We start from the raw sequence: 72089 nt of genomic DNA on the forward strand, positions 1-72089 counted from the left end.
TTCATGACTTCAGTACAACTTCCTCTTACAAGAATCTATTTTTGGATGATATAGGGCAATATGTCATATTGTTATTTCATGCCCTGCAGTGTCCAAGCCCATTGGTTCCCACTGAAAACAGAAATCTTCCTAAAGTTTCCTAAAACACTTTACATTCTCAAACAAAATACAAATAGTGTGTTTGTTGGGGACTATTTTCAGACCACTATTGAGCGTTTAAAGAAGCAGGACAGGACCGCCTAGAGGTCTTTATGGTTCCAAAATGTTGGACCCTGTCCAAAATGGACCTGTGGACAAATCAAACCGAACCCTGGGTGCATAAAATCATTCTCAAACAAGAGAGACTCGATCCCGGTGGACCGTGGCTCAGTCAAACCTGATCTGGATAATCAAGACCAGATTCACCTGACCTGAATGGAGCCTGGAGAGAACATCAGCGGCAGCATGCTGAGTGATCAATTAATAAGCATCCGCAGTCCTGTGAAAGTTTCTAAGAACTAATTTGTTTATAGGCTCCAAAGACCAATCGACCCTTTGCAAAGACACGCCTCTTGAGCGCAGACTGGCCAATAAAAGCGTAACATCAGGGTCCGACAACTAGCTAGTCATGGATAAACGTTATGTAATAGTGATACTTCTTACCTGGAGAGGTTGGAAGGAAAGAGTACATTAGCACACCATTGTCTAGAGTTAGCACTTCTATGCTATGCTAGCTACTAAAGGTATACTAAGTATCAACTAGCGTCGCTCTCTGGTTCTCAGGGAGTTGTTTTCTTTTGCTGCCGTGTGAGCAGCGAGCGAGTTCAATAAATATTCCTTTGTTAAACCCTCTTCAGTGCTCATTCTCTCTTTCCCCGGGAAATTAATATCGTTGCTCCCCGCATCCCTTAGATGCCAAACGGGGAACGTAACATATACACATGATGCTTTTGCTTTTTAATGATTGTACCAGAGAATTAAGACCTGCCTGGCTTTACAGGAACAATGGTCCTTAATTGCATTGTCTTCTTTCTCTATCTTCAGCTGATGTGTTGGTTCACTTTTACACTGTGATCTTTAGGCTTTAGCTTCTATCTTTATCTTTTTAACCTGTTTACCCTGCTGAATCAGTTTGACAGCCTGGATACATCCTTCAAACACATATGTCAGACCCTTCTGTTTGCTTCTCTCTGATATAGTTTTTTTGTTTTTCCAAAAATCATACGATCATATATTTCTCCAGGGAATGCAGGTAGTGACAGCGTGGGCTCCGTGGCAGCTCTGAGAGCTTGAAGGAGTAGCAGTGGCTAACAACCAAAGGACAGGGCTTAGCCAGGGTCAATTAATAGATATATTTGAAAGTGGTGATTGTGACGTATCATGTGATCAGAGAATAGATGCTCAGCAGGCTCTGATCCATTAAAGTCTCCACTCAGGTATTGACACACAGACCAGAGACCCGTGGCCATCAAACAAGACCATATCTAACCAGATTAGATTTGGAACTGGTCCAACTCAGCTTCCACGCTGAGTCTCTCTTCTGCGGAGCCGAGTGGTTCACTGAAGACCTGCAGTGGCCTACTGACTCAAGATAATACGGTGGTCATGGTAATCGAGGAACATGTCACCCATTGCGACTTGTGTAGCTGACTGATGTGTTTTCAATAGCTATGCACATGTGCCTATACAGGCAGCCCCTGTTTATTAGAACACTTCATGGCTGATTTGTGGGTTTTTTTCACTAGATTTCACCAGACAGCAAATTTGAGAAGTACGACGGGCATGTATATGTTTATATTCATGTCAGTGTTTGTGCTGCAAGCAATCCACAAGCAGAGAGTTCTACATACATCCTGAAGGTGGAACAGTGGGTAAAAGCTTAAAGGTGCTATGAATAATGGTTTTACATTGCCAAAAAACTAAATAATATTAGGAATATAATTAATATATAGATAAAAGATGTCTGTTTGACCTCCACATTGCAACAAGGTTAGATTGCAACCAGATTACATCTGTAGGAACATCTACTTGGTTGCTTCATGGCACGGTTACTGATTTACTGCACAAGACAGAAAGAGGGCTGTTCCTCCAGCTTTAATTAAGCAGGTCACAGCCAACAGTCTTCTGCAACACGGTTTATATAGAATCTCTTATTTTGAAAAACACAAGTGAAATAGGGGTTAGCGATCAATTTGACCACTGTTTCATTTTGTTTACAAAGATTCCTTTGATTTACTGATGTTTACAGATGCTACATATAGCATCTGGACCCCTGCAATTATGCATATATGGCTGCATACGGAGCCCATGAAAACGAAAATAAATTAAATACAGTGCAGCTGCACACGTAAGGCAATATGTTATGGATATATATTGGTACCTCTGTGACTTTCCTCAGAAGTCTGTCTTGAAGGGAGCGGCGGATTCATAAGATGAATATAAAGAACTTCACATGCTGAGATGCATACATGAATGAGAATGTCCCCCACACCGACCATAGATAATCAGCCGGGCCATGTTCCTTGATTGTTCTCAGCAGAGTCCTCCGCCGAATTCAAAGCTTCCTTTTAAAATCCATGGAATTCACCTTGGTGGTGGTGTGTGTGTGGGGGGGGGGTTGGTAGGGAAGAAAATATTTCCAGCCCACATTACCTGGAGAGTCATTTTTCTGCCAGGCTGTGTGAGATTTGGTTAAGCCTGCCCGTGTCCCCCCACCGCGCCCCGAGGTCATGTCAGATGGACAGGTCGGCTAGATATGTAAAACTGCTCCACGGATCCCCGGCCTGGGGTCAAAGGAGAGCAGGGTCAGGCATGAGCTCGCCTCCTCTCTCAGGGTGACACAAGTCTGTAAATGGCATTAGCTCGGAGTATAATATCACATCACTATTGCCCTTTTCCTTGCCCATGCGGAGGTTACGCTGCGGCTCAATTCGAGACCAATGTGAGGCGCATTAATTATGAACTCTGAAACCTGACTGAATATGAATGAACCTATGTTTTTGAATGAAATATGTATCTGCGTGTACACATGACTTTGCCGTCAGTTCCTTCTTTTTGTTATTCCTTCAGCCTTCAGCTCCCTCCGCCCCACTGTGCGAGTTGACAGTGCTGTTCATTCCACTCGGGATAATGATGTGGATGCCATGAATTGTATTGGCAGCTGCCAATGTCGATACAGCATTATGGAATGAACCAGTGTTTCACACAGTATCTTAATCTGATTTGCAAGGCCCCCCCTCCTGCTTCCTGGGCAGCCAGGATGCTGCGGGGTCGGCCAAAGTCGAGGAAACAAAGTGAATATAACGAACAGGATGCCCTTCTGCCGCTCCTGAGGAGAGGTATCCGACGCGGACAGGACGGGATCGAGGTGGTGTGATTTTTAGACCGAAAACGCTGGTGGAATGTAACCGGCATTTCTGCCATTTGTTTTGCAAAGAGTGCAGCTTCTCCAATATTCAACAGCCAACCTATGAAACTGAGTGATCCGCTGCGCATCCTTAGAAGCAGCAGCCTGCCATTGTACAACACATACAAAGGGCTGAGACATGGCTTTAACAACCGTATTGTATTGCTCCTGCTGGCGCTGCGGTGTGCTCTGCATCAATCCCATGCAAATTGCCCTACTCTTTTTCCTTTTTTTTCCTTTTTCAATGCACACCCAAACACTCCCCTCCTCATCCATACACACACATAAACACACATAGCAGCACTCCCCCTAGCATCCCTTTACATGATATCATTAGCTATAAGCAATAGTCTGACAGGCCAAAGGCAGAGCGCCAGTATTTCCTCTATTTTTTTTTTTTTCCTGCTGCACATAAATCTAAAGACCACATATGCTGCTGCGCAATTATTCCCCCAAACACGTCTCTTTCTTTCTCTTGCTGCATGGCTTGAATCAATTAGTACAGGAGCGTTTAAGCTGCGGCACGTCGCCCCTTCCGTCTGTTTTAAGATAACCGGGGAGCTTTTAATTTTGGACCACTTTGCAATTGTGAGATGTAAAGGAGCTGACAGCCAGGGAATGGCTGTTATTTACAAGTATGGCACGATGGAGATGGTTTAGTATGCAGGCCACCGCGTCTGTAACAATACAATTTCCTTTCGACAACGGGGTGATTTCCTCTTTGGGGATCCGGCGCTGGCACGGGAGAAAAACCCACACCGAGTCCTAACGTTTGCTCTCGGAGGCGTTTGAATCAAGCAGTGTGTCCAATGTGACGCCAGGCCTTGAATCAGATGAGACAATACAGCGGGGGTTGTTGGTTTATTGGAGTTCTCACATGCAAGGACACACCGTACAGCCACTCACACAGAATGAAGTGTCTGTTGGTCGGTTGTATCTCTATTTAGCCAGTCAGAGTCTGAGGGCGATTGAGAGTGTGGGAGACAGCAAGAGAGAGGACTGTGCAGGGATTTGATCCTCAGCCACTGGGGTTACATGTGATTACAGAGGCGAGGGTCTTAATGAATACGCCATCTTTGGGCACCTTCCATGGTACTGGGGATTCCCATAGTGCAGTGTACCTATTAATTGCTCCGTGTTGCTGGAGCAGCTCAGGGTTTGGTTGCTTTGCTGAGGGGAAATTTAAGTGGAATCATTGAGTGAGGTAGGCCAGTTATTAATACCCATTTCTATGAATTCACCAGCTGGTCTTTGGGACTCAAGCCAGCAACTTCACGTTCACGAATTCGCTGTTAAACATTGCGGATTTGGCGTAGAGGATAAAATTTAAAGCCAATTATCTCTCTTACGCTCCATTAAGTAGAACATTTAAATAATATACCAGGAAATCGTCTTTTGAGATGGAAACATATTAACAGTGTTAAAGTCAATGTGGCAATGTTTGACCTGGAGTTTATAGTGTGTTTAGCTTGAAACATACGAAATGTAGCTCATCACTTAAAGCCACTGGGTCCACCCAGTGATACCCGTTAACTGGAGATGTTGGGCTGGAAGGAGCATTTCTGAAACGTTACATTTCTACGTAAAAACCTGAGGAGCTAACATTAGCAGGGTATGTTAGCACATCAATAACTAGCACTTCTATGCTACGTTAACTAGTGAAGGTATACTGACTGCATGCACATGCTGCCTTTGCTTGTTATCGTTGCATTTTGGATGTAATAGTGGATGCGTGAGCGCTGTCCGGTGCTGAAGTTGTTTTTGTCATTGCCTTGCGGTTACCTATATTAGGGTTGTAGCTATTTCATTGAATACAAATGTATTATTCAATATTCTTAGCTGCATGTAAGGTGTCAGGCTAAAAAGACTGTGGCAAAAAGTCAATAGGTCAAATGAATCCTTTGTTGTTTGAATAGTTTTCAAACAGTATGTTTTCCTCTTAGCATTACAAGAGAAAAGGCTTTTAGGATAATGTATTTGGCTGGGGCTGATGTTAGTGTCAACTTCCCAAATCCTATAAATGCAGGGCAGAGTAGCTAACAGTTAAGGGATTATGGCTAATGCCAAAACATAATGTAGCAGCAGCAGAGTAGAGACGAGTCAGAAAACAGACTCAGGAATGTCAGTAACAGCCACATCCAGGCAAGGCAAGTTCATTTACATAGTTTCTTTATATAGCACATTTCATCTGCTCGAGGTGCTTTACATCTGGAGGTTTTGAGAAAAGACAAGGTAAGAGAAATAAAAGTTCATAAAAAATGTTTACTTGAAGAAGTTTATAAAGACAAAAAAAGTATTAAAATAAAATACAAAGAAAGAGATGCATGTGCAATTTCAGTGCAAATCAAACAGCGTATTCTTTTTGAGGACTGTAGCGGCAGCCTTCTGAATATCCATGGCTTTTACAAATGTAGAGTAAAAATCTACCAGATCCTGAAGGGTGAGTTGGCAACAAAGAAATGGTTTCCATAAACATTGCAATAGAATTCTCACTGATATACCATTTTGGGATTTACCATTGATGGCGGGGTTAACGTACATGTCGAAGACGCAAAGATGATCAGACAACTAAAGCCATGAAAAAGGATGAGTTGAAGCCCCTAATGATGAGTAAGTCTAATGTATGGCCTCGTGGTTGTGGGCCTGGAGACATGTCGAGACAGTCCAACGGTGTCAAATATGTTATTTATCTCTGGCATTGGTGTCATTTGGATTGCCAATGTGAATGTTGAAACCCTCCGATATACAAAACAAATAGATTCATGGTGATTACAAAGAGCAGCAAATTCATCAATGAAAATGAACTGAACATTTTTTGGGCTTTGTATGAAACCAGCAGTCGAACAATGGGGGAACATCTCAGTACGACTGCAATATATTCAAATTATGTGAAAACCCCGCATGGTGCTCGTCTACAGTGAGGAATAAAACAGCTACTACGCCGCCACTCTGGGGGCATCACTGCAGTTAAAGATTGGAGGGGGGCTGATTCAGTAGCTGAACCAGCCATGTTTCAGTCAGGAATATGTAATCTAATTTGTAATTAATAATCAAGTCATTTATTAGTGAAGACTTATTTGATAGTGATTTTACATTAAGCACTGCAGCTTTTAGTGATGAGTCATGGTGAGATAGTTGACTGCGGGAGAATAGCTATAGGTTTCATGTGCTAACAGTACGTGTTGAGTACTGACGGTTGCGTCTAGCAGAGATCCACACAGCGATGGGATCATTTGTGGGGGGGGGGGAGAAGGTCCTGGCTCTACATGAGCAGCAGAAGTTACGCATGGGGAACCAATCCCATGGTGCCAGGGCCCCGGGGACGTCAATAATAGTGGGATTGGTCATGAGTAGACGTTGGGAATTGTTTTGGCCGCCAGATGGAGAAACACCTGGGTGGGCGATCCAATATGAAATGTTTTCAGACTGTAGTTTTGCCCTATAGCCAGTTTGAATAGATGCCGTCACCTCCTGAATAACCGCATGCGCTCCCAAAAGAGGTTAAAATAATCAATGAATGGAACACTGTCGGCAGCGTAGGTTGATCAGAGTCAGGTGTGCAGCGACAGCAGCAGCAGAAACACCCACTACAGAGGTTGGGACCATAGACTGTAGAGAAGAAGTGGACGTAGTCGTCATGATGTCACTCTTTTGGTCGACAAGTTCTTAAAGGCAGCTACGTTGGACTGGCCGAAGGTTATTGGCGTCTGGATGTTTCTGCAGCTTCCCCAGCACCTCAAACCTTTTGCCCAGTTGGATAGACCCAGACGGAGGAGCACGGAAGGGGTTCCGACCTTATTTCTTCTCAACCGGTACGACCATCTGGGTCCCCGAAGGAGCAGGCATGGAATAGTTCTGCAACTTGGGTTTAGCATCAAGCATGGGCCAGGGATCTGCCTCTTGGGTCGGTCTGACGATCTGAGCCAGAGAAGGGTGGAGTTATTGCTGGGAAAGTGGGAAGCCTTCTGCTGCCAGCGAGTCGCTAATCCTCTTGAATTTGATAAAGGCTGGATATCCGTAGTCGGTAATGGTGGGTGTTAATCCAATAAGGCAGGGGTCACTAACTGGCGGACCGCGGTTTGGATCCAGACCTAGACGCCGTTGTATCCGGACCCAGGACCTAAAACCTACATTTTGACGGAGCGCTTCTATTTTAACCAGCACAGCTTTTCCAGCATTTACGGCACTTGTTCAGCGGTGCAGGAAACACACCGACCTATGCGTTGTAAATCACATCACGTGATGCAGCTCAGCCAATCAAATATGGCCGTTCTGACAAGTTTCCTGACTCGAGTGAGATGTTTAAACACCGAGACACACGGGGGAGAGACGAGGAAAGAGATCGCAGAGCAGGACAATGATTCTGTGAGTTGTTAAAGTCAGATCTCTGGGCGATCTCCAAAAGAGAAAAATGGCCAAAGAGACCAAAGTCCAAGACTGGACAGACTCGTCTCGGTCAATTCTTCCCATGGGCAACTTAAAAATAGTATATCTCAGTTAGAGCAAACATATCCACTCACATCTGAAATGAAGGAACAGACCTAAGAGCCCAGTATGATCAGAATCATAACACGTTAGTTCACTGTCCAAACATGATTTAACAGAGAGAATAGAGCTGTAACAAGTGGTATAATAACCACAGATAAAGTCTATGCACACTCATTTCTCTTTTTAGAAGATGAGAAAAATATAATATTGTGGCCTTTTCACTTCACCCTGAATGAACTGAACTCAAAGCTGCAGCGCAAATCAATGAAATTTATTTTTCTAAAATGAATTAATTTATTTTAAGATGCACATTTTTCAAAAGCTTTCTGTTATGTAAGTCCAGCCCTTAACTTACTTGAAATGAGAAGAACATTTATTTATGTATTTCTACGTATTATTTATAATCTAACAGTTTTATGTGTTTTATTTATTTGATATGACAGTTGTTTACTACACAGAGACGTTACTGCTACTAGACTTCTTGTATATATATATATATGTATATATATATATGGCAGTAAATAGTGCGAGTTACATATTATTGTAATGTTCTGGACCTTTGCACGAGGAGATTTTCTCCCCTGCAATAAGGGGTAATCGTTGTGGAGTTTAAAAGGGAGTGTACTGCATTCATCACGGTTATGTTTTATTGCTTATGACTTCACCGTTTCATTTGCTATATAACAAGAATGTGTTATTCTCCATTCAATAGTTTTATAGTCTGGCTTAATTCAGCTGTTTTGTTTATTTGTTTTTAAATGAAACTTCTTATGTACCTACATAATATAAAAATCCAAAATATAAGAATGCAAATGAGAGAAAGAAAAACACTGAAAGCATGATTATCTCTTCTGAATGATGCAGGTGAAAGTTTAAACCTCTCCCAAATATATATATATATATATATATATATACATAGCACAACATGTCAGCAGTCTCTCTTTGTGTTCGTAGCTTTGTCTGGAGTGCACAATATTGTGGTAAATCTTCTAGTTGATTATATTAGTTTGTGTATAATTGTGTAAAATGGCTTCGATGATATTTTTGCCCAGAATTTCTTCAATGCGTGAGGTGTCTTGGGGACAAATGATTGTCACCTGAGTCTCTCTCATTTTGGCCTTTGGAGCTTATTAATTGGATGCAACTGCATTGCTGCCGGGTGGCTCCACCCACTTCCATTTGAGAGTAGTGGCAGCAGGTGTGGGAAGTTAGGCTGAAGAAGTTTAACCCCTGAGTGTACTGAATTGAAGAAAGATTTGTTTTATTGCAAATGATTTCACCGCTTCATTTGTGAGAGGAACAATGAGTTTTTTCTCCTTTCAAAACGTTATAAAGTCTGGTTTTAACTCAGCTGTTTTGTTTATTTTTTAAACCGAACCTCATGATATACCTACATAGGTCCAAAATATAAGAATTCAAATGAAAATCAGTCACAAACAGCATCTAAATATCTAAAATAATTAGGGTATCAAGCTAATTCCAACAGTATTTTTCGATCATTTCCCGAACCTGATTTCAGTCTCGTTGCTTCCGTGTTGACACTTGAAATAGTTTTGACATGAGAAGTGGAGAACCCAGCAACGTCACAGTGTCCAGGATATATTCGGGTCAGTTCAGGTCTCTAGCACAGAGGTGTGATATACCCATGCTGTGCCAGAACTGGCACGCTGCTGTGAGTGCCTCACCTCGCTCTCTGCTACCGAGGGTCTCGGTCCAAGTCTGAAGTGCGACTCACCCGTGTGGAAAAATGACATCCACTATAAACCCCCTGCTGCCTCCCTCCTTCACTCCCCCAGTTAATGTGCTGACATGGCCCACAGAGTCACCTCAGGGGAAAATACACAATCTCCTGAGTCATTGCTCCACTTCTTTTTCCAGAAGCATGACATTGGGCAGAGTTTGGCATTCTTCGCTCTGCCTGTCCAACATGCCGGAAGCTATAATGCCAAGAGAAGGGTATGATCATCAAATTGTTCATTGCCTACGATTTCTCAATGTTGCGGTGGAGGTTTATTTATGAATGCCCCGAAATCTGCATCCAGCCCGGCTCACGCTCTATCGACATGGCATTGACATAAATCTAGAGTAGCTGTGTTCCTCCTGATTCTCGATACGGAGCATTATGCAGGAGCGTGATCCCGTCTAATTGAAAATGGAAATGAACCGCATTGGAAAAAACGTGAAAATTAAATTAAAGCGAGGGAGGTAAGCGCTGGCGCTTCCCTGAGGACGGCGAGCCACAAGGCACCAGCCTCGGTTACATAACTGTTTTCCCTCTGCTCCCCTGGCAAAGAAATTAAAAAACACACATCCACATCTACGCGCACGAGCACAGACCGAACGCAATTAGGACTGAGGAAATAACAGGGAGTTGGGAGTCTGTGGACGAGTGTTTCCATTAGTGCTAGCTTCTCTGCAACTGCAGCCACTGCACCAGAATAACACTGAGTCAGTGGAGTGTCCCTGAAGAGAGCGGTTAGTCTGCTACTAACCGTTTATTTAGGCCACGATGGAGCGCAAAACCACACTGGAAAGTTCTTTGTACGCTCTTGCGTTTCCATGAAAATGTCCTCACAAGCATAGAGAAATGAAAGAAATAGAGGTAGAAACCTAGATTTTACCAATCACCCACATCTCGTAGGGGTTTATTAGAGCAGAGATGGATTGAGTGTTGTTGCCTAAGGATATTTTTTAGGTTTAACCTCCTAAACAGCTCGGACAATTTTTTACTTGTTTTGGTCCATGAAACAAGCTTGTGAAGACAAACACTGTTAACGACACATACCTTTATTTTTAAGGCTGCAACAATTCACATTTTTTTGTAATTACAATGGATGAAATGACAATCGGAAAGATGTCGCTCGTGGTGACAGATAAATATCCCCTGAGTCAATCTCATTTTGGTCTTTGGAGCATTAATTGATGCCGGGTGACCCCGCCCACTCCCGTGTGACAGTAGTGGGAGCAGGTGTGTGTGGAAAGCCACGCTTTTGGAGAGCTTCTTTGCAAAACAGACTTTGGGTGTCATTGTCTCCCATCACCCCCAGATGGGACCGTATCGTTGCAGAGAAACAAGCTCAGGGCTCCACTGATTCAACGTTATTGTGAGTTGTATTTTTTATGCATTGATTTTATGCACCTTGAATGCCGGTCCGTGAAAATATTGTCTTACATGAAACCGGTCCGTGGCGCAAAAAAAGGTTGGGGACCTCTGATTTAGTCGACTCTAGCGGCTCAGGCGGTTTTTTGCTTTCGTGAAGAAGCTAGATCTTCTGTTTTTGTTTCTAAGAATTTGTCTTGTGTGGCTGTACGACCATTTCGTCCCCTGTCTTCCACCCAAGGAGCCTCACAGGATCTTTCGCCCACAACTTTTTAAGTTCATTCTCACTACTCTCATAGGGACATTCTCAGCCTCCAGCAGGGAGATTTTATCAGAATAAAACCCTCTAAAGACCAACTGCATGCAACCTGCCCAGCAAAACGAGAGGCAGACAGTCAAAGTTGGCAACACGCTGGTGAACATAATGGAGCATTTATCAGCTAAATAGCAAGATATTTTTCTCAGAAATTGGTAGAGACCAAAAACTGAGCTGTAAGAAGAGTGAATACATCCATCACAATACATTCAAATGTTGTGGAATGCTTTTCAGTATGCTATGCTAACGTTAACTTAATATGAAAGTGTTCACAGCATTCTGCTGCAGGTTTCCAAATGAATTTAGAGGAAGTCTGTGTTAAAATAACATTTTCCATCTGGTATAATGGCACAGACTTATGAAAATGGACAATTAGACTACATATTCCACTCACAACTCATCAGCTGTATAGAACAATCCTAAACAGAACATAGGCCTGTACACGATGCAACATTGTCGAACACATTAAAGTTTTTTTTTTTAAGATAAAGTGAATATCTGTCAAAGGTTGTGCAACTTTTTGATGGCTCTCCTACCATCTTATGTCCAAAAACCTGAACATTCCTTTAAGGTCGGGTCTGCAGTAAAAATTCTACATATCTGGTGTCAGATAAGAGAAGTAATCTGATGAAGGCTCACAACTATTGCTGAACAAATCTGTGTGTGTGTGTGTGTGTGTGTGTGGGTGTGTGTGTGTGTGTGTGTGCGCCCGCCCTCGGCTAATGGACACTCCCTCTGACTCACAGATCTCTTTAGCACTTCTTGTCCCTCCAACCCTTGCTCCCGGTGTCCAACCCCCGTCCACCATCCACCCACTCACCCTAAAACCTGTTTTTTTCTCATCCCCCTTCCTCCTCTGACTCATATTGCCAGTATCCAGTGACACTTTCAGGATGATCACACAACTCCCCCCCCCCTCACACATACACATATGCACACACAATCTCTGCTCACAGACTTGCCCAGTGTTAAGTCCCTGGCTTAGTCAGCCTCTGAGCAGAGCACAGGCCCTGCTGGGAAAGAGAAGGCCGGGCAAGCCCCAACAGAATGCTAATGATGTCATTAACCTCTGGACTCCGGGGTCGGGGGGAAAAAAGTGGCTGTGAAAGGCAAAGATCACGTCACTCTTTCACTTACTCATTACATATTTACTATTAGACATGCACACAGGTGCCCCGCGCAAATAGGCCTGTGTGGAAACGATAGAGTAAGCCTCTTTTATTACATCAAAACATAATGAGTGCACTGATTGCTGTACTTGGTTGGACACAAAATCTTTTGATTAAAGTCTTGTCCAGGGTGCTGACTCCTTCAAATGGGCTGTGCAGAAGTGTCTGTGCGCACAATCATTTGGAATGAAAATCAGAAGACGATGCATATTTATGGTTTCAACATTGTGCAGTTCTAAAAATAAAAATACATTATTGGAGTGACAAATGGATAAGAAAAATAAGAGAATATATGCCATAAATATGTTTTGCTAGGTGTTTGTCTGGTTATTTACTGTTTGAATCAATATAATTTATCAATTAACACATATAAATAAATTCAAACATAAAGTTACTGCTTTAGCAAGAGGTTTTTTTTCTCCCGTCATGATTGGATTTAGCTGCTGTCTCATTAAGTTGCGTGGAATAACTAACTACATTACCAGGATGTCAGTTTATCAAAATGGATAATTTTCATCACCGGATAACAGCTGGGTACAGATCAATAGGTTCACCAGTAAATTTAATTTGAGCTAAAGCTAGCTACAGCTTTAGCTGTCTAGCTGGCTGTGTGAGCGTTGGCTTGGTTTTTGATTCTGTTTTTTTAATATACATTTGTATTAACATACATGAAGAAGTACGATTTTAAATGTATATTTGATCAAGGTGGAAGGAAAAACACAAAACACTGGTTCATCTCCTGTTCAATGATATGCTATTATTGGTTTAAATATATTACTTGAACCGTAACAAAGACTCACGCCCACCAAGTCTTTCCTCAGGTGTGACAGCTTGCCTCACAGCTTTCACTTGCGTGAGATCATTTGTCTAAGTTCTCTTGCCTTTCTCCCACATGGCTTAAAAAATCGACTAAAACTACGAAACATCTTGGGTCCCTAGATGAAGCCGACGGCAAGGTGTGTGTGTGTGTGTGTGTGACACGCAAGATCGCATGACAAGAGCCTCAACGTGAAAGTTAAATTGCAATATTTTTATGCACGGGTGGCGGAATGTCATCTTCAATACGTTTTGGAATTTTTGGGACTGTAACCAAAAAAAAAACCCCGCTGCCCATTTGGCATCAGCTAACAGGGTCGTTGGTGTCAGTTGACCGGATGAACATCTGTCCAGTGACACACAACTCGCATGCACACAGATAAACGCAGGGTATGTGAGTTTCACATCTAGCATGTAACATTTGACAACATACAGTATGTGTACACACACACACACACACACACGCACACACACACACACAGGAACACAGCGGGACGAAGAGGAAGTGGCTGCCAAGGAGGTGGGAGATGAGTGGGCACTAAGCAAACAACACTTAGAGCAGGAAGTCCCTATCGGAAGGTTTGCTTGGAGGAAGGAAGTGTGTGTGTGTGTATGAACATGTGCAGAGGAGGTGTGGATATAACACCACAGGTCCAGCTGACTTTGAAACCACAACAGAGTAGATTCTTTCTGCTGTATCCATATCAGAGGCAGCACATGTCCTTTCTTTTTTTTACAGGCGGTCAAGGGAAACATCTGGTTTCTTTCAGCTCCGCTAACTTCGCTCGGGTTGTAAAACATTACAGCGAGCCACTTTGTTAATAACAGCCTTTTTTTTTTTTTAATTGTAGTCATTTTCAAATGCAAATCCATACATGGGGCTTTGAATGCGCCGCCACTTTGAAAAGCTCAATTATATCGCGGGCAAGGGCACGGATAAGCCGAGGTAAGACTGAATACAGCGAGGTGAAAAAGTCTATTATGAAGGAGCCACCTCAATATAGTTTTTTATTTCACCTTCGTCCCTCTCCGCCTCCGAGCATGTCGGCCTCGAGAGTTACATCACTTTTCCATTCTCTTCTTATTTAAGGCTCTTTAGAAATATATCAATAGACGCCGTGACTGTACCACGGCTCGACCGAAAGAATCTGACATGTTTTCAAATTGGCCGGCGATGACTCAGCTGCTAATTTTACTTTTTCCGAAGCAAGAGATTGAAGTCTTTTGTGGCCAAATGTCTTTAAACTTTGTATCTCTGGGGTGACCGGACAGCCGAGAGGTTAGGGCGCATACCGTATGGGCAGAAATATTCTGTTCCATGCATGCCATTCCCTTACTCACTCTCCCCACACATCGCTGCCAAATAACGGCACAAAAGGTGCAAAGAAATTGCACAGAATCTTTTATCTGACGATCTAATTCAAACGATGCACTGCACGTTGTTGCCAGCCTTTCCAAACCTTCCTCACGGCTGCAGCACAACCGTTTTGTCCGACGTGCTCACAACCTCCTTGTCAGATGAGCTCAAGCGCCCCTTTATTGACCCCACCCGTCAAGTTAAATCAAATAAAATGAAAAATATATATATTTTTTTTTGTGAATCTTTAGTTCAGTTTAGTTTATTTTTTTATTTTTTATTTGTACAATTACATGTTTCTCCACAACACAAAGATGTGCTTCCCCTTGATCAAAATGTGCTATTTTCTTCCAACTATCAGCCTGAAAATCACTGCTGTAGAATGTGTTTCTTATTGTCAAGCCAATCTCCCCTCTCCCCTCCCCCCTCTCATCTTCCACTGAAGTGAGATATTGTATTTCAGGCAGGCCATTTCTCACTGTCAGTAATGCACATCAAATCCCACAAGTAGGAGGGCTAAGAGGTTTGATCGGCCGTAATGCCTTTACCTACACTAAAGGCTTAAGAGAGGAAATCGCATTCAAAGTTGCACCCGGCTCTGCACCGCACATCTGGGTCGTCTACGCCGGCTTTCAGCTGCGGATGGAAATCTTGTGGTTCATAAGGCCTCAAATAGAATCCAGAGCTCCTTTTTTTTAATCCATCTTGATCTCATTTACACACAAGTGGCAAGTTTTGACTAATATTTTCCTTGATATTTTGCCACGGTCCAGGAGGAAATAGCGCAGAGAGGTCCGGTCTGGGTTATTTTGAGATTCTGACTGCATGTATGTCCCAGGAACGATCTCGGTGTGATTGGGCGGTAAATTTTGGTGTAGCGCTTTCCTTTTTTTCCGTGTTGTAAAAGCTGAGGAATGCGCTGCGGTGACATGAGCGGTAGTTTCCAGCCCCTCAATGTCTTCTCCTGAAGCAGCGTGTCCTCAGACGACCCTGTCTTGCCGGTTGGTTTCCTTACAGACGCAGCAAAATCGAAGGCGTATCTGCATCCAGGGGGGGCGACGCTTTTATTACTAATTCAGAAATCTTTCTAACGTCGTGTTCTCTTTGAGAAATAAAAAGAGGCAAATCACTAAAACCAATAATATGCAGATAACAAACTCCAGATGGCAGACGCACACTTAAACACATGCCGTCCCTCTCCAGAAAAAGGGGAAAACTTTCTTGCATCACATCGTTACAAGCCGCCCGTCTGACCTCCTGACTGAGATGTGGGGCGATGTAACGCAACACGTTCTGAGTTCATTTAAAACCTGCAGAGGCTCATGTCTTCTCATGCAGCCTCTCCTCCGGGCCTCCTTAGCTCCCCTCCCCAAACCCTCACAGCCACCAGCCTGTCCCCCCCCCTGCTGAAGCGCACTAGATGGCACTGTTTACAACAGCACGGCCCAAGCAGCACGACAGACTCTCGGCAGAGAAGTAGTCTCACAATTACGGGTTTGCAATCCCTTCACTAATCTAATAAATTAGATCGCGCATTATACAGTTTTTGTAATTACACAACCACAATAAACACGGTTAACAATGCACATCGGCTCCGATTTCCACAGCTGTTGCCGCATTAGATGGGGAGAGATATGAAACAAGATATCAGATATGGCGATCAATGTGAAACAAGGAGATGATAAGATCAGTCACCGTTTTTTTAATGGCTCATAATGTCATTAAATCTGACTGCCATTATTTGCGAATACATTTAGCTGGTCCAGAGGGGCTGTTTAATGAAAAGTGCAGTCTTATCATGCGCTGATAGCATTTGTATGAGCTGTATCTATTTTACAGCTTTGATGCATCAACCTGCTTTATCACTGCACTCTTGTTTATCGCATCTTTTTTTTTTTTGTTTCGTGCAACTTTCAGGCTCGTCCGCCGGTTCACCCCCCCCCCCCCCCCCCCCTCCTCATATTCCTGGATCTCTTTGTGTCTAGGCCTGTGGGCAGGTTTCCTGACAGGGGTTGCTCTGGTTGAGCATTCCTCAGGCGTAAAAAAAAAAAAGAAGGAAAAAAAAAGCCAAAGACAGAGACAGGCTCTGTCACATTATGCGGGGCCCCTCCTCCCCCCCCCCCCCCCCCCTGGCTCTGATTTGAGAGTAGTGATCCAAAACTGATGCGTAGAGAGAGTGAGGAGCCGGAGCTCACCTCTTGTCAACAGCGGATGTTCTCCATAAGGCAGACAGGCGAGCGGGCAATGACAACGTTGGTTACGCCTTTGTGGGCTCTGACAACACCCCCCCCCCCACCCCCAATCACACTTTGACACACTTGGTGATATCTCACTCAATGTTTGCCGTCGCCTTAAGGATATATCGATTGCGCTGCCGGAAGGTTTTGGAAGTCTGCGCGTAGATTCCTTCTGTTTCTCCGCAGCCGGGTCGGAAGTATCTGAAAACTTCGTCCCGACGTAGAGAAAAAATATACAAACTTACTTTTGGCTCATCTAATTATGTTCTGTTTGTAGCAACTCGTGTGTGCAGCTTTTTCCTTGTGAGGTTCAAAGCTCTCAGAAGTGCAATATCTGCCTGCCTATATTAATATATATACTTCTTTCCACGGCTGACATCTGTGGCATTTTATCTCAAATGAGTCGGGAGTCTAATTCCGTCCATCTGTACTCTATACTGCATTGAAAGAGCACAGATATGTTCTGTTGCAACTCCACTTTAATGGGGAATAATCCAAATGTCAAATAAAAGTCATTGCGTGTGTAACTTTGGCTCTCCAATTAAACCAAGACCCCGGGTGTTGCTCAACTCTTCCGCCTCACGGAGGACCACGCAATCCTTCCGTTGCTGGTTGAAACATGAAGATCACCTAAATTGTAGTAACAAGGTTTTTACGACATCAAAAGGCCCACCGTTAAACGACAGCAGTTCTGTTCCAACTTGACTCTCCAGTCAGACATTTCAGCTCCCCACAAAACTCTTCTTCCACATTTGTTACCCTGATATGAACCGTTTTTTTTTGTTTTCGTAGTGCAACCCCCCCCCCCCCTCGTCTCCGCTCCCTCCCCGGCCTATAAAAGCTTGTATTTATCCAGCAGAGAGGCTCATTTATTGCTGCTCAACCACGCATCATGAACCCGGGGCCACATATTCATAAACCGGCCATCTGCGTGAAATATGCACCGCTTAAGAGTTGTTGCGTCGGACGTCGTCATCTCCATGTGTCAAAGCCTCCCATTTAAATGCAACGCGCTGATTGGCACGTCTCTTCTCTGAGCTCTAAAGAGCCGGTAAAACGAATCAGCTCTTCTGTGAAATAAGCGGACCGCGTCGCGTGCCCCGAGTCGACATGTCCTCGCGTGGCTGCTGGGTTCTTTTTTAAGATCTCGAGCTGAAGCAGCGCTCCAGACTTTTCCAGCATTAGAGTTGACATTTTGTACCAGAAGAACATATTTTTTTTTTGGGGTTTCTCAAAAGTTCCTTTCTCCGCAGCTTCTGTCTCGCAGTCCTTGTGGTTTCTCCATGTGGCCCCTGCGTGGCTGTACTGCAAAGTGCTTTTGTCTGCACTTTTCTTTCTGATGATTCTCAACTATAGCACATGTTGAGATCATTAATTTCAAATGCTGCCAAAACCACTTCCCACACATGCATGGCATTCATTCCTCCCCTCTCTCTCTCTCTCTCTCTCTCTCTCTCCCCGGCTCACTCTTCCAACCTTCCTAAGAGGCACAGGCTCTGCTCTCTGCGTCACTATGAAGCCAGAGTAAATCCTGTTCTCTTTTTCAGTGAATCAAAATCACCATGTGGCTTTGTTACAGTACAGGCACAAGCTGAAACCGAGAGCTGGATTGCTATCTATCGCCTCATATTGTAAAAAAAAAAAGAAGAAAAAATGAAGTGGTGAGGATTTATGCAGGCAGCATTGGCAGAATTCCCTCATACCTCCCTTGTTACACCTAACATCGCAAAGCTGCACCGTTTCAAAGCAGCAGCAAACATGAAATATTCAACAGCCCGTATTACTATTACAACACACAGAACAAAAAAATGCACGAGCTCCACTGCACGCTTTTAATTTTTGCGAACTTGATGATTATTGGTTCAAATAGGACTCCTACTCCAGGAGCCTCCTCTGGAACCGAGATTGTATCTTTAACGAGTATCTAAAAAAAAAAGAAGAATTCTCAAGGGTGGGGGGAGAGAGAGAGAGAGAGAGAGAGAGAGAGAGAGAGAGAGAGAGAGACTGAAAGGGAAAGTGAGAGCAATCTGCTGGAGAATGTGTCGGAGTGTGTGTGTGTGTGTGTGTGTGTGTGTGTGTGTGTGTGTGTGTGTGTGTGTGTGTGTGTGTGTGTGTGTGCTGCAGACAGCTCTCTGGCATGGCAAGCGCCTGCTGGTCCTGAGCAAAAGGCGAGCTGGAAGCCCGCTCAAAGCCCTTCACCTTCACAGCCGGGCTGGCACGATGCACTGAACGCGGCTGGCATGGCGAGATGTTTATCGCACAAAGGCTACGATCAAAGAGCGCTGGTATCTGGCTGCACCACTTTCATCTGGGTTCCCACAGCTGACAGTAGCATCCGTGGGGGGCTCTCCTCTGTTTTTTTCTCGTTTTAATGGTCTCTCTTTCTCTCCTATGTCTCTCTATTCTCCCTCTCACACATCTATCGCTGCAGATGAGGAGACTTCATTCGAGATTCCATTTGCCAAAATAATTTTTTCTCTCCTAATCAATGATGGCTTTGGAAGCGGCCTGGGGATCAGGCGTTCCTTGGCTCTTAGCTCTAGAGTGGGAAGGGGGGGGGGGGGGAGCTCACAAACTTTCCCTTCAGTGTTTATGTTGCCGCTCCCCGCGGGGGCCAATCGGACTCCACCTCCGCTCATTGTTTTCAGCGAATCCGACTACATCAGACCCGGTTTCACCTCCATGAAAAAACCCCGCAATGCAAGATGAATTGGGAGGGAAAGTGGGGGAGGGGTGCTTTGGAAATTCCAGCCCTGCACGTGGGGCTTGACAGCTCCAGCGTGAATTTTGACTTTTATGGTATGCAGCCCCTCCATGTTGCTGAGGCAGAAACGGCGAGTGGAGCCAAGATTTGAGAGAAAGAGAGGCATCAGCGGGAGGGACGCTGTGGCGGAGGGCTCCACGTCAAACGGAGGTGTTTATCATTCTCTCACTGTAACACCTCAGTTTGAGATTCAGACACGCAGCCACTCTTTCCAATAAGTCTTCCACTCAACCGATGCGGCCATTAGGCATTCCCCACGTATCCCGTTACCTCGTCTGACGTCCCACTACTGCCACAGAAAGAAATGAAAACTCCAAACAAATGGCTTCCGTGGTCACATCAAACTGCCTCGTCCACCCGTGAAAAACGGTCGCCCTGCGCGACTGTCAGGAAACTCACCGTTTTTCTCCCCCCCCCCTCCCTCCCTCCCTCGAGTGTGTGCGTGCGCACGGGTCCTGTTGTTGCGATCAATCCCAATTTAACAGACACCGGCTCAAAGTCAACCTTCAGGGAGCCATGAAAGCTGACAGGTGAGGACTCACTGCCGTCTCCCTGACTCACTTCAAAGACGCGGATAACAGCGGCGGCTTCAGTGGAAGACGAGCACTTTTTAAAAAGAACAAAGAGACTAGGAGAGAGGGAGAGAGGGAGAGCAGGACTCGTCTCGAGACGAGGGATGGCCGAGAGGCTGAATACCAAAAGGGCATGAATACTGAAAAAGGTTCCATCTGCCCCATGCAGATTTTGTAGGATTCGGATGGAACGGAGCATAAATTCAAGATGATGTTGGCTGTATGAGAGTCATTTGTTTGACAAAGACTTTGGATTCAGGTGGATTTTGCTTCAACTCTCTACCACTCAAAACAAGTTTGATATTGCACTCTCACTTTTTCTCGTTCAAGCCGGAGATGAAGCCAGTCCAAATTATACTGTAACCATGTGTGTTACTTTAACTGCCAGCACAAGTCAGGGGTTTTCTTAGGGGGCAGTCGAGAAACAAGTTGTGAACAAAACATTGACATGTCATAACCTTTTAACTTGATGTGAACTTGTTAGCAGGCGGTAGCTTGTTTTGATGAACGATGGCAGTCAGAGATCACCTCCAAATACATTTGCATTGCTTCCCAATGAAAGCCTCCTTGTGTTTAATGTGAAACACTAGTTTAGCATTAGCAGTGACTTAGTTCAGCTCTAACACAATGTAGAGAGAGTTAACAGTGAACTGATTTCAATTAGATACATTACATGCATGTATTGTTTTCCTGTGAATCCTACGCAGGAATGGCGGACTCCGCCACTAACGACAGAACCCCTGTACAGAAAGGCAATTGCACAATGTAAATACATTGATTGTGTACTGCTGTTGAAACGCCGACCATAAACGGTGTAAGAAACTGGGTTTGATTCCGTGAAAATCAGAGAGATTGTAACGTGAATATTACGGTGTTGAATACTGAGATACAAGACGGTATGAAAATGATGCTAAAAATGAATAAGGTTGCTTATTATACAGCTCTGTGTTCAGGTATGACTGCAATTGTTAACCCCCCCCCCCCCCCCCCCCCCCCCCCTTCCATAAAACCTCTGGAAAGCTTTTTCAATCACAGCCCCAGTGCATTCACTTTTTTTATTGTCTACCAGCTGTTGGAAACTTTACACTGTGAAGGAGAGGAAAGAGATGGAGAGGTCCTCCGAGGACCCATTTGTAGAGCTCCAGCAGTTTAAGCCGTCATCTCTGCTGCTGTAGCAGGTGCGCATCCTTAGTGGGTTTCATCTTAATTCAATTTCCAGAAGAAAAAAATAATAATTACAGGTTGGGAAAAACCTTTTTTTTGTCTTGCCTCCTGTGAGGCTGATATTTCATTTTCCTGTAGAACAGTTCCTGCCCACAGGTCTACACACGGTCTCTGTGAACAACCTGTCAATACCGCGCATGTACAGAGTCAATCGATACACTTTCAGGCACCGACAGAACCCTGAGTGTGTTAGCGAGAACAGAGATGTGGAGAGATTCGGTCCGACGTGAGCGTCGTCACCCCGGCAAAGACCGAAAAGGAGAAAATGGAGCACAAACATTTTAATTACAAGCACTATACCTTCCCACTCAAAGTCATTACACCAAAGCTAATTAGCAGCGCAATCGAGGCTAGAACAAGCAAATTCAGTTACCTGTTTATCCTTGATTTGTCTGCGTGTGACTGAGGCTGATGGGAGATTTTCAAGATTCCAAAGCAAGGAGAGAACACCGGGGTCAGTAGGTAGGTGTCGCATTATATCGCTTCCATCTGATTGGACGCTCTTTCACCTCCGTTTCCATCCTTGGGTCTTGTCCAATCATTAAAGGCCAGTATCTTTTGCAGCAGGAAGTAAAGATTGCGGCCCATGCACCCATTTAGATCTCTCACAGATCTGCTTAATGCTGCCTATTGATCGCTTTTCCCGTCTAAAAACGAATGGACAACTCTGATGGTCCAAATGGCCCTTTTCCCAATTACAGGCTTGGGTGGCTTTCAATCCTCCTGCAGATACACTATGGCCTTAACTTCAGATAACTACTTAACGGTGTGTGTGTGTGTGTGTGTGTGTGTGTGTGTGTGTGTGTGTGTGTGTGTGTGTGTGTGTGAGAGATCCCTCCTCGTCTTGTATGTACACAAACACACAGGCGCGTGCAAAAATATTTACTCTTGTGCTGCCGGTGAGGTGAATCATACATTTTCAGTCCATTCCATTAAAAGTCTCGCTGTGAGCCAATATAACTTTTCTGTTGTTGTATCAGTAATCGGATCAAAATGAGGATTAATCTCCTGCGTGCGTTCTCCTTTTTTAATAGAGAATAATTCATGCCGAGATGAGAAATATTGAATCGGAGAACGCCACGCTGCACATGTTAACAAAAAGTTGTTTTTTTCCCACATGGGCCGGTACCGTATACAGGTCTTATCGAGGACTACAACCCTGACCCCTGTTTCCCGATAGGCAGTCAAGCAAAGGCCCCCAAACAGCAGGCTGACGACGTGTTCTACCTAATCTTGGATGAGGAGCAGCTGCAACAGAATCCTAAGAAGGGGATGAACTGGGAGCAGGGAGGGAAAGAGAGAGAGGAGAGCTGCTGTCAACAAGATCTTATGGTGAACAGATGTGGGGGAACTCCCTCACTACTCCTTAGCCTGAAGCCATGCATACACACACACACACACTGTAACACATACTCGAGAGGAGGAGAAGCAAAACAATCATTTGGAGTAAATTCCTGACGTGGCTGAGATGGTTGTGGTCGATTTATAAAAAAAACACAGAAAGGCCCAAATCAGAGAGAACCATATAAAGATATTGAAGGACCGGGTGTACGGAGGAGGCTGGTTTTTTTTGGTACTCTGTGGTTTCGCAGGAATGGCACACTCTGTGAGGCCAGAATGAATTAAAACAGTGGTCTGCGGGGCTTGATTTATCCCCATCCCGTGCAGGACAGAGTGCCCCGTTTGACGACACGGCGGATATAAAGCAGCTGCCTCTTTGAGCGGCTCTTAGAAAGAGATGCTATCGGTCAACGGGCCGTACTTCAGTCACGCCGACTCCTTCTCCACCCTGAGCAGGCGCCGCTTGTTGTGCATTTATCTCCACCGGATACATAAACGGTATTGCCGAGCTGAATTCCATCAAGGCTCTGATTTAGGGGCTCGTAGGAGAGTGAAAGGTAAATTTGATTACACAGTGTGTGGCCTTCCAAGCATTGACATATCACGTTGTCATTTTTAAGTTTTACAACTAAAATATTTCCACTTTTGCCATTCCATGTTTTTCCTTCTTCTTTTTTTTTTTACCAAGAACTGACAAAGGCCCAATCTCCACACAAGAGCCCTCAGTCTCTTATACTCATCTTATAATCATTTATCAGGTGGTGTCAGTTAGTCCCTGAGGGTTCAGGGTTTAAAGCCTTAGGGACATTGGGATTGGACATTATTGTCTATCCAGACACAATTCACCTCAAAACCAGTTAGTTTTGTTACTGCAAGGGACGGCCTCTGGTTGTCCAAGTTGACATGGATGGGCCTCTTTGTATTTGTTAATGTAGTAGCTGACAGGGGGAAACGGCAATGAAAAGGGTTATAGTGGACCTAAAGAGCACATAAACTGCTCGTTCACACTCACCGTCTTAAAGACTATTCTTCTCACTGTGTTGACTGTCGGCAGTCAATCACGTCCGTGAATGTCGGTTTATTTGGAAAAGGGACATCGTAGAGGTTTTCAAACGTGATCTATGTGTCTTTTGTTATCCGCCCGTTAATTCATGATTACAGCTTTTAGCTTCAAGGCTCCAAACAGACCTCTGGAAAAACCTTCACGAGGTGAATAAATGAACTATTTCTTAACTGGGAGCAAACTGAGGTCAGGACTAAGTTTGAGTACAGCAGCAATTGGATCAGTTCCAAATAAAAGATCCATCACGTTCTTAGTGCTGTAAGATCTTCGTGCTGTAAGATCGTAAGATCACGTTCTTAGTGCTGCACTGCTATGTGCAGTGATAATCACCTTGTTAGTTCAGAGAATTCACACAAACATTTACTTACCATTAAAAGTTGTTTTATGGTAATTCAAACATTTTCAGAAGTTGCATACTCATGATGATTCACCTCACTAATCAGGACGCATTTTTCTCCTTTTTACATGATGTTGTATTTCCTTCTTTTAATAATAAAATGTGTCTGTATCAATATTTGTGATCAGGACTTGGTATCAGATGCAAACCAAATGGTATCGGTATCGCCCCCACAATGCATGAGCTAAACAGGCAGCAGCGTCCAGTTAATGAGCAAACAGTTTAACATTTCAGCAATACACACCTGACATCAAAGTTTAGATTCTGCTAGAGAGTTTTAAAGTCAAAGAACACATAATAATAATTGGGACTTATCACATATTAGCATTTTGTTTTCACCCAGACCCACTAATAAACGTATTGACGCTCAAACCGATTGGACTGAATATACTGTAGTTTAGACCCGTCAAGATCTTTCCCGCCCCCATTTTTCCACGACTCAATACGTAGAGACCGTTTTTGCGATGGGATGGGGCCAGCGCTGTTGCTTGGACCACACCGATCTTCAAATTTGTATCTCAACTACACACCTGTTAGGTTTCACGACCGCATCTTACGCGGTTGTGACGACAATTTGACACATTCACAAAACAGATAAGACCTTTAAACACATTAACGTGACATTAGCTGTGGATGTAACAGTATTACTTTCAACTAGCTGTCTTTTGTGTATGACGGCGATCCGTAGGAATGAGTGCAAGATGAATCCACGCCGTCAACCGCATAATATCAAGACGTTCGCTTGGGTGAACGGTCCCTTTCTAAGGACAGAAAACACTGATCTATTTGCTGACTCCTGAACCTTGCTTCACTAAATGTGGAATGAGACGTACCACTGCGGCCGACAGGATATTTGACACTAATTATTTACTTGCCTACCTGCTGTTCTGATTTTGATTACCAAGGCCCACCTACAATGTTGCACCCTTGTTATCCGACCTTGGCATAAATCCATACGCACGCAACTACATTAGTTGTGGTCATTGCTTTTCACAGTGGTAGCTCTCTCCCATACAGTATGTAAACATTTGGTCAATAGACCTTTCAGCCCCCAGTGTTGTCAAGCCATTAACCTCCTTACAGTAGCTTGCAGCTCGCCGGCGCTCTTCTTTATTGTCCGTCGGTTTCATCATTACTCACTTGACAAACTGCCGTTATTAGTCAAAAAGCACTCCGCAGGCCTGGATTAGATCTAGATGCTTTCATTATCCTTCGATTCAACTACCTTGATTACTTTCAATTGGCGTGAACACCTCATTTTCTAGCATAATCTAATTCAATATCATCTCATTTAGGGGCTGATGGAACGAGACCCGAGATAATTTGCACAGTTCGGTATTGCACCGGGATTAAATGTTTATCTTGCCAAGTAATGATGATGTGTTGGAAATATGGAGCCTCTATTAATTTGACTTCTACGCTCGGAGAGGGAACGGGGCAGGTTCGTACTGGTTGCATACCGAGCCGCTCTGAACACAGACGTGCCTCACGTGACCTGGTAGGAGTCAATGACTCATTTCACCTCGGGCGGCTTTCCACTTTGTGACAAGCACTCAAAGAATGTAAACAACTTTCCCGTCTCAGCAAATCTGGCCTATTATCTGAGGACTGCTACAGAAAAAGAAAAGCAAGTGTTTGCTTCTTGACAGAAGCGAGCACAAACACTTTGTGGAGGAGGAGAATTGTGATTTGATGTCAGATTAAGTAGCATGTGAAGAAATGTTTCTTTCTTTAATTTCCAACCTTGGGATAGCTTTTTTTTTTTACGTTTCCATCTTGGTTTAGCTTGACTCGTTTGCTGTGCTCTGCCTGACATTGAAAGAATAAACAATGTAACGATGCGGAAAACAATGCTTTATCACATTTATTCCAGCTCCCAGTCCTACCTTGCAGGCAGAGAAAGTGATCGTTTTCTTGTTCACAGGATACAAGAAAGGTAACTATCTGTCTGCACCACAGAACGTCTGTCCTTCTCCTGGTGTCCACTGGTCGTAGTCGTACTTGTGACCCCGTAGGTCAATCAGTCACCCAGACAGCCGCCCCAAACACAGCGCAGACCTGAGGCCAGGGGACTTAACTGATTACACCGGTTTAACTGTTTTAGAAAAAGGCTGAGGAGATTCTAAGAGGTGATATAAGATTGTCTCCACCACTGCTGGAATCCTGTCATCACAAAATGACTTAATTAAAGCCGATTACAACACGTACTGAGCAATGTTGCAAATATCTAATCCTTTCTATTAATTTAGTTTACATGTCGGTCGAACGCTCTTTAGCCACACTTGTGACCAATGTGCTACCGGATTGCCATGACAGACATTCATGGTCCCATCAGGATGAAGCTGATTCCCCTGACTTTTACTTTAGCGACATCATAAAATGTCGTTTTTATGTCTGGACAAATATTGGATGGATTGCCATGACATTTGGCACAGATTCCATTCAGGTTATAGCATTTTTGGGCACTCCTGTTGCTGTAAGTAAAAGCCCCATTCAATTGGATGGGCATGCAACTCACCCTGTTTCATTATCAGTGCAAACTAATTGACAGCTGCATTCAGGTTCTTTTATTAGAAGTTGAAGGTGAAAGCCCGTGTGCAAAAAAAACATGAAGGTACAAGTTAACTACAACTCCCAACATGCATTTAGGCAAGAATCATCCAATCACTTTAACTTAAAAGCTAACGATTATGCTGTTGAGAACACTGACGTATTGTGTTAAGCATTAATTAGGATATGTTAGTATGCTAACATGCTAAACTAAGGAGGTGAACCACATTCTACCTGCCGAACATCAGCGCGTTAGTACTTCACCTGCTTCCATTAAAAATGACTTCAGTCAGGAACACTCTCATTATAGATTTTAACCATTTATTGCAACAAATGGAATACAGTTAAACTTGGCGATAATGGCTCCGCTCTTTGAATGCTCCCCGGATTAGCCAGCAGCTACTGAGCTAAGACCGGGAGCACGAGCAATAACCCCCCTGGTTTTACAGGACAGAGGTACATTTTTTAAATACATTTCAAACATTTGCCAGAAGATGAACTAACAAAGAGGTGGAGGCTGGGGTGGAGGAGGCGAAGCTTCGCCAGCAGTGTGGTCTGTAGCAGCGTAGATGTAGAATGAATCAGTGAGAAGGAAGCCATATTTAAATAAACCTCCGTGAAGTGAGAGTGGGCTGTGATTGGTGCGTGGCCGATCGGAAGCTATGATTCAATCGGCTGGCTGTCAGCTGGTTACAGCTGGGGCGTATAACTTCCGTGTCCTGCATGAATTTACGCTAGCTTCATTTGTAGCCTGTTGCTGTCCCTGCAGCATGAATACAGCATTATTCTCTTTCTTCACAAAAACACACACACAGAAATGATGATAATCTGAGGGAGATAAATTCACACCTGGGAGCTAATTTAAGCAGCTTCCATGAGAAGTGCCTGCTCCAGGGAACCTCATCAGCCATTACTGAGGGATATAGGATGGAGTTACTAATTCACTCTCCCCACCTAGATTTTCTCTGCTTGTCTTGGGATTCAAATCTCCAAATCCTCTCCCACTCTCACTGTTTTTCTATTTTTTTCCTTCACATTTACTCTCTGGTCTGCATGGACTCCCAGAGTGAGCACTATGAAGGATTACCCTCCCCGGATGTAATCCAATCAGAAAAAAAAGCAGGAACTGATTTCTTATCTTTGTAAGATGCTGCATTTCCCCTCATCTCAGAGAACACACAGCGAGCATTATCAGTCATTTGATTACCTTGAGTAAAAATGGATACAGAACAGCAGTGGTTTCAGCCTCGAGAGGCCTGACTTGCACATTGAAATCCAATTGAAGGTTGTACCTTATGTATTTGTTTAAGATTTGGAAATAATTAACTGGGGTAAAAGCTGTTATGGCCGCACAATGGGATTAAGCGAGGCACCGAGAGTTTTCTGAGTTCAAGACAATCTGGGCTTGAGAGCACCTTTTTCCTGCCACTTAACTTTTATACACAATTATAAAAAAGCATCTGTATACTGAAATGTTTTAGATTCAATGGACATATGGCCCTTAGATGTTTTTATACTGTATGTGCACTGCACGTGTGTGTCTGCACACTAAATCGGCCCCACACACACACACACACACACACACACTGTACTTGAGCCCGGGGCATCGGCAAGCTAACAGATGTTGGCCACAGAGGACAGCTGATCCTGTGAACTGACTGCATCTGCAAACATGTGTTTCTCCTGGCTTCCATATGGATAAAACACATGTTGCCCATACAGACGTCACCCTGACCAATGATAAGCCACTTAAGAGACAGTGAGATGAATAATAAAACCAATTCTGTGCTAATAAGTGCTGCAAATTTTGCATCTAGAACATTTTCCTGAACCTTTCTGAGAACTTCTCCCGTTTCACTGACTCAATCGCCTTCACAGGCTCCATCTTTTTGGGGGTTTTCTTGTGACAAATTGATTCTGAGTGGGTGTTTACATGAGAGGACGAGCGTTTTTTAAGCCAATCCACCGCCCTGCGTTTGACCCGTAAACTGCCGCAAGTCCTTGAGGGCGGTCCGTCTCGTTGGCAGACGTCTCTATGGTGTAAGCCTTTTGTTGCTGAAGTGTCATGAACGACGCTCGCTGTAATTGCTAAAAGGTAATTGCGCTGGCAGGTTATGGCGAGGATTTAGCTCCCATGAGCCGCACCCTGATCCCTGCATAAGGATGTGATTAACCGGCATCTCCTGTCATTAACTGTGAGGGCTTTTGGCAAGTGGGCCCGCTCCGAATGTGTAATTGTCATATTAGACCCCGTTGCTTGGTCAGATCAGAGTATTGGAATCAAGTTCCTGGTCTGAAGTGGCTTTAAATACATGGCAGAATTGGACAAATTGTTAGCTTGCGCTCCTGCAGTGATATGTGACAGCCGAGCTGCCATCTAATGCTCAATTTGCCGGTTCGCTAAAATAACCGTACACACCATCCATGAAGGAAAAGAACATTTTTATCTTCCCCCTGCGAATGGTCCATAGCTCAAGGGCCAAACATCTTGAGAGTGACATCCAGCTGTCGCACTACTTCACGGAGTACAACATTAAAGCCGCGGGAATGAATTATTTGCTCTTCTGTGTGACACGGTAACTGCCAAAAGCTGCGGCCAGGCGGACGTTCCAAAGAAATAAAGCGGAACGTGCGTTTACAGACCTGCGGGGAACCTGTTTGTGTTGTATATCACACTGTAAATGGAGTGCAGATTGCTGTATCCCTTTGCCTGAACTGGCAGAGGCAGGGCATTGATCTTCCTTGCCCTCGCTGTGCTGTGATGCCTCTGTAGACGGATGGGAGGGGAGGTTGGGGGGGGGGGGGGCTGCAGCCTTTCAGTGGAGCATGCTACAAAATGCATATGCTCAGTGGTCTCTTGATGGTACTTCAGAGACGAGCCCAGGATTTGCTGAGATTGCTTAAGGATGGACTCATTGGGGCAGTTATCATCACTTTGAAACTGAGAAAACTGAGCGGTGGCAGCCAAAACAAGCTTCTTTTTTTTCTCGCAAGGAGGTCAGGGAGAGGGGAGCGAGCAGGGCAGAACATTAAGTGAGCTGGAGAAATAAAACTAAATATAAAAGGAGGCATTTCGTTTATCATGACAGATTTAACACATCGCACAAATAATTACCCAGAGTGGTTTTAATGGGGCTCCAGTCAGATCCGCAGATGAATACACAGTTTTTGTCTCGTGTCCCTGATGCCAGTCTGAGGTTCTGCATTTAGAGGGATTTTCTGTGGAGCAGGGATAATGTAGCGTCTGTGGGGAACCCAGGAGGAAGGATTTAGATGTGTTTTGAATTGACTCAGACATTTTGTTAAGTGTCATTGTGCATGGCCCGTTTATCCTCCTCCACCCCCCCCCCCCCCCCCCCCCCCCCCCCCACCCCCCAATTTTCATTCATAACCACTCTGCCATCTCTTTCGTGAGGGTTTATGGGCAGAGATTGGTGTGTGTGTGTGTGTGTGTGTGGTTTGGGGAGTGGACAGACCAAAACAAAGGCCCGCCTTTTGAAAAAGCCCCAGTCAGGTCTGTATTGTGTGTGCAGAGTGAATCATGACGGCATTTATACACACACACACACACACACACACACACACACGTAGACAAACAGGTCCAGCTGGGTTATGGAAACAGAAGTGGCATTGGCCTTTGAGTCGGACCTGAGCGGGCCGGGTCAGCCGGAGGTAGACGACGCTATTGTGTGGGATGGAAAAGATGAGGCAGCGCAGGCACAGAGGGAGGAGGGTGGAGAGTTAAATCTCTTACAGCTGCTCCATTTCACCATACTTAACCCAAGCAGGCCGGGTTCAAGGGGGAACGTATGGTTTACAGGGCCCTAACATCTGTATCTGCATGTGAGGAGAAAATGGGTACTAATGCCATCAAGGTCTCATTTGCATCCCGCGGCGCATCCATGCTGGCCGCAAAAACTGGATGCTTCATCACAGCTTCTCTCTGCTATGGTGTTTAAAATGCTAAGAGCACAATGTAAATGTAATGTAATAAACAATGTAATATAATGTTTTCGGTGGACTGCGCTCACGTAGGAGACAACGGGCTGTGTGACCTTTTGAACCCGGAACAATAAGAAATAACAGCTGAAGCACCGCACGTGTCTTCAGGGAGGCTAAGCTAAACTAGCTTAGCGGGGAAACAACAGCAGCTCCTGATTCAAACAGGGCTAAAGCAATCGCCACACAATCCCCATTTCTCCAGACCATCATTCTTGCTACGTAAAGGAAAACAACAGCCCAAACAAAGAAGCAAATGTCCGAACCTAACCCCGCGATGATGGGATGCTTCGTCATTAACGGACAAGTCAGAATCAATGTAATTAACACAATGACAAGAACAAACTCACAAGAACCAGTCACATATATTTAAATGACAACAAAGCATGACAAATCAACCCAGCAACACTGCAGCGCTAGAGCGCGAGCCATTCATACTATTCATAAAAACGACACGATAGACACATGAACACAGTAGTAACGCTACTGCTTCAACCTGAACTCTTACTAAACACTCAGATCTGCTAGCTAGCTTTCTGTTTGGCAAAAGTCACGCTGGCCCACTGACCAATCACAGCGCACGTTAATGCAGACGTACTTAGCAGGCTACCTGAGTACCACTGGCACGTCAAAGAATACGCCAAACATGTCAAACTAATTAATACATGTAGTGCATTTGTGAAAAATTATTGAATTTTAAAATAGCTATAACTGTGATTCTGTTTAGGCCAGCAGAGAAGGCTTAGCTGGCCCTGACGGCCCACCATTGCATAACCATATACATAAACCACTAAAGAGCTACACCAGATATCAGAACCCACTTCCTTCTGCTATCTGATAAAGTATTATGATTTATAGTTTCACAAGCACTTAAATGCTGAAGAACTAAGATGTAGCTTTCACCACCATTTCACTGCAACAAGATCCTCATTTGTGACTCTTAAGACAGCGGTCTCTGTTGTTGTGCAGCAGAAGTGTAGCACCGAGAAGAGAAAATGGAATCGCACTGTATAAAGAGCAGAGGAGGTGTTTTAAACAAAGCAAAAATAAAGAAAAACATGCATATTTATTAAAACCTTGAAGAAAAAAAGTCACGCCACGTTGGCTCAATTCCAAATAAACACAGTGCACATGTAGTAGCCACAAACTCACAATGCCGGTATCTAACATCCGCACTGTGTCCATGTTAACATGTCAACAATGGCCGCACTATTGTTATTGTAGGCCGCGGAGGCTATCGAGGATACGGCGGACATCCTTGGAGTGTTTATAGTTGTTGGAGTGAGGAGATATAAACGAGTGGACCTGGGCGACTCCGTGACTCACTCGGGGAAGATGAGCATTCATGAATAGCAGCTAAAGCCGTGTTCCTCCCAAATGGCTCAACGGAGTTCATCAGCCAGCCGTGAGCTCCAGGAAACAGATGGGGCCCAGATAAGCGGAGAGGATGTCATATTGTGCGTGACGGTTTTTGTGTGAGTGTGTGCTTTGCCAATTGTAAATACGGCATGCGTTCTCGCACATCTAGCTGCCTCCCTGTTCCATTCGACCTCCGGGACAATTGTCTCGGGGCGGCGCGAGCAGCAGGCCGCTCTCAGGGTGACCAGAGGCCACTGTGACCGCCGTCTCTGCCGCCCCCCCCCCCACTGCAGAACAACAGAGGTAAATCACAGTTGTTTATCCCGTCGTCTCGGGCGATCTCCCAGGAGCCTTGCCTGAGCCGTGCCATGCTGTACCAAGAAAGGTGCCCTCCGACCGCCTCTGAAGTATGGAGGGATGCGAGTGAGCCTGCTGCAATCTGGGGGCACGCCGAAATGGAGAAGTGATGTAAATCACAGCTGTTTATCTGCATCTGTCAGAAACTGTTTGCACGGGTCGCTGGGACGAGATATGCCTTCACTTGTGTGCGTACACGTAGGTGCCAGCGTGCACACTTGCTCGCCTGCGATTGTTTGCAAGTGCAGACTTCAGAGGGTGTGAGTCACCGCTGCTGCTGCGCTGTTACACATTGTTGGGCCGATTCCAAGAAACGTAGCAGCGAACAGACAGTACAGTGCCGCACACGAGGGCCGACACCCACACCGTCACGTGTCTGAACACTCGTATTGAGACATACTGTAGACACACCTTGGCATTAAGTAATGACAAAGTCTCATTGACTGTCAAGGAGTGTAATGAATCACATTTGGCCGTTTTTTTCATTTTTTATTCAACACACAGAGAGAAATTACACTCCTTAAACGCAATGTGCAAGAAGTGCAGTACATCATTTTTATTCCATGCTGGATACGTGATCTCAACCTTTTTATCAGGCTTATAAAAAGGTGACCTTTATATGAAATAAGCACACACCCTCCCTTACATGAAGCTAATTCCAGGCAACATGACGCAGGTGTTAGCGTGGCATATCAATGCTACTACATTATTCTCTCTCTTCTTCTTTTTTTTTTTTTTGCAACTTTCCATCTGAGCGAGGAAACTTTCCCCTTGGTGATATGGACCTGGCGAGAGATATTCCCGTGGAAAATCATTCATGAATTCATAACTTTTTGAGGGTATATTTCACTACTGATCTATTGGGCCGTGATAAGAATTCAAAGGTGAATGGAGCTGGAGGACATCTTCAAAGCGGTCGAGGACATCACAGGAAAGCCAATGAGGCGCGTTTGCCCTCCTCCAGCATCCTCCGAATGCATTCCGTGTGCCCCCCCCCCCCCCCCCCCCCCCCCCTCTCTCCCAATGTGATGCGCTGTCAGAGAAAATCGGATGCCATCGCAGTTCGCTGCCATTAACTTGATTTACTTCTGGGGTTTCAGTCAAACTCTGACAAAAAAAAAAAGAAGAAGGTGTCAGCAAGTTTTATCAAGATTTGTGAAACCACGCAAAAGACACGAGAAGAAGAAGAAGGGCATTGATAGCGGCACTCGCACTGAAGGACACTATTAATCAAAGACGGGGTGCATGTATTTGAGTTCCCACTGTAGATAAACACTGACGCTACAGCGCGCGCATGTTCCGCTGACCGTGGGCTCGGTAGCATCCCCCCCCTCGCCCGGCTTGATTATCAAAGCTACCAGCCTTTAGCATGTGTCAGTCGAGGGGGATAACCCCTGGCAGATACAAGAGGACAAGGAGACAATCAAAGGCAGTTGGCTCCACTGGAGCTGACAGTGGTCAGCTTCTGGAGGTGATAAAGGCCTTTGAACCTGGAAGCTGCTCGAGGCCCCCCTGTTGTGTGCCCCCCCCCCCCCCCCCCCTTCCTAGCCCCCCTCGGGCCTGGCCGTAGAGGGGTCTACTTTGATTTCGGCCCACAGTGAGCTCTCTTCATCTCTGCTGGAGACAGAGATGCAAAGAGAGACAGAGGGCAAGAGAGAGTGAAATAGCCCAGATCTATCAGATATTGGTCCATCAGTGATGGCCACTCAACTGCAGGCCAGGTCACCACGTTTTGACCTCAAACACTTGACATGGAATGCAGGACAAAAAACAGATAAGTGCATCTGTGAAAGCCCGCAGTGTCTAATGACGACAGCAGTACGGGTGGTACATCTTTCTCCTAGAGCATACGAGTGCTCCTCTATTAGCTCGAGCTCCGGCTAAAGCAGAGCTTTCCTCCAAATCACTTTGTAAGCTCGATCCTCAAACTGTTCAAATTCATAGTTCATACCGTCACTCACGGCCGGTCATTTACACCCCGTTGAATTTTATGGCTCAGATCTTCAGATACACTCAACACCACAACAGGGGAAAGTGTGTTCCATGATTGGAAAAGTCTCCTCCGCGAGGAGAGACTCCCCGAGAGACGTGCAGAGTAAGGTTATGGAACAAAAACACCCAGCTCTGCTCGATTGTTATTGTGGTTTGTGTCACGTCTGCCTGGCGAGCGCACTGTCTACCTTGGCAGCCATGGAGGATGAACCCCGTTACAAGCCCGGAAACTCACTGAATGTGATTTCGATACAGAGTGGGACGTTTCCCTGAGAGCTGGACATTTGGATTAAGCCTGTTGCCTCAGCTTCAAACGACAAAGGCGACATTCCAGCCTCCGTTTGAAGTCGACACTGCAGAATAAAATTCAACCGGGAGCCAAGATTTCACGGTGAGGTGGGAAAGGTGAAGGGGTCACGGGGGGGGGCAGGTGTGCTCAACCCGCCATGCCCACCAATCCAAGTCTGTCCACCCGTTGCAAGTGCGTGCATGCATGTGTGGAAACACAAATACATCCTCATATAAGAGAGGATCTATAATTGCATCTCTGCTTGGAGAGCAAGGGGGGGGGGGGAATAACTTGAGGCCTGAGCTAGCTGATATTGCTGCGAAGTCAGAGGATATTTAAACAAATTGAGTTACGTCTGGTCGAGCATGTTTTGTCTTTTTTTTAAATCCAGCTCTGTTGTCAAGAGCACTGGGCTCACTGTTCATTTCCAACTCCCTTGAGAGGCATAACCCCCCCCCGGAGCTTTATGTATTAAAAGAATGTGCTGAATGCTTCTCTCTTGCTTGCTGCTCGGGGGATGCTAAAATGTCCTACCTGCAAAACTAAATAAAAAGCGAGCGAGAAGCTGTAAAATTGATTAGTCCAGTCAATGACACTCAATATGTTGTTCCTTGCACTTGTGACCACTTGGGGCTAATGACTTGCTATTTATTGGCGATTACCTGCGGTCTCTTTTCCTTGGACATTACAGCCATGTAGAATGATATCTTTAAATTTACTGCCTCTTCATTGTTGGCAACCAACCACGGAGGGAGGGACGTGGGCCGGTGTGTGTGTGTGTGTGTGTGTGTGTTGCGCTCGGTGAGGCAAAGCAGAAAGAGTGTCCACTATACTCAAATCACCAAAAACATGAAATATGGCAAATTGTTTTGAAAATTTCCCAAGGAAAAAGAGAAAAAGAATGTTGGCAAGCCTCCCAAAATGCTGTTTGAAAATGCTCTTTGAAGGTAATGAGGCATGCTCGTGGCACACAGAAGCGGGGGAGTAGTGCCATGGCAAAGCGGCATGTTCTCAATTGGGCTCTTTTCTCTTTTTTGCTTACATATCACTTTAGTCAGGCACGTGTGGTACATTTCTAATGAAGCGCAGGATCGCGCCCTACCCCCCCTACTAAGGGCATACATGTCTTTTAAGGCAAAAGATGTGGGGGGGAAAAGGTGGAGGAAACTCTGCGCCTTTCGGTCCCAGACATGAACAGAACGATTCCTGCTTCATGGTGTTTTACGTGACGGTGATAAAAACACCCTAACTGATAAAAAATCCTATTTTTCGAACAGCACAAAATGTGATATCACTCTTAGCTCTATTAAAAACTAAATTACTCTATCCACTGCAATGAGCAAGGGTGTTATATTAAACTTATACCGGCCGTTTTTATGGATAATGAGATGTGAGAGAATCTCCTCTCGTAGTTAATAATACATGCGAGTTAAGGAGGGAAAATAATATTTTTTATTGTGGCTCCAAAACCCTTCAGAAGGTGGTGAAGAAGAATGTGAAAACACAGTGGTTATCAGCCCGCTTTTGGTGGTAAAAATGGTATAGGGATCATGAAGAATTTATGTGAAGAACCACAAAAAGAGGACTTTCAAACCTCTGCAATCATTTATTTATTGAATGTAAATGGAGAGGCAGGGTCAATATAGATTAGCGTCAGAGTTGCCTTGGAGCGAAACAGTAAATCGTGAAACTGAAGGATGAAGTGGCACATAGTGAGGTTTAAAAAAAATCTGTGTATTATGTTTACACAGCCATAAAATTCTCTCATGAAAAAAAAATACAATAATGAAAAAAGCACAAATCAAATCAAAGAAACTTTTGCTCCACAAAAAGGTCCGATAGAGCATTTGTGCTGAGTCTGACTTTGAGTAAAACCAATGTCATCAAACCAAGGTTAGACATTTTCTTGCACTTAAACCATCTCTGTGTCTTTAGCGTGACCGTATCAGCATAAACGACACGCATGAAACAAACGATGCAGTCTGTTCAGGCCAGCATTGCCAGATGTACGATAAGTACCGATTTGTACGATCATTTTACCTTCTGTACGATGTTTGATCAATAAAGTCCAAAAGCAGTACGCTGTTCGATGACCATTTCATGGCGCTTACAAATAGTGGTTGGTTTCACTGTCCACTCTCTCAGTTCAATTCATTTACGGATCAATCATACATCCGTGCACCTCCTCTCGCCGTGCGTGCTTGGTGTTGACCATGAGGTTGAAGCTGCTCAAAGCACATTTAAAGAGCGTTTGCTAGAGAGTTATGGCTTTTAAGCCATAAGCAATAAGCCCAGATGTGTATTTGATTAGCTTAGCTTAAGGTCTTAACTGTTTTTCATGCGGCATACAAACAGGCTTCCAGTCGGGCTGTCTTGTAATTTAATTTTAATAGTCGGCCAATACAAAAATTGTCAGACTCATGGACTTATGGAACGCTGGCCTACTATCCTCCAAATAAATAAAACGGTGTGGGTGGATATGTAGGTGTGTCAGAAGTCATTTCAATATGGGTTTTGTATTGTAAGATTGGGCTTGCTTATTCAAAAGTTGACAAAACTTACTTTTTAGTTGACAAATGTGGCTCAGTTTGAGCTAGAATTCATTTTCTTTGTCATTGTGACTGTGTTTCTGCTACCATTTGTGTCGCAAGAGAAGAAATGTCCTGCAGATTAGCCAATTAAACCATTACACTTAACATTTCAAAGCAAAAAAACAATACAATTACAAATCAGCATCACCGTCACATGTACCGTCTGTACAGCAGGAGCCCATCAACCTACAGCAACAAACCTTTTCAATCAAGCTGGAGCAAGTGATTATGTTTGCTTGGAAAATGACTTCAACAATTAACTGATTGTCAGAAACGTCGAGCAAGTTTCAATTAATATATGAAACAGGAACTTATTCTGGAATTAGAAATAGCCGTTTTGATGCTGAACCCAAATGATTCCATAATGAACCGTTCATATGAATAAAGTGTAGGCTGAGAGAAACTCTTGTTCTTTTGCGCACAATCCACACAGAAATGATGCCCTTCAAATCCGCTCTCTCCACAACAGACGAAGAGGAGGATACCAAATCCAGCTAATCTGTAATGCATTAGCAAGCACACTAACAGTATGTTACAGCCCATTAGTGGTTAACAATGATAGCTGATTTTCAGATGGCACAGATAGCCATTACAGTAATTCGCTCCAGCCTGCGTCAACTCCCCAATGACAACCGTTGCTTCCGGCCCCGGCATTAGATCAATAATGCAAAACCCCCTTAAAGTTCTGCTTTTGTGGTTTTATATAAAAGAGCTTCTTCTCAAACTAATGACGCAGGTTAATTGGCTTGTCATCGTTTGGGAGTTGACTGGGAAAGCAACAGGGGTCGTTTAAAAAAAAAAAAAAAAGAAAGTGTCCCCTCCGTGTATTGCCTCTGTAGTCTTTATTGATGGGTTTTCTGTGTCTTGGCTGGCAACCAAATTGCTGGACTTGTGTGTGTGTTTTGCTTTGGGTCAATACGGTTAAGAGGAAACAGTTTGACAGGGAAACAGCAAGAGAAGCAACTCTGATCAAGGACTTGCAAAAACAAGGTTCACCGGTTCAGTTTGAACACGCTTTTCACGTTGGATGCATTCACGGACGAATGAATACAGTGTACCTCAAACACACACACACACACACACACACACACACACACACACACAGATATATATTCAGCTGGTCAAACATATGGTCCATTATGTACAATCTGTCCATACTGTTGTCCTGTCTGCCTGCCCCCCCCCCAGGGGTCGGGCCGCCTCCATCGATTGCCACCACTTATTAATCAGACTCTGGGTGGACACCACAGCCCTGCCATTTGTTAGAGGGCTCTCCAACAGGATGCCATTAGAGCGTCACTGTCGCACATTATCCTGAATAAGTAATGAGGAGGCCGGTAAAGCCGCAGCTTCCTCCCGCATTAGGATAAACGACTCTCGGGCAGCGAGCGACGAGGCACATTCCGTGTTAATATGCGTGCAGGGAGAACGAGCGAGAAAAAGGCAGAGATATTCTGAGGAGGCAGAGAGATGAGCATTAAGGACTGAGAACAAACTAAAGTCCTCAATGAGAGGAGGACATCCAAGATCAATTGCTGAGAGAAGATGCAGACTAAGTGCTTCTGTTACAGCGAGAGAGGCAGAATTAGGACCGATTGCTCCGATGCAGCCAGACCTTGAATTTGGTTGAAACACAGCAATTTCACTGACACTGCTGCTGAGGACCAATACTGCCTTCCTGCTGGCCTCCAGTGTATTAGTGTGTTTAACTTAAATCACAGTATGTGTCAAACCATCCATTGTTCCTGATACCAGGACCAGAGAAGGAGAGCTGTCCCAAAACCACATGCACTGGCTTATGATTGAAAGCTTTTAGGGCAGATGTAACTCTACATGGGGATGAATTTGATCTAAAACACCCTACGCTTCTCTGACTAGTCCTTATACCAACCTTTCGGCTGCTAATTCCAGTTCCTTGTACATCAATAGCCGTGTTTCCACTCAAATGTCAAGTGGATTTTAAGCAGCATTTTATGCTAATTGAGTGCATTTCCATTAATTGGCTGGGCTTTGTAGTTTGGTCAGATGATAGGATATGGGAAGATTCCAACAGTGGTTGGCAGCTGATCAGTCATGTGAGTTATTACATTACATTACAGTCATTTAGCAGACGCTTTTATCCAACGCGACTTACAATCAGTGTATTCAACATACAGGTATTCAAGAGAACTGCATCTCATTTTTTAAACAAGCATCTAAAAGCATAAACCACAGCAAAATACAGTGCAGAAACAAGCTAATACAATAAGTGCATCAAACTAATATGAAGACATATTGTGTTCTCTGTATCAGTTAATCAATGTTTTCATATTCCATCAAGCGCAACTCTTTTTCGCCGAAGGCTAAAACCACCTCAAACAAACATGAAACCTCTTTTGCGTGGGAAACTGTATCCACTTCTTGAGCTGCGGGGTATTTCTCCGTAGCAGTACCGCGGGATGCCACTGGAAGTAAACTGGTAGCATTTTATTTTTCTGCACAGACTAAAGAGATAAAACAGCTTTAGATGCGCCTGCGTGAGGGTTTTGTTGCCTTTGGACTGAGCCAGGCTAGTTGTTTCACTCGGTGTGCTAAGCTAAGCTAACGGCCCGCTGGTAGCTTCGTATTTAATGTACAGACTTGAGAGTTTGTATTAATCTTCTCATCTAACTCTCAGCAAGAAAGCAAACTAATAGCAAATATGTTTTTTATTATTGTATGCACCAATAAAGCACATCGTCAACTGCAGTGATTGGGTAATAATCAAATTTAATTCATCAAAATAAAGCACCTGCTTTATTATCTAATCGTTGGGGCCCATCCTGTGTAAAGGCCCCGAGCTAAAAATCACATCTTTAGGCCTTTATTATCCCAGTTTATGTTTGTGCTTACATCGGGGATTTTACAAAATAGTAAAAGTAATACTTACTGCATGCGCGGTGCACAGAGAGAAACGGTGAATCAATAGGGGCCCTGAGCTCATTTTGACCCGGCGCCACTTTGGCAAATACGGCCCTGATCAACCTCATTTACTGATAAATGGCATTATTCTGGTCAGGTTCACCCAATCTGTCGACTTATTGTTGTTTTGTTTCTATCTATGTTTCATATCCTTTAAAGTCAATGGCACCAATAGGGTATGAAGTTTACAAAGTGCTATTTAATGTCTCGTCTTTTGTTACACATATTTCCCTGCATCATTTGCTTCTGTGATGGACTGCTGATAGACACGGTCCCCGCAAAGTGCTGGGAGACAGACTCTTGATGAAGGTCTATATAAGTAAACCAGACTCAATTTTGACTTGCTGTAAACACTAGAAAAAAACGATGTGCCAGAAATGACAATTTTTCATACATACTAATATCAATTTGCCCTTGGAATATTATTTTGTGTCAAAAGAGTCTTTTGAAACCGAAGACGAAGTTGTCAGTGCATCCAAACGTCTACGTCGGAAAGAAAAAAATCGCAGATTTGATTCGCTTTGCAATTAAAATCATTCTCAATGATGTCCCCAATTTTCTAATCGCTTCATCACTTTGAGATGTGATCAATTAAAAACAGCAACACTACTGCTGAGAACACTACTGCTTAGAAATGCTACGCAACCGTCCAACCAGACTTAATCACAGAGTGCAACAGAACAGACTGTCCAAAAACCCTTTGACCGCGTCATGGACTCACCTTCCCTGTCCGAGGAAAGTAACGAATCAAAACTTAGTACAATCCTAAAAATACCATTAATTATCTGTCCAGAGACAGCTGGACTCTTTGATGTTTGCTCTCTCTCTCTCTCTCTCTCTCTCTCTCTCTCTCTCTCTCTCTCTCTCTCTCTGTGTCTCGTCTCTTTGGTCGCAAGAAAGGCTTGACTGCTGCCAGAATGAGTAGTTGTTTTACATTTACTTAAACCGTATAAAAATAACTAACGTCGGTCAGGAAAATAGCAACGGATAGTTATCATTTCCAGCTGTTTCTCATCCCTGCTTGAACGCAAACCGGCTGCGGCTTTGGCGCTCGTGTGTGTGTTTGCAGATATTTAGCGATAGTGTCTGCTGCATGGAAGACATGCCGGTCCCCTGCAGGGCCCGGGTTCAGTCTCCGCTCATCAATAGACAGGGTCAAACCGTAGCGCTACCGAAGATAGCACAGGGGGGGGGGGGGGGGGGGGGAGATTTGTAATGTGAAAATATCACTTTGGCATTTACAGGGAAGGCTTGTCTGCGGGGTGAGGGAAGGTGTAGTTAACAAACTCATTGTGGAAGTAATCGAGCAGACAGCACTTTTCGGAGAATGTCCTTTTTTTTTCTTTTTTCTTTTTTAGAGCCCCATGGCTTCCGCAGACATTAAAGGAAAGCTTCTCGCGAAATCTTCCCTGATGTTTCCCATCCTGCTTTCTTTTTCATTAAGGAGGCCGTAACGCAGAGAGGATGCCCTTTGAACGACGAAGGGGAGACTTGTCATGTTCGGCTGGAGGAGTTGTTTACGAGAACATAGCCTGCTTTTAAGGAAATTGAGGGCACGAGTCTGGGTCTCAGCGACGTTCAGCACTGTGACCAGATCGTTAGTGCGAATGGGATTTGACTCTCCGCTGAACTCCAGTTAATTTAACCCAAGTAAGAACCTTTCAGAGAATGTAACGTATAACGAATTTCTGCTGAATCAAAATGTGTCGGAAGGGATGAATCATCACAAGCCAGGGGTTTTTTTGGGGGGCGGTCAAAGAAAGTGAATACTCTTGTTCTGGTCCGCTCTAAAAGAATAGTGTTGAGTCCATTGTTTTCTTTTGTATCCACTTCAGAAGCAGCCAACACAGTGAGCACACGGGACAAACGGACATTTAAGCTCTTTATCGAGACCCGTTCTTTTAATCATCCCAGAGATCGGAGGGCACTTCTCACTCTGTTCATCCGACTAACACAACAAGTGAAAGATGCTTATTAGAGTTACTCGTCTGGACATAATGCACAAACAAGGACATTGGAGATGTTTATAATGGCGCTTCAGTGTCACGGTCAGCGTCCGCCACTAATCAATCAGGTGAATGTGGGGAGTGCTTTACAAAAGGACGCACGCCATCATTTATCTTATCATTGGGTGGTTTGTAAGGGTTACTTTGCAAACAAATTGGAATGCAAATTGCATTGTTTTTGCTTTTTTCCCCTCCAAAGCTTTTCAGGCTGATTTAAAGCACTTGCATAGACTGCAATCACACACACACACGCACACACACACACACACACACACACATAGAGGATAATGTTTTCTGGCATGAGAGAGCTGGACAAACCTCAGATGAATGTTCTCCCTCCCCCGCCAGGTCTGATTTTCTCCTGGTTGTCGCGCGGCATGTGTGCACAAATCAATCAGGCCCCTTGTTCTAATCAGTCCCACTTATATCACCCTGCAAATAAATGACACCGTTCAGGAGTGGAGATCAATAGGAGATAAGGTGAAAGTCTCCTCACTTCCTGTCCACAAGGCACAGGGTTGGGACGCAGGCTGGGGGGTGGGGGGGGGAGGAACTCAGGCAGGGGGGGGGGCAGACTAAACGAAACAGGTTTATTCTTTTGTCTTCTACCCAAAGTGATTTCACTCTCAAATGTCACTCAATAACCACGACTGAGGAAGGACTCAGACTGGGAAAGGTTGGAGAAAAGGATGTGAGTAAGTGCATATGTGTGTGTGCGTTAGGCACATAGAGACATACTTGGTGGCTTGCATGTGCTGCACAATGGGGGAGGGACACATAATTGTCATTGAATCATATTCTCTAGCGATGTTAGAGAGGAAGTGTATCCTTTCCTTACCCCAGCCACTTGTTCTGCTTTGTGGCTTTAGACTACAACCAATCGCAAGGCACGCATGTACACCCGTGATTGGCAGCAAACATAAATGATTTAAAAGGATGGGATATTTCATAATTTTGTAATTGATTACACATTCCAATAAAAAGACCGAACTAACGGCGTGCAAGCTCAGTACTCAGTACAGGCGGCAACCTCTGGGCCTGAAAAATGAAGAAATGCATTTAACTTGCATTCTTTCAAATGGCCGGCAACTCCTCTGCAGAAAGACGTCAGATTGTATCGAAGTCTATGAGGAAAAAGACCTTACCGCTCTCTTGATTTAGTACCTGAATAAATGGCAGCATGATGTTCAGTTTGTAAATGATGATCCCATTTAGAGAAAAGTGGACGATAAAGCAGGGTATGCTTTAGGGTGGGGCTACCTTGTGATTGACAGGTATAGCCGACACGGCGTTATCCGGTCTGGGAGTAGTCTTTGTGAAAGGCTTAACGTTCTAAGACAAACCAATAGGTGATGGCACAGTGATTATGTCCACTTCTTACAGTACATACAGTTTCCAACTTTACTCAGTCTGCGGCACTCAGCCCCATTCCCCTAATGTTTATTTTTTATAAAAGGCTAAGTGACTTCCTAAAACACCTGGGCACTGTAGTTTACTTTACTCAAACTGGAGTAAATAATGTATTTGTTTGGGACTATTTTCAGTCGCGGATTAATACACATTTGGAGCTCCAGTGATTATTTAGTGGAGTATGTGGAATCAATTCCAGATAAACTACCGTGTCCATGTTCATCATAACAGAAGAACATGTAACCTAGCGCAGCGATGTGGCTCACTGATGTGTTTTTAATAGTGTTCGGACAACAACGGAGCTCTATGACGAATAAGTTACATCAGGCTTTGTTTAGACAGAAAATACTTGTCAGTAGGACAGATCTCTGGTTTTACTCTGCATTTAACTGTGACTTCTCTGGGACACGGTGTTGTCTTCATGCAGCACCTCTGTCATCCTGCCCTCTGATTAAAGCACGCTGCTGCTGTCAAAACATAATGCATCTGCAGTACAAAGAACATCCACTTCAGTAAGTCATAATGCATCAAGGCTAACGTTGATTTGTACTTGGTGCTGACTTTTATGCAGTGCAAATCACTGCTTTTCCTCAATGTTAATGTTTAGACACAACGTTGTAACAGAACGCCTGCAATATATCAGAAGTATTGAGTGTGAACGGATGTGTGGAGGGTCTAATAAAAGACGACTTCAACTTGCATGAATGGGAAATGCAGAATCCAATGCAGGATATTTGCCTCTGATGCTTTGATTTTTCTAGTCAGTCACTTATGAGTTCGCCTGTAAAATTACATTACAGTCATTTAACTGTCGCTGTTATCCAAAGCGACTTAGAATTCAGATGCTATCATACCGTAGGCACAGCTACAGGAGCAATTTTGTGGTTAAGTGTCTTGCTCAAGGACACATCGACATGCAACCAGTGGCGCTGGAACCCTCTGATTGAAAGACGGTCCTGCTCTCCACTCAGCCACAGTCGCTCCTACGGTTATATAAGTACCTTCAGTTCTCAAGCTTATCAAGGACCAGCCCTTAGATTTGCTGCTATAGGCCTAGCCTGCCGGGGGCCTTCCTAGGATGCACTGAGCTCCTCTCTATCTCCTTCTGTATGAATCACTAACTTTGCTTCTTGGCGAGTCTTTGTGCTTTCTCGCCTCGCAGGTTTCCGTGGATCGTGGTTATATCTTGTCCTTCCTCCTGCCGGGGTTCTGTCGTATGCATTGAATGTGTTGTAACTCTGTTATGTTGTTCATTCTGTACACATGACATACATATTGCACTTCTGTCCATCCTGGGAGAGGGATCCCTCCCGAAGGTTTCTTCCTCTTTTCTCCCTGTTAAAGGGTTTTTTGGGTGATTTTGGGCGACACAAGAATGAATTGAAGTGAATAAGAAGTGGAATATCCTCTGGAGAACACAGGGACCTGTACAGTATTGACTTTGTGTTTCACTTGATGGCAGCATTAAATGTTAAAAATAGTAATTTTGTTAATGTGGTCCGGTGGTCTAATTAATGTGCAAATTAATCATAGAATGAAGAGTATCGATACTTTTAATCACTCGGGGGTCAGAAGTGCATTTTTAAAAGCCCCATGTCCTACTTTTTTGATAAACATACTTGAAAAGGTACATAATTGTTACCGTATGTAATATCGTACTGTTGTTTGTCTCAGCTCAGCTTTTGGCTTATGTTTGTGCACATGGCGTAAAAATGTATAAGCTATATTGTAACAGTGCATAAAAGTGTGTATGTCACAAACACAGCTTGAGTGAACCTTTGACCCCGTTGTGTTTGAGGTTCAATAATCTTTGCAGGATGTTTCACATTACAATAAAACTACGTTATAAGTAAACATGAGCCAAGGTGACTTGTTACATTGGTCATTCGGTGTGTCCCCGTCTGGTCAAACCTTTAATGTTTTTTGGATGAGCAGGAAGCCTGTTGAGAGCCCCGAACACCTGCTGGGTGCAACTCCTCCAAAAACAATTCCCAACCGTCCACCCTGCTCTCTCCCTGCCTCCTGTGAGCACTGAATGAAACATGCTGTGAGTCAGACAGGACCCGGTCCAAGAGCCAGGCCTGGGTTTGGTTTAGAAGTGCTGGTGGTAAGCCATAAACGGGCAGGGATAAATCTCTGAGCAAAGAGGAGGTCTCTAACCTCCGATTCATGATTCATGAACGACTAATCTTTAATGTAAGCCTCCTCAAACACAATTTATTTTATTATTCACCGGCTCAGTATGCGGCAGCTGGACTTTTTGTGGCACCACACCCTCGATAAACTCTGTAGGGGAGGGTAAGGGCTGTGCAGCGCTCGTGCGGTTTGTTATGGTTTGAAATGTTTGCTCTGAACTCATTTCTCACACACCGCTCGCTCTTTGAGAGATGTCGGAGAACACAGACTGAGACACTTTCACTGCAGACATATTTAAACTTTTATCATTAGTGGACATCTCGAAAGATCCGTTCAGGATGTTGTGTAAAAATATGACAAAGTTGTCCGACTTTCTTTTTTTTATGCTGTAAGCTTTGAAACTAAACTACAGTGGGCCGACATGACAAAACAAAGAAAGTCTGAATACCTTTTGAAAACTCCACCAACCACAAGCCAAGAGTGATTTTCTGCAACTATAACTTTCTGGAAGAAACCTAACTGACAAAAAAGGTTTGATTGTAAAGAGTGCAGTGCACCCGGGGGATTGTACCAAATGAAAGAGAAGACCGTTAAAGAATATAAAAAAATAGAGAATTTGGGTTATCATCTCAAGGTGTTTATTGAAAGGCGTTGTGGGAAATGTAGGAAATCACCAACTGAAACCGAGGTAGACGTGTCAAAGGGAGCCGTCAACCACGCACATGAAAACGTGTTATTAGAAATAACATGTAGATGTGTAAAAAAACATGCAAAAACGTGCCTTCAAATGTACAATATGGATCCTTCTACTTCTAATTACCCCTCTTGGTGTAATATGCTCGCCAGTTTATGTTCTTTGCCTCGTTAGTTTGGTTTTAAATTATTAATATGGTGGATCCTTTCCTCTCCAATAAATAGCGCTGTGGAGAAAAAAGAACACAGAAGTGTAGGTTTTACAGTGAGGAATTAGAACCAACTACATGATGAATGTACAGAGTATTATTGTCTGACTGATCTATAATGGAGCAAGATATTGAAAGGACTCAAGTGAGGAGCATGTGTGTGTGAGCAGTGAACAGTAACGACGGTTACATAACAGGTTTGGGTGCTTTTTTGTCTCTGACAGCCGTTCACACGAGCAACGATTAACTTCGTTATATGGGAAGTGACACTCAACACATGGGCTGTTCTTTCTGCACAGCTTGAGTAATATATCTGAGACATCAACAGCTAATATCTGATTACAAGTATATGAAATAAGTGAGAGAAAAGGGGGGGGGGGGAGCCAATTTGTGGGATATGTAGCCGCCTAATGCCAAATGCAAAGCAATGCATGTTAACAGAGAAAATAGAAAATAAATTAATTCCACCGAGTAATTCTGTATTCAGTTTTAACTCGGGGAGTTTCTTTGATCTGGATAATTTTGATCATGCAGCTGTTAAATCGTGAAATAAGCCCTCGTTTTCTTACACGGCCGTTGGTGCTTTACTTAATCTATCAAAAGAGGATTTGGAGCTATTGTTCAGAGCTGTAGCCACATTACTACTGATGCATGTGCTCCTCGTGTTGAACGTAACGTGTGCCAGATAAAATAGCAGTTCATGAACTCGTGTGTGTGTAATGGATATCATCTGACATTCCTCTCCATGCTCCTACCCCAGGAGGATACTTTGTCACTTCGGTTTAAAGTTCTTCCCACGAAACCATGCTGCAAAAGGTCGAGCCCCGTCTTTCTGACATCATCATTTCCTCGCATGTCCGGAGCAGAAGGGGTTACATGTGGTAACGCTGGCTTTTTTGGGGGGGGGGGGGTCCTCTACTCTGGGTGGGACCACAGAGGATACCCGGCTTCTTTTCCCATGTTCTCCCGAGCCAATAAAAACACTGGAAAGCGGCACGTTCCCATCAGCTATACCCGGTGACTCTGCGACCCCGGGAAATGCGTGAGTAAATACCAACGGCAAGGCCGCGGGCTGGAAGGGAGGAGGAGGTGCTGGTGGTTGTGTGTGTTTGGGGGGGGGGGGGTAAAAGTGCTCTGAAACTTCTCAAAACATGCCCCGTTGTGGATGTGTAAGCAGCACCTATTACCAGCCACCTGTGCTTCATTTAGGTTAAATCCTTCATTAGGCTTTAAAAGCTCATTTATTTTCATTTTCTAATCCCCTCTGGCTCTTTTGCTTTTCACCTGTCAGATGCAATTTAATCGTTAAGCAGGTGGCTCTGGTTCAAGACCTGCAGGTGATACACCCTTTTATTTCATTATTTATTTTGATACTTTTCCTCCTTACCACAAATTTCCCTTTCTCTTGTTGTTTTGTCTATGGATTCATCCCTATTTTTTTATTCTTACCATAAGCATTTAAAACACAGCAGGTATTAATAAAAAAACAAACAGCTCAGGTCATAGTAAGGTGACATACCGGTATGTGTAACCCGACATGTCATTTGTGGCTGACAACAAGACACGACAACAATGTTGTGTGACTCCTGCGAGTGGAGGATGTTTATTTAAGGCATTTGTTTGTCTGGTTTTTTTTGTGTGTTTGTTTAAACCAAATGGCCAAATAAGACGTTATAGCGTTCATGATTGCTGGACTGTAAAGAGCAAAATGACATCCAGATGTTTCCAATTACGCAGCCCCAGCCCTTCGGTTTGTTTGTGTTACAACAGCAATGTTGTAATCCTCCAAGTCCAAAAGCACACAGAACATGATGACTGCTCGCAGGCGGTAAATCTAAATGGGATGGATGTGATCTCATTCATATGCTGCAGTAAGTGTTTCCGTAGGTGTCAGTAATGTAGGATAATGTCAATTTTATAGTTTACGCAGAGGCCGCGACTCTGCATTTAACAAGGTTGAAAAGCTTATTATGCTAACTCAATAATTTCAGCTGTGTGTACATTCGGCAGCGGTGTGTGTGCTGAAAAGGACACGGGTTTGGAATGTGTTTGCATAATTAGTCAACTTTGAACACAGTGTAGAATTGCAATGAGTGTGTTGCTTCTTTGCTTTCAAAGAGAACACAACCTGCACTCCAAGAATGCTTTCCTCTCTTCAAGGCCATTCTTCATTGTTCATAAAAGCTGTAAATAATATTTTCTTTTAGGGCCGAGCGGTCGAGACGAGCACATTTGTAAACAGTCCAAGGACGTCGAAGAAGAACGTTATTCAGCGTCCTCATAAGAACTCTCCATCAAATGCTTTGCATGCTTCCCAGGTCAGCGGGATTTGGTGGATATTTGAGATACGGAAAACATCCCACGCCTAATGGCACCAACACTGACATTTTAATTCAATTCTCCCATATTGTGGAAGGAGAAACAAACTACAATGATACAATTGTCCGTAAGATAGTCTGTATAACTATTGTATATAAGATAAAAACCCTTTTTGTAGATATTTGTGGAAACAATGTCCAAGCTTCAGGACTCTGGGTTGGAGGCAGCCCAAGAAAACTGATACAAGGCCATGTTGTCCCCTTCTTTAACAGGCTTACATAGAGTGAGCTATCATTTAGGGATTTTATCTTTATTAGAATTGGTTCGGGAGGACCCATCACGCTCTTACTTTTGCAATCCTTTTGGAAAGTGGAAGCTAGCGAGCTAACTAGCTTTCCTCCGGCAATGGGAAGCTATCCCAGCTTGCTAACATTACCTTTAGTTCATGTTATTTTAACATGGTAAATAACAATAAGAGGTACATTTACAAAGAGTAGACTGATGCCACTGATCGCACCATGAATTGTGCAACCGCTATCTGCTCCGTCTTCCTTTCGGATTCACAAAAGATATTGCGCTAATGATATTACAGCGCGAACCCTTCCTACATTTAGATGATTTTTTTGTGGCTATTAGCGCTGATCTTTGTGAACAGTGTGGTGCAGGGATGACGCAATTTTGTAGGCCAACCCTGGAGGTTAGCATCTCACTGGTTCGCTCGACAAAAAGCCAACAGGATTCTCCCATCGGATTTTGGATTATTACAGAAAATAAGCACCGTGGCAAACAAGCGTTTATGATAAACACACGTTGTGTTCAGGAAGATAATCGTCACAAATACACACCACTTGTATGACTTTTGAAGCATGAATGCAGGAGTAAAAACTACAAACAAACTACACCACATTCACATACGCGCAAGTACACAACAAGGCTGTGAAGGCAGACTTGTCGGCATGAACCGGAAATGTAACATTCTATTGGATTGGTTTTGCAATTAGGCTCATTTGCATTGAGTAGCTAATTTTGCACCAAGTGCATGCATATTTTATGATATCAAAATCATAGAAAATATGACAGGAGTACTGAGATGCTATTTGCTTGGCAGGGCAGTTATGGGTGCATCCACCCTTTGCTTTTGGGGGTTTCTTTCTGTCTGCAGGTTTAGCGGCCACAAAAGCCGAGCTATCCTTCTGTGAATACAACCCCTTAATGTTGTCTTTGTCCTAGATTATTGAAAGGGAAGGGGGAGATGGCTAATGATCAGACTCACAGCAACAGGAGCCTTTAACCTGCTTAACCTACGTAACCTACCTACTAAGTACTGCAGGGAGGGGTTTAAATCACACATGGGACCAAGCTGACAACATTGGTCCCCAGCTGGTGAAGTGCCCATGTGGTTGTTGGAAGTTGCCTCCTCCCACAGATCAAATAGGTATTACCAGCATTGTCGTGGTTAAAAAGGAGAAAAGTACTGTAGGAAGCCCTCTTACAATAAAATACACAAGTCAAAACAAACACTGCAAATATACAAACTTCTTAGGAAAGAATTTCAGTTTTGACCTGGAATGATTCCTGTTACTAAAACATCTCCACATCGCTGGTTACAGTGACCTGAAGGTCACGGTGAACATGTGCGGTGAACTCATGGAAGGCGTATCCTTCCCAGAGAACAGGGGCTTCCTCTGGAGCTGCAAACAGGACGTAGTGTTCTCCAGAAGAAAAAAAAAAAGAGAAGGGAAAAAAAAAAATTGTTTGGCAATGAGTCAGACCTCTGAAAAACCATAGGGGGATATCCCTGCTCCAACTCCTGCACAGGATCACACCCAGAACGAATGGAGGAGTGGACGTGCGTGAGTGCCTGGGCGTACACACCCAGGCCTGTGTGAGACTGTGTCCTCCATGTGTCTGCTTCCACAACCTTTCCCAGTTCAGCACGGTTTGGTTCAAACGTGTCAACTTTCAAACGTTCCCCTGTCATCCTTGAGCTGCTTCTCCCCAGCGCATTTAAAAGCTTCCTACTAATGCAGGGAACAATTAAGTTATCAAATGGACACTACCATTATGTAAAAGGCGGGTTATATTGCTAACAATTTGAACACTGTCTGCTTCCTGGAAGTGCAGACGTAATGTCAGGGGCACAATATTTCAAGGCTATTAACTTGAGTGCTTTTTTATTCAGTCTCATTACTTTTTAAACAGCATAGGAAGTCACGGAAATGTAATATTAATTTTTACATGGCTTTCATTTTCGTTCCTATGGAGCTGTTTAAAATTCAGGGATTTATTTATTTATTTTTGAACACAGGGAGCATGAGGGCCAGTGTACATGTGGTATTCTATACATAGCAAGTCTCAGTCACATCTTGCCGGAGGAAATTCTCATGTGTGGGGCGTTTGTATGAAATGAAGTGACAATGGACGTGACGTAGGAGTGGATGTGACAACGCGGAGGGTGAGGCATTAGAGTCTGTGCTTCAAACCACGCAGCTGTATCTCAGTGAAAACGCGTGCACCAGCCTGGGACGGCAATCCTGCATGCATGCATGCATTAAAACACACCTTACCAGCTTTCCAGGTATATTTATAGGTGCACATCCAAACTTAGAAAGTATACTGCACAGTGCAACATATATGCACACAGAGAGTGTTAGCTGAGTGTGAAAGAAAGTTGGACAGAGAGAGAGAGAGAGAGAGAGAGAGAGAGAGAGAGAGAGAGAGAGAGGGAGATGTTTCATTAAATCTTTATTTTGGAATTTTAAAAAACTAGATAAGACCAATTTTGATATACGAGAGCTCCCTAATTTAGGCCCTAATGAGAATTTTTCAAATGTGGGGAGCCTTATCATGAAAAATGGCTGGAGACCATTAATAGTTTATAGGTTGAGTTAATGATAGAGATGACTCCTAATTGAGCTCTACAGAGCTTCACTATCCGGTGGTCCTTTTCACCGGCGCCAGGAATCTCTCATTATTTCAGATTTTGTGAGGGAGGCAAAAAAAAAGTCATGCATAATACCACCTATTTTAAGGGAAAGATTAATTTATGTTCCACCAAAAAAAAAAAAGATCCTGCTCGGCTTTCACAGATCATAATGTTTCGGAATCAGAGGCGGGAAGAAGATATATATTTTTTAAATCAGCTGATAATTCCACTGCAACATAAGAAGACAGAAGAAGATCAGAGGAGAGAAAATGGTCCGCCCACACTCAAGTCATCTCTGTTATGGTACAGTTGCCATGGAGATTTCGCTTCCACATAACCTAAGCATGTCTTCTTCATTCAGACTTTTGTTATCCAGCGACCGGTCACGTCGACCCGAGTCGATGCCTTTCCACTGAGGCTGCATTCACACAGAGTTGCCATTGAAGCTTATAATTAGGCATGACCATAGGAACGCGTCATGTGCCTGGTTGCTGCCAAACAGTCAGTACAGTAAACACCAGGTCGCCATGGCAGCAGTGTGAGCGGGCTGACAAAACAGGGGGGAAACAGGAAGGGATTCCCTTTCAGCAGCCCAGTGACGGCCGCAGGATCACGTGGATTCCCATCAACCTTTTCCCTGGCACGGCCGTGGGCTTCCCCCATCTTGCTCAATCGCGCCAACTGGTCGGCGGTAAAACCCCCCCCCCCCCCCCCCCCCCCCCCCCCCCCCCCGGAACATGTGGCAGCTCTAATTACCGCGGCCACACAGGCCTCGGCTCAGGAAAAAACACACACAAAAATGTGCTTCTACGGAGCTGCACGGGCCGAACGTTCACTGCTCTCCCGGGCTGAAAAGTGTGCTCGATTATTAACGATTTGCGACCTTTAGGAAAGGAAGATTACAAATCCAACTTCTAATGAGGTGAAATATGAAGAGCTGTGTGTATATATATATATATATATATATATATATATATATATACACACATACACATAGCTCCCAAGTCAGCCTCCAGCTCTCAGACTGAGGGCAGATTTCCAACATGGGCAGATGGTGACTGTGAGACACTCAAGTGGAGAGGAAGAGCTGAGTTTAAACTGCAGAGGAAGCCAGTGTGTGTGTGTGTGTGTGCGTGTGTGGATCACAGTCCTGCATCGATAGAAGAGTACATAAATAAATTTAGACACCCTTCTAACAAGCTCTCCCATTCAGCGCTGCTTGTCTTAAGGCTTCTGATTCACCCTCAGAGTAACAAATTGCTGTTTTGACATTGTAATGTCAAAACAGAGTTGCCCATCATTTGTTGTGGGGATTAGAAACATTCTCCCTACTAGCGTGGGGGGGGGGGGGGGGGCTCTGTTGAGATCGGGGAGGAGATGGAGGCATAAATAGCCTTCCTGTTTGCACTTCAAATAAACACAGCTCACGATGTCACCCAAAGCGTCCTAATGAGGCGGTTAGATCCAGTTCCGTAAAAGTGACATTTTGACTTGGCTGGGCTGTAAATTTCACACTCAGCAGTTTCCTTTGACTGGAGTTACAAAGAAGCGCAAAGGATTTTGACATTTACGCTCCCAAACTTGATCAACTGCCCTAAAAAGTCTTCCGTTGCCTGAAGAATGTAACATAATGCCTTCTTCCCACACAGTCTTCATTTCCATTCCAGTGATTTCTAGCCAGAAGAAAAAAAAAATACTGCAAAGTACTTAAAATTCCAGAAATTAACATTGTTTTGTGCGACTTTCTCTGCTCAGCAGATCCGCGAGGATGCATATCTGAGCAGGGATCCCCAGCGGGGAACACGTTCACCCAAAACTCGCTCAGATCAGTTGGTGAAACCCGCCGCAGCTCCCGCAACCGAGGGAATTCCTCTCAGAAATATTTGCTTTTTTGTTCTAGTGAGGAAATGAGGGTGAGGGAGGCGAGGGGAGGGGGAAGTGGGGGGTGCTGCTGAAATTGAATCACCATGGTAACTTCAATAACATTTCTCCTCCCCTCCCTCCCTCCCCCCCCCCCACACACACAAACACACACAAACACACACAAGAGGAAATGAGTTCTGAAACGGAGCAGGCGCTCCAGCCGTCATTTGTTTTTTTTTTTACGCCTGCCAAGCAACAGAGACATCATTGACTTGATAAGGACTTACTGATATTACAGCACAGGAAGGCTAGGCGCTGCTAAAATGCTAATGATTCACAGCTCCTTGTTGCAAGCAATAGAAGGACATTATTAAAGTATATTTATGTGCACTCTAACCCAATGTGCATTCCACTTGCTCTCTCTCTCTCTCTCTCTCTCTCTCTCTCTCTCTCTCTCTCTCTCTCGCTCTACAGTTATGCCTGAAGAAGCATCCTGGGAATCTGGAGATACTGTCAGACGCCCCAGGGCCACATCTGACAGGAATGTGGCTGCAGCAGGTCCTGCTGTATGAGACTCGTGTACAGCTGAGGATCTGCACAGCTTACCAGTCAAGTTCTACGGAAAATCTAAAGCGCTATAGGTCTGAAGTAATGGTTTTCATTTTATATCTAAAGGATGAATAAATAAAGCAGCAACCAGTAGCAGAGTGATGACAGCTTTAGCATTTCTTAAGATACATAGGTGGGCGGGCACGGTTAATGGATTAAATGAAAGATTATGGGTTCATTGTGAAAAACCCGAGGAGACTTATTATCCAACTCTGTGGTTCCTCTCAACTTTATGGAGACTTTTAGCCTCTTTTACCACATATTTAGCTGATAATTTATATTATTTCCCAGCCAGAAAACTCAACCCAGTTTCCTGCGGGCATCATAAATAACATGTTGGTTACATCTCGGTCCTGTGTTTAAAGTTATGTTTTCCTTTTCCCAGTTATTTCCTGTTTTATTTTTGTTTGTTTACTTCACTTCCTGCTCTCGTGTGTTCGACCCCGCCCTGATTAGTTTCACCTGTTCCTCATTACCCTTCCTCCCGAGCCTGTGTGCTTCCTCTTGTCTCTGCCAGTTCGTCTCTACAGTTTCAGTGAGCGTTTCCGGCATTCGTTTCCTTTAGTATCTCCGAGTGTTATTTGACCATATTTCTGTGCCTTAGAATATTGGATACCTTTTATTTTGTTACGTTAAATCTTTAATTCACTTTTACTCTCTGTGTGTAAGTCATGGATTTGAGTCTTCTTTCTGCTGGTTGCCAGAGCTGCATGATAAATGGCAGACAGATAGTGAGGAAACCGTACCGGTACATCATTTTGAGGTATTTTCTGGAGACCAAAACAAAGTTCGTAGGAGAGTAAATATTAAACTTCAACAGGTGGCCAGAAACACCGAAAACTAAACTCCAAATGAATGAATGTTTATGTCGCTGCGTCTTCAGAGATCGTGCTCCTCTGCCCCCAAGTGACCAAAACACCAAACCAATTAATTCAACTTTTATTAAGGACGAGCCGTATGACGTGATATTTTTTTGGGACGTGGCGCATTGGAAGCAGACGCATGCCGTCCCACATCTCAGCCCGACTGCGGGTCTTTCAATAAAACATGGAGGACACAAAGAGCAGCTGTAAATGACATGCTTGTCTGAGGCCCTTCTGCTGTGCGACACCGTCAGGATTCCTCATGATGGTCAGCTCCCCTTGTCCCCAGCAGCTTCACTTCATCCATGTGCCACTGGACAGTAAGGCCTAAAGATACCTGACACCATATGTTTCCCTGTGCAGTAATGACCGCTCTGAGCGCCACTTTTATGGCAGCCGGACCCTGGAGGCTCGGTGATCAGGGACATGTCCAGGGCCTCAATTAGAGCTGCTGGAAGGCAGCCCTCCTCGCTCAACCAGAAGCGGCTTTTACACGATTAACACCTTTCCTATGTGCTGCATGTATTCACTTTGTGTTGCAATATTTAAATTGAAAAGAAATCATGCAGGCTGTAGTTTTGAAAATTTTACAATGAAATCCACGAGGGGCTCTGAGAAGAAAGAGGCAAGGGGTAGCATGTATATACGAGCAGTGGTGTGAGGACAGGGAGCAGAGAAGAGACAGAAACAGAGGAGGTGAAGACGGGGGAGAGAGAGGGAGCAACGAGGAAGACCAAAGGCATGTGGAGTTCACCATCACTTTGCTTGGCTGCGCCGTGATTAAAGCGAAGAGCCCCTGGAGAGAGAGGCGGCTCCGGGCCTGCCCAGTCGGTTCTCCCGCTCCCTTGATCTCCTGCGTGTCGCCCACAGAAACACACCGCCAAAACTTCCAGGAAGGGCTCCCTTTTTTTATTACGCCGGGTCCCCCGTCGGCTCCGAGGAATGTGCAAAGCAAGCACAGACTGTCATGGCACTGAGCTTCTCTCAATTTAGAGGAAGGAGGTCTGCCTTGGATGAGCTGCTGCCCGGATCCTGAGGAAGCTTCTTCTCTTTTTTTTGATGTTTTAATGAAGATATCCCGTGCATTACTGAGAGCGCCTTGCTGCACATGCACTTGTCAACCTCTGAGATTAGGTAAAAAGAGAATTTTTGGCAAGTGATTTTTCCAGAAGGTTCCTGCAAAGAAAAAGGCAGAAAATTGAAAATAAGCCTACTAAACCTTGATTAATCCCCTTAGGAGGCTCTATCCTCATTTGATTGAAGCGCCTATTCTTTCAGGAAAAAATTGATAATCGGAACCTTTCAGACTGGGATGGGGAGGGAACATGTGGCTCTCAATCTTAATTAAATTTGCCAGTCGGTGGCGATGGGTGGACTGATCAGTCCGTCGTGGGCCCGGCCCCTCCCTTGACCTTTTTTTTTCTTTCTGGTCAAGTGACCTTCACTTCAGCATCTGACAAGGAAGGAAAGCGCCCGAGGGGGGTGAGGGAAGAAAGGCCGTGACATTACACACATTCGTAAGGCGCCGCGGCCGGGATAATTACACCGATACTCACTTAACATGCATTGCAGGCAAGCATATCGTTTATCAGCTGCATGACCTCTAGCGAAGGATCTCTTCCTCTGATCTGTCTAATTATTCTGGCTTTTTTTTTTTTCCTCCCTAAGTCTCTTCCTTTCCGCTATTACGAGCAAACTGAAAAAACCTTTGTGTGCGCGTGTAATCTCAAACAAGTCAGAGTTGTAAACATCACAGCTGGCTGGGAGGGGGGATTTTGGAAGTGATTCACTGATGTTTTTGTGCAAGATTTAAATTAATTCCAGTTGGCCTGCAGCTATTTTCTATTATTTCTTCTGTAAAAATACACTTCTCCTTCTTTTCACTTCTCATTCCTGTGGCCGATGGAAGCTCTATGGGGGGGTTATGGGTGTCACTCTAAATGTGTCGAATGTGGCGTAAAGTGAGTCTTCCCTCTGATTAAGATACCTTGTCCCACACTGCTACAAGACGAAGAGTCCACAGCAATGAGGCTGTATTTCAACCCAGTGGAGCTTTTGGTCTAAATGCTAAAACCAGCATGCTAATACTCATACCTGAAACACTTCACTGTGTTGTTAATTGAGAGTTTCTTGGATATTCTTGTTCTTTTGTTTTCTTACTTTTATTTATTTACATACACAATGAATTTTATTGTGAAGAAAAATGTATCTCACATGATTACACTGACAATACTAACATGGTACAATGTTCAGCATCTTAGTGAAGCATCATGCTAACATTGCACTAAACGTTAGCACTGCAGAGCCTGATGGAATGTTAATAGTAAATAATAATAAAGCTTTTGGTCATAAATCAAAATTTGCATAAATGGAAATTATGACCTGATGATGGCGCTAGATACAAGGTCAGGTCATCAAACGTATTGCAATTCATCCTCTGGGGACCACGAACGTATGGACCAAAATTCACAGCAATCTTTTCGTTCATTGTCAAGACATTGTACTCCAACCTAAACGATGTCAACGTCATGGTGGCGCAAGAAGAAAAGTCCGGGGATCACCAAAATCCTTAGAATATATCCTCTTGGGAGCATGAACGTCTACTAAATATCGCGGCATTCCATCCAACAGCTGTTGAGATATTTCACTTTAACCGTCGGTGCGTCCATCTTTCTGCAACAAGACACGAATGTGATGTATAACTTCGGAAACATGGAGAACAAAATAGCTTTACCGACATTAACAGGTTTCCCATTCTTGGCAGGAAAATAGAGCGCATGCAGCAAAACAGTGTGAAAGGCAGAACTGTATTTAATATAATATGTGCCATAAACCTGCAGCTGATATTTCTGGGTCACTTATCTGCAGGGAGCTACCTCTAACCTGTCAGCTCATTATGTAACACATTGGCCTACTTTACCCTACACACTGTCTGTAATTTTCCACTGGGCCTGTGTATTCCATGGGTTACCTTTTGAATGCAGGTGAAGCTGACAGGATTTGAAGCATGAATTTGTCAGTTAAAGTGCTCAGGGTGCGGATGAAACGGCATGAAGAAAAAGGAGAGCTAACAGTGTCAGAGCCGAACTCTGTCCGTTTTTTCAGCCTGCACGTATTCCATTTTCACTTTATCCATGGCCTGGCAGCTTTCACTGTATTTTAGAACTACTGTATAGAGCGGCTTATGCAGACTTGCGGCTGGTTGACAAGGAGGATACAAAGAGGAGCTCACACGAAAGCCAAGAAAGCATCAAGAGTGTTGCAGAGAAGCGTGACTGTAGACACTCTTCATCTCTCTACCAACAGGCCTCACTGCAGATCATCTGGCTGCTTCGAGGGCTAAAGGACCAGAACTGTGCTTTGGCCTATTTTTTGTGCAAATACTTAACAACACAGCTAACCACGCTTCTGTGTATTTCAATGGATCCTTTTTTTTTTACTGTTCAAGGTACTTCTTTTATTTCTGATAAGTGTTTTGACACATTTCTGACATACCGCAGAGTTCAAATCTACGCTCGAACCGCAGAACCGTGCAACACTCATCATCAAACAATCAACAGGAAGTGTACTGTTGCCAGGGAGACAGTGGGTAATTTCTTTTTTATCTGCACCGAAGTCATCCTGCAAGTGTTATGCAGTAGTTCCTGTGGTGTGACCACAAGTGTGAGAGACTAATTACTTTTCATTTTGAAGAACGGATTGTAATTTGCTGATTGTGAGGCAAGACATGAAGCTATAAGGACCTGTTTCTGAACATATTTATGGATGGTTATCCTCAGCCCCTCACGTCCAACAATCCAAAAAAAACATCCAGCAGCAGTGAGTGTGTGACGCTGTGAATCTGTTATCTGTGCATCCCCGGGCTCATCTTTGCAGAGTTTACACTGGTTTGTATGCCATCTGGCACTTTTTCTCCTGTAAATCCCGGCTTTTCAACGCAGAGCAGCACCAGCAACCATGACGACGACGTGTGCAAGAAGATTAAAAAATAAAAATACAAATAATAAATGCACGGAGGAAGGTTCTGATGGGTTCTGTTTCTGAGGGGACAGACAGAAAGGATGGGCATCTGACATTTGAAATGTGAAGGATCAATAAAAACACCTCAAAGCAGCTATTAGCCACGTTTATGTAACGCCTGTATGTTTAAGATTTCCTGCAGCAGTCAAGCTTGTTACACACACAGGGTTTGTTTTGTCCACTAGATCTTTAGGACTGGAGAACTGCTGTTACGTCCACCGACTCTCAATCTCTCTCTGTGTGTTTCGGGTTTTAGGACTAATTCCTGCACAAATCTATGCTGGGTGCTTTGCTAATTGTTAATTGAGTGTCAGTGGTGTTTGGAGTGAGAACAGGTTTTTTTTGTTTAACTGGTGAAACTCTGTAATTATATCTAACCCTATTGTTAATTGTTTTTTTTCTCTTAACCCTCTTCATAGGCGAACCTGACATTTTTTAATTTGAGCTGTGTGTTATATTCATTCAGCATTAATTAGTAACATATACACTGATATGTACATATATAAAAAAAAAACACTATTACAAGTGTTAGTGTTATAATTCCATTGAAATTATTCAAATAGACCTTGTAGTTAGTGAGATAAGCCCCTTAGAGTGTGGGTATGACATTTTCGAGCAGAGGTCTCAAAATAGGCCTAGGGTTCAAAAGGTTAAATACATGTCATTCATTTTCTTTGCAAAGGTTTGGGTAACGCTTTGTGTCGCGCTTTGTGTTCCCCCTGACATAAAGTTGAGGTTGTGTAAGTCAATACTTAAGAGTCTTTCATATCTCAGATGGAAAGGTTACCTTAAGACACAGCGCTGAGGTGCAAAACACAATTTAGCCTATAGCCCCAGGGAAGCCATTAAACACACATTCTGGCACATGGATATTAAAAAAAGTGAAAAATCCCCTCAGCTCAGCGACGTCAGACGAAGCGAGAGCCTCTGTCATGATTCTCGTATTCATCTTTAACTCTGTCTCGCACGGCGCGATGGATTCACTTCTTCTGGCACGATGCTAATTGATAAGAAAAGATGAACGTGTGAGTGCAGAGAGCTGGGAAATGAAACCAAAAGTGGGGATGGAGTAGGGGCCAATAAAAAAAAAAGAAAAAGTAAATATTAGCCGCACTCTATAAATCAGGAGACTTGAACCATGCACAAAAGGCCATCCATCACAGAGGGGGAAAGGCCTCGTTGGGGTTGAAAGGCCAAAAGGGCTGAGAGATGTTAGAAGGTCTCTCCACTCCCGGGGGACAAATTTGACCGGCCCCCGAGTGAGACGAAACGAGGGTAAGCCATCGCTTTTGTCCGCCTAGAGTTGACCTATGTGTTTCCAGTCTGTTGCTATTGACCATCCACCCAGAAAAAAAAAAAAGGAAGAAGCTTGAGAGCAAATGGCCTCGGCGTAACCCCTCGGCTGTTCTCAATCCTTCATCCTGAGTGATAGCTCTCTCCGCCACATCAAGCCTTTTAATCCACGTTCACTGTAGTGCCTCACTTACGTGTCAAAGTGAAAAAGTTGTGCTGCTGCACTCCCCTGGTTCTTCACAGCCTCTTGGTCAATATTTCTCATCAGGATGGGGGGGGGGGGTGATGGGGATGAAAAATGACCTCCAGAGCATTGACCTTGTCGTGGTTATTGGCAAGCGGAGACCATCTAAAGAATCTAACGTCCCAGAAGTTCAATTTCTGCCCCGCGTTTTCACATTCGGCCATTAAATACATCACCGTTACTGCCGCTTAATTAGATCATTACCACATTTCCCAGAAGCATTCCCAAAATGGACGTCCACGTGTTATGATGGAAATGATGTAGCGGGCTGTTAGAAAACGTTTGCAAAAAAAAAAAACTCGTAAATGATACAAACCGTGTTAACATAAGCTGGCATGTAAAGGGCGATTTGAAAGTTAATGAGCCTTTTTAAAATTGTAATTCCAAAATGCGATCCCCGATCTCGCCACGCAGCGCTAATCCGGGGCGTGTAACACGGCGTGAACGGGGAAGCGCAGCGGCGAGGAGAAAGAGGCGATGTGACACGAAACCCAAGAAAAAGTGAACCAGAGAAGAGGTTTTAATGAAGGCGCTGACGTCTTAATGAATGTCGTTAAACACCCCCCCCCCCCCCCCTTCACCCCCACCCCGCTCTTTCTACATGAGCATCTCCTGAGAAGTGGCCTTGAATTCTGATGTCTGCTGATACTGTAAGCACATCACCGAGAGCTCCCTTTAAGGATTCCTACCCGTGTCAGAGGCCTCCTCCTCCTCCTCCTCCTCTTCAGAGCCAACAGTCTGGGTGGGGGGGGGCTATTGGGGCAGTTTGTGCTTAATCAGCATTTCAAAGCTGCTCCAGGGTCAATTATCCCAGACCGCGGTCCCTCCAGTCCACGCACGGGTCAACGCGTGGACCGTCCTGAGGATGACATCACCCTCCCCCAGGAGACGCCGACAGCGAGAGAAAGCGACACAAAAAGCGCTCGATTTCCACACGCTGTGTTTTCTATACTTCTCTCATCGCTTTGCTGTTCACCATGAAGGAGCGTCGCGAGGTTACGACGGTCACCCTGGGAGGCATTCACGTGTAGAATACAATTTAAAATTCCATCACTCAGCGTGAAGCTTTATTTTTTTTATATTTTTTTTTTATATCTTTTCCATTAGCTCCAGATGTCATATATGTAAAATTGTTTTTGCATTTGTTATGCACACAGAGGGGACAATCTGTATGCCTTGCTGGCAGACTGTAGCATAATTCACTACTCACCCCATTGACTGCTGAATATGAAACATGCGCTCAGTATCAAGCCACTACTGTCACCGAGCCAGCGGAGTGTAGCTGGCAGGCCTGAGTTTTCTTGGGACTTGTAAAGAGGCAGACTTAATGGTTTCAAACGGAGATATTAAGGCTGTAGATCTCTTACATTACAGTCAAGGGAGCGGTGGGACGGCTGGGTACAACGCTTCTCTGTTTCCCACAGTTTTCAGCAGCTTCTGGATAGATAATCTCATCCTGTAGGTCTCTTCAGTTTTTGGGCGGACTCCAAATGTATCTTGCTCATTAAATGTCAGATGTGAGGAAAGCCAGACGGAGTCTTAACATCTGTGAAAGAAACCCTCCCCGATATCATTCTGTGAAGGTTATGACATGACGTATGTGGACTCACACTGAGCAGGTTGAGATTGAGTCATAGAAGCAGCTCTGGAGGTTAAGGCTAGTTCGGACCTATGCTGGCTTTGGAACAGCAGGATTGGCAGCACAATGGCCTCTTTGAATATGAAATGTAGAAATATTATTATTATAGTATTTCCCAATTGTTTCCCGACAGCTTTGGTAAAAAAAGAAAGAAATGGAGACAAAGTTCTGAGACGTTAATTTGAGTTTCAGAGTAATTCCTTGAATATTTAAATGAATCAGTGAACCAAATGATTATTTTCTTGATTTTAGGAAATCAACAAACGGACAGTAAAATAAAATGTCAAAACTTTTTCTGCAACTTAATATTATTCAGCCTAACAGTCAATTAGATATGGGCAAGTGGACAATTCTGATATAGTAGATAGATATACTTCAATATTCATACTCGGTTAAAATAAGAAAGACGACTTTTCCTGCACAGAATCTGCTTATATTGTGATTTTGAAGTTTTGTTCCGCTGAATGTGGTATTTCTATCATTTAACTTTGTAATCATCAAAGATGAAAATGACAAGATGACTTTACAGAGCGGTGAAGTTTTGGTGTCTCATAAGCCTTCACGCTCTCATATTACTCAAACTTGTCTTCCCTCGTCGTATTTCGTCCAACCTACCCGTAGAAATATGCCGACATCATCTCAGCCCCGTGTTTAACACACAGCTATTTTTGTTCTTAACGCCCACCTAGTCAGAAAAAGAAGCTGTCTGTTATACATCTCTCTTATTCATGTATTCATGTATCATTTTTCTCTTTTTTTGCTGGTAAATATCTGTTTATATACTGTAACACATTCCTCCCTCCACTAACACCCGAAGACATTTCATCCAACAAGTTAAACTTTCACTACAAATGATGAAATTCAGATGCCTCCTTGTTGGTTGCCGCAGTACGAAATAACAGATCCCAATGACACATAAGACCATTTGTTTAGCATAAATCCTGCTTAGCCCCCAAATGTGCAGCCAAACTTCGGCACACGGCGACAACAACCAAATGATGTATGGATCGCAAACTGTATTTACCATCTAAATTGCTTCCCTACAATGCCAAGATGATGGCAAAGATGAATCGGTTAAAGGGCTAAATGCAACCCCCCCCCCACCCCCCATCCACCTTCAATCAGGTGGCACATCTCAGGCCACACGTTTCCAACTTAAAGGCAACATTTGTATTCCTGAGGAGCGTCTTCGCTCGCCCGCTTTATGATATTACCGCCAGGAGGCCTCGTCTTCTCTCTCCACGTGTGGGCTCCAATTCATCCATTTTCCCCCCACTATCTTTTTTATCATTACGCAGTCTAATAAATGTGCCGTGTGCTCTGTGACACCGCATCATACATCAGACAAAGTGACCTGGGTCAGCGCATCGCCAGCCGCCAAGGTTACCCTCTCTTCCGCTCACGTTCACCCGCTGCTATCAAGAGAGGAGTAATATTTCTCTCTCTCTCTCTCTCTTTTTTTTTTTTGTCAGTTGGAAATGTTCTCTGACAAAGTAATAACCTCTTCCACGTCCCCTTTGAATGTCTAACAATGTGTCTTCTAAAGGGAAACGACAAAGGTGCACAAGCCGCAGGGGTTGCGTCGCGGTTGTTTTGATCCGGCAGGTCGCCGCTGACAAGTGCACTTCAATGGAAGCGGCAGGTTGTTCTTCCCACTGTGGCGGCTCTACAGCGGGTTTTAAGAGGATTCTTTAGTCGCCCACATCAAACACAAACAGCATAATATCACAGTGTTCGCGGTGCTTGAATGTATGTGTGTGTGTGTGTGTGTGTGTGTGTGTGTGTGTGAAGGTATCCGTGTTGAGGTGGGCTGTGCAACCTGCACGCCCTCCTGCAGATGGAGGATTAAAAGAACTTTCAGACTGGAGTCCAGCCAGCACATTTTGGTTTACCATAGCGCCTTGCCAGAACACACACACACACACACACACACACACACACAAATACACACAGTTAGTCATTTAAGTGTGCGATTGTGTGATTTTTCAACACATGCGATCCAAGGCTTGGCAGCGCATGTCCGGCTGTCTCCCAGCGATCACTCATCTGAGGCGAGAAAATCAGCAGTGGCCCCAGAAACCCAACACGCTGATTGGAGCCAGATTGGAACAAGGCCTCCAAATCAAAGGGACGTTCTCGGCTACATTGTTGAGGCGAAGCGAGCCTATTATAGCCCGGGATTAGCTATCCCAGACAGCGGCCGCAATGAAAGACCTCCCTATGTCTGTCTTTTAAAACTATATATATATAAAACGAGCTGAAAAAAACGAAAGGAGCTGCATGACAAAGTCCAGCACATAGACAGCCCCCAAAACACCAGCAGCTCTCACAATGGCACTGCAGAGGAAGAGCAAACCAGCAGCAAAGACTGCTTGATGTATTGGCGCTTTGAGATATGTGCACTTTCTCTTTTTAATCTGCTGCCGACAGGAATGAATAGTCTGCGTGTGAGTGTGTGTGTGTGTGTGTGTGTGTCAAAAGGTGGGGCAGCATCACTCCCATGGGGAAAGGGTAATGACTGTGCCACTAATAGAGAATCATTATAAACAACTTTAGCAGATCAAAGAAAAGATGTATTCATTGAAGTCCGAGGAAGCGAGGGATGACCGATACATCAGCGGTCCCTTTCACCGCCTGTCCTCTGCGCTCTCGGGAGAGATGCAACACAATGTCTCCCACAACCTTATAAATGTCTAAACCCGGGTTTAAGAGTGAGCTTGTTAACTTTTATAGGTGCGTGTAAGATCACGTACCATAAATTACAATAAACCGCGTTTTGCATCAGGTACGTGCAGCCATACATGGAGGGATGGCACCCGTTTGATTTTTCCAAGGAGACGCTGTTTATGGAAGCGGGGCAAGTGAAGGTCGAGCCTTTTAATGTGATTTGGATACAAAGACCAGTAAGAAAGAGAATGCATAAATATGAGCCGAAATACACAAGATGCAATGAATCCTTATTTGTGTAAGGAAATATGGATGGTACTGAAGCTGTTGTGCACGTCTTTCAAAAGAGGATAATACCGTTTTTGGACGTATTCCAAAATACGTCTCAAAACTGTTGACTGACATTTAAGAGCCGACGTTGTTAGCAGTTATCTTCAACGGTGTTCTGCTGGCTGGAGAACATCAAAACATGTTTTTTTTCCCTTTTTAAACAAGCCCAGGTACAGAGAGGCAAAGTCCCTCCCCTTCCTGTGTCCTCCATGGGACATTGTTTCGGAAACGATATGTATGGTAGTCAGTGGCAAGAGACCACTATTTGTTTAATCCCGTTTGAATTGTGCCATTATTATACATATGGCTCGAATGTAACGTTATCTTACCTGATGTGTTCTATCCAACAACCGGGAAGTGACAGAATGAGCAAGACCCGTTGTTTGTGGTAATACATCCCGGTGTCAATCTTTCAGGCATTGTAGCTTCAGCGAGAGACGTCACTTACGCAACTTCAGGTCTTTGTAATTACATATAAATATCATTTTTTGGACAAACTGTGAATTCCCTGAATTGTAAATTTAGCTTTTAAATAGACGTACATAGTATTTGTAATTATTGGCACAATTCAAACAGGATGAAAAAAGTATTTGTTTCTGTCCATTGACTACCATCCATATTCTTTCTGAAATAAGGTCACATGGTGGTCCGTTGGAAGGGACGTGACTTCGCCTCTCTATAGCGTTGGTTATGTACCATTAGCAGGCGAGACATCTTTCCTCTTACAGCACTCAACCCCTACCAGGTTCCATTGTCATTTTTATTCTACTACTAGCTTTCTCTCGGAAAATGTAAGCTAGTTAGCTTAGCTCGCTAATGTTAGCACCGATTCCTGCTACAGCAATTGGCCAATCGGAACCAAAAGTCACTTCAACGCTAATGTAATGGGCGCTGTCACTACAGAGAAATTTAAAACAATTTTTATATATTAACTCTATATTAACAGTTCTACTTTAATTGACTGCCATTTTTCATTGTCCCCAGGACTCAAGTCTAGCTTTGTCTTGGTCGTGATGTAAAATCCCTGCTATACCTAACTATTGCACAATTGTATTTGTGTTCCCATGTGGAAGAGGAAAGTGCAAAGATCTGTGATGAATTCCAACCTGTCAGGTGTTGATTTACAGGTCAGGTCTATGCTGTGAATTTGTGCATGAGCGCATGTGCCGGCATGTTAAGTGTGTGAAAATGCCTGTGGTCGTTTTTCATCTCTTAGATTAATTTGTGTGTGTGTGTGTGTGTGGCTGTGTGTGTAAATGAGTGTGTGTGAGAGATCGTTCCCTCCCGGCTCTTGCCAAGTCAATATCTATTTCTTCACTGGTTACCTTTTTAATCTTTGATTACAATGCAGCGGTTTTCCAAAACTCCTATATGGTTGAGTAAATCAGTGTTATTATGTTCTTGCTGTGTCCTGTCTGAGCACAGGGGCTCACTGCCACCAAGAACTGTTAATGACTTAATTATGGAGATAAGAAAATGGTCAGGAACAGAATTGGCAATGATTAATGCAAAGTCTGAGACGACTTTTCTCTCTGTCTCATTAGAATTCATTTTTAGATCATGCCTCCTCTATTGAAATACACGCAAACACATTTTAACTTGTTGTTTTAACCTCAGATCTCTAACTGTGCTTCCAGAGTAAATCTTTTTTTGTCTTTTGTCTCTGCCCATTAACATTCAATTGAAAGTGCGTGAACATAGCAGCCGCAGATTCATCATGTTTTTTTTTTTTTTTGTCTCCCTTTCTCTTCCCTCATGAATTATGGAGCACCTCCCCTGGTACATTTAGTCCCGACGCTAGTAAATTAAATGCAATGTGCCGCCATGCCACACAGGAGCAGACGGGTCGAGCAGGGATGTTTTGTCCTGTGCGTTATTTTGGACAAAACATTTGTTTCCAGGCATGGCAACCGCTCAGAAAAACTACGAGATGTTTGTACTTAGAAATGTCTTCTTTTTTTTTTGTTCGCCTTTCATTCGCTCACACCAAAAAGCAGCTCTGATATTAAAGCTATCAACAGCCAAGTGAGTCTATTCAACATGACTGATCGTGCAGTAATATAGAAATGATGTAACCATGATAATGGGGGAGTAATTTAACACAGGCCAGTGTGTGATGCAAAGTATTTGACCTGAAGGCAGAAGAAAAGTTATGACTGACTTTTAAATGCTACGTTTCACACACGATATTCACCTCAGCTTGTGGTGCGCCGGCTTCCCACTGCTCCATATTTCTCTGCCGAAGCAGGCATGAATGGGGGCGCTGGCCCCCTTCTGGCCCCTTGATTTATAGTGCGATGGTAGTAAAATGGCAGACTAGGATAACATGGGTGGTAATAAATGACTATAAGACAGCGACTAGCAGCTGTTAATGCCACTGCCATTAGACTGAAAAATGAAGGGCGCCAGCGATTTCGTCAGATTTATACATTTTCTCCACGCCGTGCATTAGTGCATGTCATGCTAAAGTGGCAATCCATATACGGGCATTAATCGTCCACTGTGCAATTTGGCCGCAGCCAAAATATTATGCAAGGATTTTTGAGTGAGCCAGGCCTGTATTTATCAAGCATCTACAAATCACTCTGAGAAATCGTCTTGAAAGTCGAAGACTGAAACCTCTCCTACGTCAGCGTAGGACTTGAGAGTTATTCATGAAGTTTAGGCGAGAAGAGGGAGTACACCTTGGAGAGGGTGAGAATGTCACTGTGCGATTGGACAGTAATGCATTACTCTCACGTGATTACGGTTTTTCAGTCACAAGAACTGCAATAACTAAAGGTAGAGTAAGAACTTTGTTGATCCCACGCTGCGAGACAATGGCGTAGTGACCCAGTATTGGGAATTACATCATAACAATTAAGAATATATATCTGAACTCATCTCTGGAGCTCTGTCACATACTGAGAGCTATAAGAAATGCCCTCCTTTACGAAATATGCTTTTACTCCTACTGTCTGAAACTAGGACCAGAAATGCAACAATTCTTTGCCAGTTAGGACTGATAGACACTTAATAAACATGGTTATTAAACCAGCTCATGAGGAGAAAAAGGTGGTTTCAGGTTCCAAAAAAAAAGGTATTCTTTGTTTGAAAAATGTCTACTGATCATCCATGCTGTGCCCTTTTTATCAGTGGCTTTGCACGGTGGTGGTGGTGGTGGTGGTGGTGGTGGTCTGGGAGAATAAAGAGACAGCGCAGCGGTGATAGTGATAAAAAGGATGGGACATGTAGGTTTGCTTTACATGGCCAAGGACAATTAGAGGCTTCACCGAGCATGGCCAACAAATACCGTCCAGTCACCTCCCTCTTTCCTCATTTCCAGATGACTGGGCCCAAATTCTTATTCAGAGCTGCAGAGGACACCAAGGACCAATAGCTGTTAAGGGACGGGGAAGAGCTGTAATTATGAAGAGATTGTCTCAAGTTCAATTGGCTTTGTACACACAATTTCATGCCAGACGGGTATATGAGGTGAATTACAAGAAGCCTTTTAACTGCACGCCGGAGAAAAATCACAGCTCCCTGATGTTAAGTTGGACTCGTAATTGAGATGTGACATCTTGACCGCGGTGAAGAGTCCTCATCGCCGCACTTTTCAAAAAAAGCGGCGTGATCGTCTGCATTTATATCTGAACGGCAACAGACGAATCGGAGGCTGTTTGGTGTTCGGGAAAACAAAGTCGGCACCGACATCTTTAATGATGAATGAAAGCAGCGTTTTCTTTCAAACAGGCTTTTCATAGGGCAGATATGAGTCTATCAATGCATTGATTAAAGGCTGTCGATGACGGTGAGATAGGCTGGATAATATCTATAAAAACGGCCTTTGAGAGATGGCCTTTCATCTCTGCATCTGCGTGGGGGCCATTACGGACTTTCTGTGAAAAATAATGACCGTGCCTCCCAGTATGATGAGCACTTTTTAAGTGGACCTCATTCTTTATGACCTATATGCATTGTCTTAACCCGTCAGCGGCGGGAAATAGCCCAGCCATTCATGTCCTGTGTCAAATACAGAGTCAGGGATATTTTTTGCCATAAAGCACACATGCCACTTCAGACTTGATAGTGAATGTGTGCCTCCTATGAATTGTTGGATTTGCATGAATATTTATGGAATCATAGTGGGAGTTACAGCATGTGAGGTAATTACATTACAGATAGAGGGAATGGATGTGAGTCACAGCATATTTTACATTCTCATGTACAAATTGGCCATTGTAGTGGAGATATAAAAGGCCTCCTTGAATTAATGGCTTCTAAATGAGCTTGGTAAGCAAAGAAAAGGATTTACTTTGAACCCAGTGAACCATCTATATGCTGCTGTATGTCAGCTTTTATTTTTCGAGCCACAGTCCACTTTGTTGTTGTGTAAAGGAAAAGCATTCTCGTATAATTCCATCCTTTGTGCAACCTGACCGGATAATGTTGCATTTGTGTGGATTGCTGCCGATGATACTCATACGAGAGGGAAATCATCGCTGCAAACTTCCCTCTAATGCGCCCATTACTTTATAATGACGCCAAGTGTTCAATTTCACAGTGGTGGCATGAATTTGTAATTACCACATATAGATTTCCCAGTGTTTCCTGATTGCAGGCGAAACATACTGTATTCACTAGCGCCCCGGGTCCAATAACCAGATGTGGAATAGTCTCCAGCTTGCCAGCAGCATCCCTCCCAAATGAGCCTCAGCCGGCTCCAATGGGAAGTGTTTTCCAGTTAGCTATCTTGCAGCGATCAATACTCCACCTCCTCCCATAATGTTCAGAGAAACCCAAACTTCTAATGAGGGACTTTTGTAGCCATGTTCCCCAAGCTCCGTAATGCACGCGGTCAATATGAGAGAGGATCTGCAGGATGAACTCGAGAGGCAAGAGAGGGAGAGAGGCAGAGAGGATGGCAGTGTTCAATAATAAGCACTAACAGTCTGGCAGGCTGGACCTGACCCAGATACGGTTTACCTCAAACTGTCTCACTGTGCTATCTCTGATTTATTTTTTTTCATCCTGCTTGATGAAGGGCTCCGGGTTTTCTTAATCCACGCTGAGGGATGACGCACATTATGCCGGATGCCCGTTTGTCAAATCCAGATTCGATTTTTGAAAAGGTTAATGGCCACACTTGCAAAAAAAATCCAAGGCAAAATGTTTAGCATGGAGCCTTTCTGATCACAAATGGGCTAATATTTGTGGTCCAGGTTTGGATGTGTTCCTGATGACCTTTGTCAGAAAAGAGCTGATTAAACAGAAGTCGAAGTCGATGCGATAGGCAGACAATGCAGTTTTGAAAAGATGAAGGCCAACTCCATAACTCTTGTTGCTGCCAAAACTTTCCTATGCATATCTGAAGCTTCCAGCTGAATCAAAGGCTTCAGATTCTTGTTCAGATGAATCCCGTCTAAAAGAAAATGGCAACAAACTGCAAAACGACATGATGAAATACATCGAGAGGTTATCTTACAGAATACAAGATAATCAGCAGCCGTGAGGCTGTACTTAGGCACAGATGGGCTGCAAACTGAAATACGGTGAGCCGACGTTGTCCCGGTTTCAAGCTGGGTGACTCAATTGTCAATTAGTTTTAAAAAAGTATCCGACAATCAACAAATATTTTATGACACCGATGCAATCTGTTTTGTGTTTACTTGTGTTGTCGGACATTTTTAAAAAACTATGTTTTTGGTGGAATTTGGGAGACAAAACGTAATGTTTGGTCTGCCGAGGCGCTGTCCGTGGTGTTGTAAAGGTGCACTCGGTTGGCGTGTGTGCTGAAATAATTGTCCCCCATCATGATGAAACATACAGCGCGTGCATAAGCGCATAACATTTGCGTGTGCATAAAAGTGCGGTACACTGAAGGGTCCCACTTTTGGGGTTTTGAAAATATGGTAACGCTAATATTTTCACAACGGCCGATGATTGGCGGGTACCATGTTTACCGTTGTGCATGTTAGCATGCTAACATTCGGTCAAAAACCAAAGTATCAGACGAAATGTGACGCTGTTAGCATAGCTAAAAACTGAATTATCTCAACTGGGTTGCTGTTACAACGGGTAAGATCCAGAGGTTTTGATTTCAGCTTCACTAATAGATTTGTTTTTAACAATGGAGTCTGAAAATGTCTGCGTGATCTCTGATATCTTTATACATCTTTCTGTAATTTACGGCACCGAACACTATTTAGGATGATGCAGAACAAAAGCCTGTTGTCACCGGCTGCATCTCTCGCCTGTCGTCAAGAAATGTGGCCAATTAATGACGGCAACAATGCACACTGTCATCAACTAATAGAGATTAAGTCAGTGCCCCTCGGAGAGTGTCCTTTTCCACAGAATAAATGAGGAATTAACAGCTCCTTCAGACGAGGCTCCCCATCGTTGTAAATGTTAAGCTGAGTTTAATGCAGCCAGGTTGATACATTTCGCAGGTCTTAGCGTATTAAAAAGAGATTTAAATGAGCTCCGTTGATCAAACTGCTGGAAGCCTTTGTTCCCCGGTCCATGATTTATTCAGAGACACCACACTCGGACCGTCGCTATTTTCTCTCTG

The sequence above is a fragment of the Pholis gunnellus genome, assembly GCF_910591455.1.
Source record: "Pholis gunnellus genome assembly, chromosome: 20".
In the NCBI taxonomy this organism is placed as follows: Eukaryota; Metazoa; Chordata; class Actinopteri; order Perciformes; family Pholidae; genus Pholis; species Pholis gunnellus.